Genomic DNA, 72,089 nt, shown 5'->3' on the forward strand with positions numbered 1-72,089 from the left:
ACTAGTTATTTCTTATTCCACTAACTCTATATATTTTAGGATGTTCTCATTTCAAGGTACGCACAAACGCTAAAGTTAAACGTGTATTGAGAGCAAAATAGCAAGGCATTTTACAAGCAACTCATGTGTGATTCAAGTGTGTAAACCTGAGGCTACATGAACCAGATAGAAGAACCAGTTCCAAGTGTCTGTCTTTTATTCTAGTTTCATTGTAGTAGGACTTTTGAGTTGTACCTTTAAGCTTTATCTAGAAGTAATTGTACTAGGTACTTTGAGTGAAGTATTCAAGTTAGAGTTAACTTGAAGTTGTCGCAATAGCTAGAGGTTGGTTGCCACAATGGGTTAGAGGTATTCTTTAGGTTTACAAAGAGTTTTGTAAATGTTGGGTTTGGCTCAGTGATTTAGTGAAGTATTGGGATTTTCCTACGGGGTAGTAAGTCGTGGTTTTTTCACCTTTTGAGTTAGGTATTTTTCACGTAAAAATACTTGTGTTCTTTACTTTCCGCAATTATTATTTTGCAGCAGTAGTATAAGGAATACATAGAAGAACCAGGTCCTTCTATAATCAATGCACGCGAAAAATTAGACACCACACAAATCACCTCCCCCCCCCCCTGTGTGGTATTGAAGTACAAAACATCATTGCGGTTTTAGGAGCGGGAGCAGTGGATGAGGACTTCCCCACTCTTTTGCCCTTGTTCGCACTATCACGAGCCATATCAACCTACAATACAAATAATCATGAATGTGAGAATGAATCAAGAAATCCGCCTAAGGTTATCGTGAGAGTCAAAGATGACCCAACACTTAAAATGGAATGCTCAATATAATATACTCACAACCGTGGTTTAAAACGCATAAGGGTTGCACCACAAGGCAATGGGTACTCAAGACTTCCCCATTCCGCACATTTATAAATCAATAACTATGCCACACATATCAAATAGTCGAACAAGGAGAAGTGACTTAGCCTTAATGCAGGCAAGTAGCACATGGTCCTCAATCTCTACCACTAATACAATACACTAGCGAATTCTAACAAAGTGCTACAACATACATAATACAAGATACATGGTGTGGGTGACATATGAACTTTAAAGACAAGCTTCGAATTATGTAAAACCACCCCCAAATACCCCACTTTTAGTATGATATCACATACAACTATACTCGGCTACTCAGACTTCACCGGTGCACAAAATACTCGTTGAAGCATTTTATCAAACACATGGTGGGCATTAAGTGTGTGCAACTCAATTCTACAATGGTGGAACATGGTGGCCCTCCCAAATTTTAACGAAGTAGAGGAAATTTTAGTTTACTACTCTGTATGCAACACAACAACCAAGTTGTAACAACCAATTTCGTTCCACAGTCGCGCCACCCACCATAGAAACAAGTTCTAAGAAGCAACTTATGGGGGGATCTCGGGATGAGGCATTTGGAAAATGGGGGATGTTCATTATAATCTACAAAATAGAAGAAAAATAAGAAGGAGGGAACATACCTGGATAATTGAAGAGGAATGCAAGGAATAAAACATAAAAAACTTGAGAGAACGAGGGAGAGACAGAGATGCGTTTGAGAGAGAGTTGAGGGGGGAGATACGGGTGAGAGGGGGAGGGGGGGTTAAAGGGTTAGAGTTATTTCTAATGGGTATGATATTAGGAGATGGGTTAATGGGTGAATGGAAACGGGTAATTGGATCAGGTTATATGGGAATGGGTTAATAAAATAATGAAATGAAAAAAATGAAAAGAAAAAAAAATAATTTTACCTGCCCCCAGCCCAGCGCGTCATGCTAGGCCCGGCGCTGGGGAGAAACATGATTCTATTTTTTGCGCCCTAGGTAGTGCTGGGCGTTGGTCTGCCAAAAGTTTTTTTTTTTTTAAATCCCTGATCCCCCTAAGCACTTTATATATCCACTTTACATACCTCACACCATTCTACCTATAATTTTTATGCCTACAAAGAAAATAAAAACTCTAGTCTACTCTTACTAAAAATAAAACTAAGCTATGAAAGCAATAAAAATTGGATTGCCTCCCAATAAGCGCTTGATTTAACGTCGCGGTATGACGCAGGGCCTCGCTCACTCATCAGTGAGTATTACTTTGGACTTCTCACGATCAATGACACCTGCCTAATAGTGCTTGACTCTTTTCCCATTCACAAAAAACTTTATTTCACCATTTAAAGCGTGCAACTCAATTGCACCATAAGGAGAGACTCTCATCACCTCAAATGGACCTGACCACCTCGATTTTAACTTCCCAAGAAACAGCTTAAGCCTTGAATTGAACAATAATACTTTTTGGCCCGGTTCATAATGGTGGGGCTTGATACGCTTGCCATGCCATCTTTTTGTTTTCTCCTTGTAAATAAAGCTTAGCATTTTCATAAGTGTGCAGCATGAACTCATCTAACTCATTCAACTGCAAGAGCCTCTTCTCGCCCACGGCTACAAAGTCCATATTCAATTTTTTAGTTTCCCAGTACACCTTGTGTTCAAGTTCAACAGGATAGTGACATGCCTTCCCATAAACAAGCTTATACGGGGACTTCCTAATTGGTGTTGTGTATGCAGTTCTATATGCCCATAGAGCATCATCTAACTTTGCAACCCAATCCTTCCTATTCACACTCACTGTATTCTCTACTATTTACTTTATTTCTCTATTGGACACATTAGCTTGTCTACTTGTTTGCGGATGATATGCCGTGGCAACTCTGTGGCGGACCCCATATTTGGCTAGAAGGTTATTCAACAATCGATTACAGAAATGTGTCCCTTCATCACTAATCAAGGCACGTGGAGTCTCAAATCTCGAGAATATATTTTCTTCACAAAAGCAGCTACCACCTTGGCATCATTGGTTGGCAATGCGATCGCCTTTACCCATTCTGACACGTAGTCAAACGCTAGCAAGATATATTTGTTTCCTCTAAATACTGGGAACGGTCCCATAAAGTCTATCCCCCACACATCAAAAATCTCTACCTCCAGGATGTTATTCAAAGGCATCTTATGCTTCTTTGTGATTGTTCCTGTTCTTTGACATTGGTCACACTTCTTAACAAATGCGTGGGCATCCTTGAACAATGTTGGCCAAAAGAACCCAGATTGTAGCACCTTTGCAGCTGTCCTATCACCTCCATGATGGCCCCCATAAGGAGAGGCATGGAAATCATTAAACACTAATTCCACCTCCTTTTTCTGGAATGCACCTCCTCATCAACTGATCAGCACACTGTTTGTACAAGAATAGCTCATCCCAGTAGTAGAAGTTCACATCATGTAGGAACCTCTTCCTAGCTTCAGATGTAATTTCAGGCTGAAGTACCCCACTCACAATATAATTCACATAATCCTCGTACCATGGGGGAGGGTCTTGGGTGATAGCAAAAAGTTGCTCATCAGGAAATGCCTCATTACTTTGTCTTCCTTCCTCCACGTGCTCATGCTTTTCCAGCCTTGATAGATTATCGACTACTTGGTTTTATGTGCCCTTCCAATCTCGTATTTCTACATCAAATTCCTGCAACAATAAAAGCTAGTGCATCAATCTATCCTTGGATTCTTCTTTTATAAGTAGATACCTGATTGTTGCATGATCGGTATGGACTATAACTTTTGTTCCCACAAAGTATGCCCGAAATTTCTCAAAGGCCTACACAAAAGCCAACAACTCCTTTGTAGTGGTGGTGTAATTTAGCTATGCATCATCAAGAGTCTTACTCGCATAGTATATGGAGTGAAACATCTTGTCCTTCCTCTGGCCTAGCACTGCCCCAATAGCATGGTCACTTGCATCGCACATAAGTTCAAATGGTAAGGACCAATCTGGTGCCACAATAATGGGGGCAACCACCAACCTCTTTTTGAGATCCTCGAATGCCTTCAAGCAGGCTTCATCAAAATTGAAGGTCACATCCTTTTCAAGCAACCTGCACGAAGGAGTAGCAACTTTTTAAAAATCTTTAATAAAGCGTCTATAGAACCCCGCGTGCCCCAAGAAACTCCGGACACCCTTCACAGAAATGGGTGAAGGTAATTTTTCAACCGCCTTCACCTTCGTCTTATCAACTTCAATGCCACTTTTGACACTCTATGGTCCAACACGATGCCTTCTTGTACCATAAAATGGCACTTTTCCCAATTTAGTACTAAATTTATTTCTTCACAATGTGCCAGCACCTTGACTAAATTCTTCAAACAACCATCATAAGAAGATCCAAAGACTAAAAAATCATCCATCAAAGACTTCTACGAATTTCTCCACCATATCAGTGAAAATAGCCACATGCACCTCTAGAAAGGACTGATGCATTACAAAGACCAAATAGCATTCTCTTAAAAGCAAAAATACCATAAGGACATGTAAAAGTGGCCTTCTCCTGATCCTTTGGGCATATGACAATCGGGTTTTACCCGGAATAACCATCAAGGAAGCAATAATATTTATGCCCCGCCAATCTGTCTAACATCTGGTCAATGAATGGAAGTGGAAAGTGGTCCTTGCGGGTTGCTTTGTTGACCCTTCTGTAGTCAATGCAAACTCTCCACCCAGTCACGGTGCGAGTAGGCATTAGCTCATTTTTCTCATTCTGTACAACAGTCATCCCCCCTTTTTTAGGCACACGTTGCACTGGGCTTACCCAGTTGCTGTCAGAAATAGGGAAGATGATACCTGCATCAAGCCGCTTAATTACTTCCTTCTTCACGACCTCTTTCATAATGGGGTTTAATATCCTTTGTTGCTCAACACTGAGGCGGTGTCCATATTCCAGAAAGATTTTATGCATGCAAAATGATGGACCAATTCCTTTGATATCAGCAATTGTCCACCAAATAGCCTTTTTACGCTCACAAAGCACTCTGAATAATTTTTCTTCTTGCACATCGGTCAAGATGAGATAATCACCGGAAATGTCTTAGAGTTCCCTAAATAAGCATAGTGCAAATACGCTGGAAGAGGCTTGAGTTCTAGCTTTGGAACTTCTTCAATAGATGGTTTAGGAGGGGTCAAAGTAATAGGTATGTTCAACTCCTCGAATCTCCCAAACCCATGGACATATTTGCAAGACATGTTAAGTACTTGCTCAATTTCATCCATCATCTCATCTTCACTTTCTTCTTCATCCCCCATCCAGGCTCGTTCAAGAGGATCTATGGGGATCATATAAGGCACCAATAAGGTCATCTCACTTTCCACCACAGAAATCATGGATAGCTCTTCATAGTGGGCTGGCAATCTGAGTGCTTTATACACATTAAATACCTCCACTCAATCACCCACTCTCATTGTCATCTTTCCTTTACATACATCAATAATAGCGCGGCCCGTGGCTAAGAATGGACGCCCCAAAATAAATGATACTTCCTGATCGGGCTCATAGTCCAAGATAATAAAATCGGCAGGGAATATGAAAGAACCCACTTGAATTAACACATCTCCAATCACTCCTTCAGGATGAGCAAGGGAGCGATCAGCTAACTGTAAAATCACTATGGCTGGGCGCGGCTCACCCAACCCTAACTGTCTGAAAATAGATAGCGGCATCAAATTGATGCTCGCCTAAAGATCACATAAAACTCGCCTGACTGCGTACTTACCAATCGAGATTTAGATAGTGAAACTATCTGGATCCTTCAATTTCTGAGGTAGCTTGCTTTGAATTCTTAGGCTACATTCTTCAGTGAGTGCCACAGTCTCGAACTCTGCCAACCTTCTTTTATTTGCCACTATGTATTTGATATATTTGGCATATTTGGGCACTTCTTGCAGGATGTCTACCAGTGGAATATTGATTTTCACCTGCTTCAAAATATCAAGAAAATTTTTATAAGAGGAATTATCCTTCACTTTCTGCAATCTCTGAAGGAACGGATGTGGTGGCCTTGCAATTAATGGAGGGGGTTGCTTAGCCACCACCACTTCAGCTGGCTTCTCTGACTACTTTGCTTTTTCTGATTCTGCTTCTATGGTGGTCGATTTCTCATTAAAGGTCACTTGCTTCCTCTTTTTAGACGGGACTTCTTCTAACTGTCTCCCATTCCTCAACTGGTAGAGTATTTTGAGCATTGGCAAGTTGCCCCACTTGTCTCTCCAAATTTTGAATCATTGTAGAGTGGGTTGTTGCCTGAGCCTACCGATCAGCCATCAATTTCTTTAGCATCTCTTCAATGTGACTCGTTGAGTTTGTAGGTTGTTCAGCCTAAGGTGGTCTATATTGTTATTGAGGAGCTTGTGGCCTATACTAATTCTGAGCACCTTGGTTTCCACCCCAAGAGAAGTTCGGGTGGTTCCTCCAGTTAGGATTGTAAGTGTTCCCATACTGGTTTGTCTGGCCCCTATTTGCATTACCCACAAAATAGGCAGACTCTGGATTAGCTGGGCATAAGTCGCTCGTGTGACCCTCTCCACATACTTCACAAAATATCTGAACCTGTTGCACTGGCTGAGCTTGTTGCTTGTTAATAACCAAGGTCATATTATTGACTTGGTTGGCCAATGTGGCAACCTGCACTGATAATGTAGAGACAACAACTAACTCGATAACCCTCGCAGATTTTTGCATTGTGTGTCTGCCCATCTCTCCTTGCCAATCAGGATTGCTTTTGGAGATTTTGTTCAATAATGCATATATCTCATCGAAGCTTTTCTCTAACACTTGACCTCCCGCTGCAGCGTCCACCACAATCTTTGTCTCTGGATGTAGCCCTTCTATGAAAGTGTGAGTTAACACTTCATTAGTCTGGTTGTGATGAGGACAGTCTCTGAGCAACCCCTTGAACCTTTCCTAAGCTGAATATAAAGACCCCCCCCACCCCACCCCCACCCCAACTTCTATTTGAAGGCAACTATCTCACTTTTGTTCTTTGCAGTTTTGCCTGAAGGAAAGAACCGTGCCGAAAATTTCCTCGCCAGATCATTCCATGACATAATAGAATTGGTTGATTCCGCCTTCAACCACCACTTTTCTTCGCCCAACAGAGAAAACGAGAACATTGTGAGCCTCACATAGTCTTGAGTGACTCCGTTAGTGATATAAGTATCACTAATCTCCAAGAAGTTCAGGATGTGCTATTGTGGATCCTCGTGTGGAAGACCCATAAACTTCCCATTCGCATGTAGTAGCTGAATCATGCTCTATTTCAGCTCAAAGTACCCAGTGATTCTGGGCTTCACAATGCTGGAGGTGACATTAGCAATGATGGGCATCGCCACCTCCTGAACAGCCAAATGTTTCTCCTCTGCCATGTCCACAGAAAATTGAACAAGTGCCTGAAGATAATATGTGTCCCTTGCTTTCCTCTGCCTCCTATGAAATGTTTTTTCAGGTTCGGGGTCAAAGCCTTGAAGTCTATCCTAGCTTCTGACCCTTCGCATTCAATCAAAGTTCCTGAGAGCATAGCAACCAATAAGAAACGTTAGACTTGACGAAATAAATAACTAAAGTAAAAATTAGAAAGTAGTCAATATTCAAGTCCCCGGCAAAAGCTCCAAAAATTTGTTGCTTTCAAACGCACACGCAAGTATACGCGATCGTACAAGTAATAAAATAATGAGTCGAGTGCCGAACCCATAGAGACTTGTGTTAACTACCCACTAGTTTCACCAAGATTATTATTCAATCGAGTCAATCAGAGTTTAAAAGTGTGATTATACTAAGTAATAATTCTAACAAGTAACTAATTTATCAAGTGGCAAAATAGTTGTTGTGTATTCAGTAGAGACAAATATTCCAGGGTTGTGATCGATTCACCAATCCTATTGTGTTCTAATTAACTCTCCCTTTCATACAATTCACTTGTGATTGCTAATTAATCGAACAATTGCTCTCGTAATATTCTCCCGAATTACTACTCGCCTATTCAAAATAGATTAATGCCTATATTCCTATGAAATCAATCTATTAAGAACGCATTAAGATTACGATATTTAATTAAGCATGGTGACTAGTTATATTCCTATCCTAACCATAAATCTGCCCCCCACTCAGAGTTAAGATCATGCTCTCTTCAATTTTTCTCTAATCTAGACGTAGCTTTCCCAATCATAGCGTAGATAGTAAATAGAACATAACTGTTGGCCAGACAATTAAGCAATTAATCACAGAATTGAAGAAACAACCATATATTAGTGAATTATAATCAAGGTTAAGTCAGCTTTAGACAATAATATTCATGGCTAAATCACAACCCTAAAACTACCGGGTTCATCTCTCTCGACCAGTTCAGGTTCAAGGGAGGGTGAGTTTTAGCCACTCATGATAATATCAAAACAAATTCAGAAGTGTTGAATAATTGAGAATACTAAGAAAAGATGAAGAAAACTGAGATATCCTCGCTCCCGGATGTTCCTCGTATGTATTCTTCCCTCAAAGTGGCATCTCCCCTCTCAAAATAGGCTTAGTCTTGCTTCTATACGCGTTGGGGGGTCTTGGGCCGAAATAACCTTGTCCCGGACGAACTAGGAGAAAATTCATATCACCAACGCCCAGGGTAGCGTGGGCGCTATCCCTGACTCTGGGATTTTTAAGTTTCTGACTTCTACGCCACAGTTATAGCCCCACGCTACCTGTGGCGCTACAAAGTGGCCATTTTCCCATTTTGCTCCTTTTTGCCTCCAATCTCGCACCTTCACCCCATATTGTCTCCGGATGATTCCTACACATTAAAATACCATGAATTAGCATAAATTATAATATTTCGCATCTGAAATCTACGAAACATGAGTAAAATGCGAGGCGATATACATATAAATATATATACTATAAGCTAAATTGCAATCATGTTTACACTAGGCTAAGACCAGGCTAACTCAATAATTCACGTACGTCGTATGAGTTTGCTTTCATAAATTATTCTCATTCATTTGTGTGTGTGGCCGATTTTTGACGTAGACTAAATTTATACATACTAGTAATATGAAATCACATACATATTTCACACTTTTGATATCAATAATGGCCGGCAACTGTTCGGAGTAGATTAATTAATTTGTCAATGTTATCCTTGAAAATGTAAATTAATTTTGGAAAGATCTTAAGATTGACATAGTTATCGAAAAAATGAAATAAAATAAAGAGATTACTATTCACCTTGAAAATTGATTATTGTACATAATGAACTAAAATCTCCTCTATTTATAGAAGAAAGGAAGTTGTTCTGTAAGCTACTATGTAAACTGCTTGTAAGCTGCTACTATACCAGATATAGATAATCTTCTACCGGGGGTGATGTTTATCCATAACGGAGTACCGAAATGATAAGATCATTGTACCAGATATAGATAATCTACTACCGGATCCATAACGCAGTACCGAAAGGATAAGCCCATTGTACCACATATAGATAATCTTCTACCAGGGGTGATGTTTATCTATTACGGGATACCGAAAGAATAAGCTCATTGTACCAGATATAGATAATCTTCTACCATGGGTGATGATTATCCATAACGGAGTACCGAAAGGATAAGCTCATTGTACCACGTATAGATAATCTTCTACCGTGGATGATATTTATCCATAACGGGGTACCGAAAGGATAAGCTTTTTCAGGAGGCTTATTTTCAATAGAGTATTAAATAGATAAACATATTTACGGCGGAGTCTCATATAGATAAGTTTCTTCAAGAAGCTTATTTACAACGGAGTACTAAATGAACATTCATAATATAATATATTTATAACACTCCACCTAGGATGTTCACTAAAAGATAATGTGCCTCATTAAAACCTTACTAGGAAAAATCTCGTGAAAAAAAATTCTAGTGAAAGAAAAAGAGTACACATATTTAGTAATACACATAACTAGTTATCTCATTAAAAACCTTATGGGAAAAATATTAGTAAGGGAAAAAGAGTATAGCGCGTATTTTGTTCCCCCTGATAAAAACCTTATTTCAAATATTTGAGTCTCCGCATTCCAATCTTGTATACCATCTTCTCAAAAGTTAAAGTTGGCAAAGATTTAGTGGACAAATCTGTTGGATTATCACTTGAACGGATTTGTTGCACATCGATGTCACCATTTTTCTGAAGATCATGTGTGTAGAATAATTTTGGTGAAATGTGCTTCGTTCTATCTCCTTTTATAAATCCTCTCTTTAATTAGTCTATGCATGCAATATTGTCTTCGTATTAAATTGTGGATCTACTATCATATTCCAAACCACATTTTCCTTGAATGAAATGAATCATTGATCTCAACCATACGCATTCCCTACTTGCTTCGTGAATAGCTATTATCTCAGCATGATTTGAAGAAGTAGCAACAATAGATTTCTTTGTGGAGCGCCATGATATGACAGCACCTCCACATGTAAACACGTACCCTGTTTGAGATCGAGTTTTATGTGGATCAGATAAATAACCTGAATCTGCATAACCATCAAGATCTGCACTACCTTTGTTAAAATAAAATAATCTCATATCAAGTGTTCCCTTTAAATATCGCAATATATGCTTAATCCCATTCCAATGTCTCTGCATAGGAGAAGAGCTATATCTTGCTAGTAAATTAACAAAAAATATTATGTCATGTCTTGTAACAATAGCAAGATATATAAGTGCACCAATTACACTAAGATAAAGTATTCCGGGACAAAGGAGTTCCTCATCCTCTTCTGGAGGTCGGAACAGATACTTATTCACTTCAAGTGATTGAACATCCATTGGTGTACTTAATGGGTGCACTTTGTCCATGTAAAAGCATTTTAAGACCCTTTCTCGTTAGGCATATTGATGGATAAAGATCTCGTCTGCTAAATATTCAATTTGCAGATCAAGACAAAGTTTTGTCTTTGTAAGATCTTTTATCTCATATTCTTTCTTAAGCTATTGAATTGCCTTTTGGAGCTCTTATGGAGTTCCAACAAGATTTATGTCATCAACATAAACAGCAATTATAACAAATTCTGATGCCATTTTTTTTATAAAAATATATGGACAAACAACATCACTTATCACTACTAAAAATTCGGGCAAAACAATCCAAAAGAACTGACCAATGTTGGTCGGTAATGGCCGATAACTATCCAAAACGCCACCATTTACGTGTAAACGGTATTTTGAAGGTCGGAAGGGCATACCAACCAAAGTAGGTCGGAAATTACCGACCAACTTTGGTCGGTCAATTAAATTCAAAAAAGAAATCCGAAAAAACTGACCAACAATGACCGGCCGAATTAACCGACCGATTATGGTCGGTTTTTTTAATATTAATTTTAATTTATTTTAAATGAAAAACCGACTAAAGTTGGGAGATTTCTTGAAAAATAAATTTCGTGGAACTCAAAAATAGTTTCCCGCATTTTTGCGCTAAAGAAAACCGGCCAAAGTTGGTCGGTTTCGTAAAATAAAATTAAAAAATAAAATATTTTGAAAAATCGACCAACTTTGGTCGGTATTTTGATCGACCAAAATTGGTCGGTCGACCTTGGTCGGTTTTTGTCGAATTTCTAGTAATGTATGCAACCTTCTTTCAGCAAATATGTACTGAGGCGATTATGTCACGTGCGCCCAGATTGATTTAAATCGTACAAAGATCTTTGTAATCTGATTGAGTACATTTCACGATACTTTGAACTATATGCTTTAGGCATTTTAAATCCTCCAGGGATCTTCATATAGACTTAATTAAATGAGTCATATAGGTTACGACTTGCATTTAAATGGTATGACATCTTCAGGTGTCTGGACTGCAGGTCCGATCCTCACAATCTTTAATAATATTGTGAACTATATTGTATCAAATATATCATCGACGATCATTTTGTATCGGTTCTTAAGCGGCATAACTTATTGAGATCTCATCACTTTCTTTATTTTCAGGTACCTGAACTTCTTCTCGAGTTTCATGAAATGTTATATCGTGGGCTCTTCTAGAGCTCATTTCCTCCTCATTATCATCATTTTGATCATTTGCTCCTATCATTTTTCAAGGGTTATTACCTTTGGAACCGATCGGTTTACTACGCTTCATGCGTGCAGTAAACTTTATCCTGCAGGGACTTTAATTATAATAGGAGCATTTGCAGCTGAAATATGATATTTAATTTTAGATCAGCAAATGCTTCTGGCATTTGACTTGAATTATGTTCTAAGTGAGAATCATATTAATGATAATTCGATTCATATAGCATATTTTTCAGTTGTTTATTCCATCTCCCAAATGTTAGAAACTCATATCCCAATCTTCTTTGGGAAACCTATCTTTGTGCATTGTGGTAGAGAAATTAATCATATACCACACATCAAAAGTTATTAGATAGTAAAAATATTTGATTTCTGATCTTAAACCAATTGTGAGGGGAGGACTTATCATATTTTGTTGGTCTGATGCATACAAGTGTTGTTGTATGCAATTTAGAAAATCTTAGACCAACACGTGAGACTTTATTCTCATAAGCAATAGTTTAGCCATTAATAGGAGGTATTCAATGCTAAGCTAGCTTGGATATAAACCAGCATTATCAAGATGAACTATCTTGATTTCATAATCTAAAAATTATGCTCTTAATTGAGAAAGTCAATTTCAAATGCCAAACTGCAGGTTGACAATAAATACACATATAACCATCTCATATATGCATCTATAAGTGGTTCACATGATAGGTGAATGGGCCCATATTTACTTTTTATATATTCCAGAATTCAGGGGGTTTAGTCCCAACTTTAGCTTATATAATCAATTTGTTATGAGAACAAGCAACACAAGAGAATTCTTGAAGAATCTTCAAGTTCTTCAGTATATGCTTATCTGAATTCTCAAATAGCTCATTTAAAAATGGCAAATGAAAACTTCAAGTTTATCATGACTTGTGCTATCTCTAAGTAAACTTATGTTTTACTGTGATACATAACATAGTACAAATGGAAGAATAAGGCGGGTCACTTCTCACATACATATTATTTTACCCCCTATGATTGTGGAAACATGAAGATTTTCAATCTTCTAGTCATTTGTAGTCTCAATATGATAGCCATTTGTATTAGTAAACTTCATGTTTACTACAACATATGTTTTGACCATAATCATATAATATGAATGACATATTTGCATATAAGCTCTTCGAGAGCGTTCGTTTATTATCCACAATCTAATATTTATCGGACACTACTGGTATCATGTGTCTTCTAGACAAACAGTTAGCTCTTCAGAAGTTGTTAATATATTTTATACTATCAAATATTACTCAGACACTTCTGGTATCATGAGAGAAAATAATAATCAAAGTATAACTTTTATTTATGTACAACAATTACATAACCATACTATCTACTACAAGCAACAAAAATTAAAATATTTACATTTCTACAGATTCATCACCGATCATATGACTTGTTTCTCCTTCCGGAAGTGCAAAGTAATCAGCTACATCCAAATGCATGAAGTCTAAATTATCTTCAGAAATAAAATTTGCTTCAGTATTTTTCTCTGTCTTCTTCAGGGAGGCTTGATAAAGCTCAACCATGTACTTTGGCGTACGACAGGTACGTGACCAATGCCCTTTTTCTCCACATCTATAGCATGCATTTTCTGTCTTTGTTGCTTGCACCGCTTCATGCTTTTGTTCCTTCCTTTTCCATTGTTGGTGGTGAGGAGGATTTTTTGGTGCATTATTATTACCATGATTAGATTTTTTTCCCCGACCACGGCCATGACTACGACTGGGGCCACGACCTCTTCCACGCTTAGCTTGGTGGAAGTTCGTCTCATTCACTTCAGGGAATGGACAAGAACCAGTAGGTCGGCTTTCATGGTTTTTTATTAATAGCCCATTATGTTGCTCGGCTACAAGGAGATGTTGGTTAGGGGTTACCGTACCTCGGTAACTTCAAAAAAATATATGTATATATATGTATATATCTTAAATAATTGATATATATTTTGATTGACATCCTAAGATTTAAATCTTAGATAGTTATATTGGTCGATTTGGGAAGCACCACTTAACTTTTAGTGTGCTGTCTCAGTTCGATTTTAACTCTAGTATTTGTTCAAATTCTTATTCGATGTATATGTCACCTGTCACTAGTGGGTTCCATATAGCCACAATTAACTAACATCTCTATGTACGTACTAGGAGCAGCATTATCTTTAAGGAATTAAGTATATGGGAACGGAATTAATTGAGTTGACTTAAGACTATTTACATGTTTGAAATTTAAAAAAAACAAATGCTGGAATAACTTGACCGTCGTTGTTTGCTGGGAGAATAAAACACTGAATATATTTACTTTTGGATCAAGTCAATGTCCACCTGAATTGAATGATGGTTAAATCCAAATATAGTTATATACACCGACGTTTAAAGGAAAATTACACAATCTATGAAATTTGACATGCAACATGTTGTTAGGTACTATTTTTAGTAGGTTACAGTTAATATATTCTAAACATCTATCGACAATTACCTTACAAGTGATTTGTTTGTATAAATATTTTCTGTTATCCGTTCGTAAAAATTTAAACTCAATCCAAGTACGTCCAAATGAGTGTATATCAACTTTGACTAAGTTTGATAAAATGGTGGTTTCTTCTTCATCTTGAACGTGTAGCTACTATTACTGACTTCTCTAACTGCAATTTCTGCAACAAGACAAGGGCATTTTTATAAAAAAAAGAGTTAGTATTGTATTGGTGTAAAAACCAATTGAACAATTCCCTCTTTTCCTCTGATTCTTGTATTCGTCACAACTTCTGAGTTTTTTTCCTAAATAATGTAGCTTATTGTCATAACCCGCATTTTGGGGTTGTGACTTCATTCGGAACCGGTGAGAAAAGGTCTTTCTGATTCTCTGACGTAGACCTGTCTACTCAGAAAACTTGGGCTTTTTAATTTTAAGCATATATAAGGGGGTATAGGTATTGAAAACTCAACCTGCCTCCCCCATACGTGCTGCCACCAAGTCGTATCAAATGAGCGACCTTGAGGGGAACCTCAAGGGCCTGTCTGGATGACTCAAAGGAGTGTCCTAGGTATCCATACGAGTTAGGAAACTCTATGGACGGCGCGACGCCTTCGGGCTAGCGTTGGGCACCAAACGGGTGCTGGAGGCTCGATATGTGGAACGTGCATGCCCCGCGGGCTGCCGAATGTTGGATCGAGACCTCTGTGCCGATTGGATACTTGATGCACCTATCTTAGGGGCGTCATGTGTCGACTTGTAAGCATGGCTTGGGTTCAGCTATGCGAGCAAGGGTCTGTTAGCCTAAACGTGCAGTTGTGGGGCGACACTGCACTATGCGGGATGGAAGTGTGTCGCAAGGGCTATGTATGGGCATGGCACGAAAGACGCACATGACAATGGCCAAGGACTAAAGGTTGCCTTACTCGGGCAAGGCACAAGCTGGGTGCGGATGCACGAGGCGAGTGTCAAGCTTGAGGATTGGACTGTGCACGCGAGAGCGATGCTCAGTTCTAGGTGAGGGACAAAACATGTCCTTAGCCAACCCCCAGGGCGCGCATGGATCATGATCCTAAGACGAGAAGCGCCACAACTAGTCGAGGCCAAGAGCCTAGACATCGTACAGGCGGCACAATTGGAGCAGGCCTTCTAGGCAAGCTTCACCACAGGCACAGGATCGTGCTTGGAAAACCTGGGAAAGGAGAAAGGCTGGCCTGCAGCGAGGGAAACTGCAGGCGCCGCACGGGCTATTCGATGCCGCTGACGAGCGTAAGAAAGTCGATGCCTCTTCAAACCTCTCACCTTATTGTATTATTTGATCAATCTATTTAAAATCTTGTTTATCTCACGAACAAAATGAATTTTGTAAAATACTTCCTTTTTTATAAACGACACGTAAGTCCCTGAATTGTTTGAAGTTTGCTATATACACTCATTTTAGATTTTTTTGTACTTAAATTATTAAACAAAACATAAAATATGTTGAGATGTATGTACGAATCTTACGCTCCTAGATTATCTGTTTATAACTAAGAGACTGATTATCTGTTACATTAAAACCATTCTCGAAAACTAATTATTAACATCCAACTCATTCGCCCAATAGACTATAGAGTTATAAAAGCATTATATACAAAACATAATATTTCATATTCTACCATTGACTGAGATTTGATTTTTAGTCATCCAACAAAAGTTAATAAATTGGTTCTTCAACATTTTGATTACAATACATAACAGTAAGATTACAAAGGGGATCCTTCTTTCCATTTTCATCTGAAATCTAGAGTTGTAAAAATTGGCTAAACAGAATAAACCAACAAATAAGCAGCAAAATCTCAAAAATTTCCCTGTAATGGTACACTTATAACGGCTTCCAAAATTGTTAGTTTACCTATGATTTGTCTCATTGTTTTTCAATATAATGATATATTCAATTCAGCTTCATCTGCTTTAACTATTTTATCTGCCTCAGCAGTCAATGGCTTGTTATCTGCATTCTCCTCCATATACATCAACATCCTCTCTAGGAGTTCTTGGATATCAAGTTCAGTCACCATCACTGTGATACTATTCCGGCCTCTCCAGCATCCTATAGCGACAGTTGATGCATCCACTTGAGGTTCTGACAAGGTTTTATTGTCTGAAAGAAATAGAAAGCAAAGTTATGCGAGAACAAACCAATCGCGTCTACCAAAATGAAGATACAAGATCACATCTAACCTTTATTCAAAACCACCACACAACAACCAAATTGCAGCTTTGAAGCGTTTTCCCGAAATTCAGTGTCCTCAAAATCACCAAATTTAACGCTCTTGTGCTGCAAAAGATGTTTGAAATCTACCGGAGATGCATACAGTATTTGTTTGGTTATATGTGGCAACAGCAATGGCAACCCTTCAGATGTTATGCGGAATGCACCAGCATCTTTCGATTTTTGTCGCTCCTGCAACATGGAAAGACAAGACAGGAAGGTCATCTCAATAGTACAATAGACAGAAGTCACAGGAAAATATCCAAATAGTGCTTTTGTAGTTTGCTACTTGTTTTTTAAGAGGGCTTAGCAAACTTGCTTTGTACTGTACCTCCTTTCCTTTTTCAGAGAAGAGGGAGGGAGGAAGGTGTAGGGTGCTAAGTTCTTTTCTAAGACAAACTTTGTAAATCATGGACATTCAAACACATGCACGCGAAACTCCAGTATAAGATGAGTCATAAGAACAGAAATTGAAATTTCAAGTGTCGATTTTGAGCGACTTACAAACATCTTGAGCCCAATGGCAGCTATCTTGAGCTGCTGACCAGCTAAAAAATTGAGTTCGAGAACTTCTTTCACAGATTTAGATACATAATAAACTCTCTTCACATGGTTGATATTAATATTCCTTACAATCAAATGACCTTTGAATAGAAAGGATTCTTTGATGCCATAGAAAGCCTTTATCTGACCCACAACTGCCTCCTCCTGGTAAAATATTACTGGGTCAATCCCTCTCCATTTTCCTTGCATTTGTAACTTCCTTTTCCCTCTATCCAACTCGGGGCCAGATCTTCCATCATCGGAAGGTTCAATCTGCTCCGGCCTCTTTTCGTCCACTATTTTATTGGGGTCAGTATCCAGTGGAGCTTCATCCTTTGCGTTTTCAAGTATATCATCATCATCCATAGTTGCTTCAGATAGCTGGTTACCTACAGAATCCACTTGCTCAACTTCATCAGCATTAATATCTTTGAACTCAGTAAAAGTTTGTGCTTGGAAATTGCCTCTGGAAGTCGTCTTCCCTGGCTGACCGAAAAGCTTCTTCTGTATGACTACAAAGTCATAAAGAACAGAACCTCAATACTTACACAAGTACAACTAAAAAAGTTAGATAGAAAATTGCATTATGATATCAGTGCAAATGTTCTATCAGAACTAGGCCATATCATGCATAATTAAATGTTAAATGCCCCAATTTTCTACTTTTGACAAACAGGTAACGTTTAAACTAACCTGGCAAAGGAGAAAGCTTGTGAAAGACAGCAATAAAGAAGGCTCCAGTGTTCTGATCATGTGGCACTATCCTCATACAACGTTCCAATGGCAAATTTGAAGCTTCCTCATCCAAGATTGTAGTTTGAGTTGCAGGATCCTGCACCACCGCAATACCATTTTGAGAGTTACTATTACTCCCATTATCAGGCAATTGACTTCTACTCGCATCATCATCAGGTGCATCCACAAAGGCTTTGCCAGAGGGGAACATTCCAGGAACAACTGCAGCTCTGCGAGAATTACTAACTTCTTGGTAAGAAGTCAACCACATTCCTTTATCTTTAACCTGCATGCATAGAAGATTGATTACTAAATCAAAACTCAATGAAGCAGCATAAAGCTATCATACCTGTGTAGAATAAATGGAAATAAGAATTTAAGGATGGATACTAGAATTTAAGTAAGCTGACTGATCTAAGGCTACTACAGAATACACTACATGGAAGATGGAATACAGAATAAAGTAAAGGAGGCAAACCTATGCAGCACCTTGGTAAAAGTTACAATATTTGGTAAAGAATTACCTTGTGCAAACTATAAAGGATTTGGTTTCTTACAGCCCCTTCTTCACCTTGTATAAAAAGGCCTATATTTAGTTGTATTTTTCATACATGTGAATATGATAGTAAATTTCAAGTAGTTAATATTAGGTCTTAGGAATTTAATCTCGACTGGAAGGGTATCCCCACTCCAGATATAGTCTTATAGTATTTGAACTTGATTTGACATGAATCCCACAACCATGCTAACATTGGAAAAACCGAAAAAGCAAGATCCCTGTGCAAGATAAGCAATTCTCTAAGTAAAACTCCCTTCTCCATTTTAGTTACTATAACAACCTTAACATTGAAAGTCAATGCCCCAACCTCGTGCAAAGCAAGTTAGCCAAAATCTGTCATCTCCGAATATCAGACAGGAAAAAGATCGCAAATGAGCACCAAGAAAAATTACCACAAACCTTCCATTTTTTCAGACCTGGCCTTCTAACAAGCTGAGGAAGTTCACTGGAAACATCAACGAGTTCAACAGATCCCCCACACCTCCTTAAAATCTGAGAAACAAGAGAACCAGGTTTTATGAGAAGGAAAGGTGGACTTAGAATTTACAAAGTTGCAATGCAATATCAATATTGTTATCTCTCTGTCGTTCAGGAGAATTATGCAATGCAATATCAATATTGTTATTTCTCTGTCATTCAGGAGAATTATGATGATTATGACATCAGCAGAAAAAGTAATTTTGTGGAATGGTTGTAATACTAGGGACAGAGAGGCTGCACATTCAGCTACTTATTTTACAGTTTTGTTCAACATTGAAGAGAGAAATCCAGGATATCGTAGTTGACGCAACGGAGAACATACAAATAAATCAAAGAGAAAGAACACTTGCACCACATTTGTAGATATAAGGTCAGACAAACCAGGGTGTAGGGAACAGGGGGAAGAATTAAGGGAGCGCTGTAAAAAAGAAAATCAGCTAAAAATTTGCAGCCATTGCAATGACTAAAGAGTTCAATGAGGGGTTCCTTTTTTAGCTCTTCCACCCTATCGTAATCGAGTAATTTTCTTTTCTTTTTCCTTCTACTTTTGGTAGTATCACTCATTGACTTTCTGGGAAGCAAAAAGTGAGCAAAATTTTTCATTTTGTGACAAAAGCTACACAGTTAACAGAATCGTAATAAATATGTGATGCTTTCTGAAAATTACCTCGGCAACCACAGCCTCATTCTCAATGGGATTCATTGAGCAAGTTGAATAAACCATCCTTCCACCAACTTTAAGCAAAGACATACCTGAAATATATGTAAGAACAACCATGTGTCAGTTCAGCAACCTTTCATGCCATTCTAGTTACTAGCATCTCTCCAAAGCTCAGACTCTTCGAGAAACTTCTCCTAAAGACTTAAACTTCTCTATTCTATATTGCTCAAGGAATAAACATCCCTAGCAGGGAAAATATAGCCAGGATTCCACAACAATCCGAGCAACTAAATTATAGTTTAACTGCTGTTGCTTCTTGAAAGACATAAAATTCATCTCATGCTTTTGTGGTTTTCTAATCCATCTTGTTCGAGCAACTAGAATCTTTTCCTTTCTATCTTTACTTAGGAAGGGCCGAATCTTTTAAATTTTAACCAAGCATATAAAATAGCCTGTTTATGCAATTTCTCTTTGATGTGCATTAAAAATTCCTTTCTTATTTGTTTGGTGCAACTGTGGCATAAAAGCAGTTTGTAAATTCAGGTCATGACAGTGGTTCCTAACCTTAGACCGCATATATGGATCCTTTACTTCCATGATGTTCTGTTCTTAGCTAAGACTATGATTTCGAGAGATTTTAAAACTTTGAGACAACTTCCCTCTTTATGATTTTAGGTTTACCTCATCCCGTTTATTACCTTCAATTATCATATTGTCATATCTATGGACCGCAAAGCCTGAAGGTCAACATAGGACATGGTTAAATCATCTCACATGAACTTATCTTATCTTATCGTTTGTGTGTTACACTCATAATAGTAAATCTCTGAAATAACCAACAAACTCATTCTTATCCATGATAGGTCAGTGACGGTCAGCTTGTTTGAGTTAGAACAATAATGTACGATTAAGAGAGAGAGAGAGAGAGAGAGAGAGTATAATGAACCTCGCATTGCTATCTGAATCTGTAGCCCATGTAGACCATTACCCATTCCTGAATTCCTGTACAAAAGAAAAATAGAGGGGGTTAGGAGGGAACAGAAGACAATTTTATTGATTGTAGAATGCAAAATGAGAGTGAAAATGACTATAGTAGTTCATAAATAACTACCATCTCCTCCATATATCAGGAGCCTTGCGTAAAGTGCCATCACCACTACATGGAACATCACACAAGACACGATCAAATAGAAGTTGATCAATATCAAGTTCCTTTGCTTCTCGAGGCTCAGAACCTTTTGCATAACTTCTATTCAAATGACAGCTAGGAAAGTGCTGTGCTTCATGATTCGTGACTATCAAGTTGGCAGTGGACATTCTCTTTGTTTGGTGAATGAGAAGATTACACCTTTGAACATCAGCATCATTCGCTAAGACCTATATAATGAGGCATTTCAAAGAGAACTAAAAAATATGTTACAAGGATGCGTCTCAACAACAATAGGTGAAAGAGCTACAGAGAGAGTTGCATAGACACACTGATTTTAAGAGAAAAAATGAGGAAAGAAGGAGACCATTCCACCGGGTAATGATCCAGGTTCAGCTGAGTGGTGTATCATTTCAAGTAACTGAAACGTTTTTGAACCAGGAGCTGCACACACTGCACAATAAAGGGAAAAGTGAAGCTTCTATTTATCCAGTTTGATATCCATATATTAATGAAGAGATGCAAAATAAACTTAGATACAGAGTATTATAGAATAGCTTACTGTCAAGAACGAAATCATCGGGTCGTACATCCAGGAACAGAGGAGGAACCTGAGTCAAAGCAGTCGCAAGATAAATAAAGGGCACAATCGTAACCTGTATATACCAAACAAATCAGCATAGCAATAGTTGGCCCACCATGCTGACAGCCTCCTGTCTCGTAATGTTACCAATTTCATTTTGTAGCTTCAAGAACTCATGGAACCTGAATGTTTTGTGTGATGACAAAAATCAATACCAGAGACAACCAAAAGTTGTCTTCAATTATAATCCGTAAATTTCTTGACTGTCCACAGATTCCAGGAAAAAGAATTGCACAATTTTCAATTGAGGTGGGGAGAATTACTAGGAAAGGTATAAGATTTTTGATGTCCAGAAAGGGGAACAGGACATGGACTTCTAGATATAAAATTTTCTATGTGAGATGTGCATTTTTTTCATTTGAACATAATTAAACGACAACCATGTCTCAATCCCATGTAAGTTGAAGCCAACTATTTGAATCCTTTATATCCCTTCTGCTCCATGGGACCCGTTCGTTCCACCATTCAATAGTCTCTCTTTGAAGAAATTAAGGACTCTCTATAAATAGAGATTAAGATTTTCTCTAAATCTCACACTTATCCGTATACTATCATGCAATCTCTAACCAAATCTTTTCTTTTTTAAGTAAAAGGTAGCAATCTCTAATCAAAACCTAAGAGACTTCTATCAAACACTGGACCAAATGTAAGTATTACCAATAACAGCTAACCTTAACCCCAACTAATTGGTATAAAGAAAAACGGCACGAATGAAATGCTGATGCAAAGTACATCCAAAACAGAACTTTAAAATGTGTAAAGAGCAATGATCACATTCTTCAAAAGGTGTTAGCGGCAAATATAGAGAAAAAGATGAGGGAATGTCACCTGTGATGGCTTGGTTATGTTTTTTTCATAAGGACCTTCGAGTGCACTGGTCTTATCTTATGGGTATGTTAGCATTATAGTCCAACATTTCGAATAGTTCAAGGGCAAAATTGACCCTTTTCCCCTTGTTCTTGAGCAACCGTTAGTGGGAAGGGTATGTTTGAGCTATTTGGCTAGTGGGGAGTGCATTTTTGAGCTAGTTGACTAACGGCGTCAGCGAGGGCATTTTTGTGCCAAGAACGAAATGGAGGGCAAAGTTGTCCTATTTCGAATAGTTCAGGTTATCTTTTGGCCCTTTCCCCTCGCGGTAATAATGTCATAACCATCTAAGATCACAATTATATGCATGTCACAATCATATGGAGGAAATTATCAAAAATTATACAGTAGAAAGCTATAAGTGAGTCAATTGAAAAAATAAAATTTAAAAAGTTAAAAAAGAAAGTACTACACAGACGCTTTACTCAGAGAAAAGGAAAAAAAATAGATATTTCTTCCCGGTCCTACATGTGATACCAGCAGAGAGAAAGGAACTAAGGAAACTCAAAGAGCGAACTTATTTCAGACTCAAGCTTAGCACCAGTGTCAACAACAATTTGAACTGATGTTGAAGTATTGAAAAGGTCAAATAGATAATTGGCTCATAACAAGGTATTGAAAACTTGAAATGTCTTTTCCAAAAAGCCATATTTATTATCATTTGCAATAGACTTAGGTATGATCTTTTTCCAGATTGTAATTAATTCACACTATTCAAAAGTTACAGCATAAACAGAAACAGCATCTCTAACCTCCCAAGTATTTGGTTTTTCCTCAACTGCTGGCGAGAAAAATTTGACTGCCAGGCAAGATTCTCTGGATACCAGGGCAATGGCCTTATTGCCTCAACCTCACTCCCATCTGTCCCCTGAATCACAAAACAGTTTTAGGAACATTACTGAAGGCTTTAAACTAAGAGCTGCATACATACTGCAGAAATTTCATAATTCAATAAGAAAAAGTAAGCATAATCAGTTGATGCACCTCTTCCTGTAGAGACTTCATAAAATCATTCTCCAACTTGGATAGAATTTCCAAGTAGCATTGGCTACTGCAAAATTAACAAAAAAATTAGCTCAATTTAGTTCATTTCTTTGAAGCGCCTTAGAGCAATGTGAACTTTTTACTATAAGCAAGTTTATTTTGGCTTTCACTTCCAATTAGGAACTTGAAGTTATAGGTTTTTATTCATTTAATCTGAAGTTTAAAGGAATATGCTTTCTTTTGGCTACTTTTTTTGAATTGTTTTTAATTACATTAGGGGAGGGGAGGCGGAGGGAGAAAGGGTAAGGGAATGCTACGCCCTCCACTTCAATTGTGGAAGCCAGGGAGCTCGGGTGAGCTAGCCCTCAACGCCAAAGGAATATGTTTTCTTCTGAATCCTTGTTAACTTAATCAGAAATTCTAAAGCTGCACCTCATATAATAATGATTGAAGATAACATTAAGTTATTGCAGCAGGTATATGCTACTTGCAGTTGATTACTCTGAACAAGGTTGACTTGCAAATAAACAGGAAATATGGGCATATACTACTATTGCAGTAACTAAAGTAAACCATCCGGAATACAAACAGTATAAAGTTCTTGAACAAGTGAGAATTTTAAAGCTTCTAAAAGCTTTTTCACATGATAGACAGTTGCTCAAAAGTGCACAACAAATTTATTGTTTACATCAGTTTTTGTACATTTGTTGTAACACATAGCAAAGTTAGCCTCAGTCCACGTGAAAGGATACAAAGTCTAGTCTTGCTAAAAAATCCAAATAAGCATAATAAGAGGAACCAAAAATAAGAAATATATAATCAACTACTTCTGACAGAAGAGACAAACTCAGTTGTTAATATTACAAATTGAAACTGAGGATAAAGGAAATGGGAAAAGGAATTGAAAGAATGCGTGAAGAAATGAGTCCTTTTAAATCACACTTCTTAATGTAAAAATTAGATTTCTATGATATGATAAGGACATTTATACAATCTTTGTTATGTCACTTAACTATTTGCATTGGTGATTAGCTGTTAAACAGAAAACTTATCAAATGATAATGAAAAGAGACAGAGACCTTGAATTGATCCTGAAAGCAGCAGGCAATGGACTTCGAAGACAGTCCATAAAAGTATTCCACTCTTCTGGTGGCACAATTTCTTGCTCCTACACAGATATGCACATACTATCACCCAAATCCATGTATTCTATATATACCAATATACCATTGCATGTATACAAAAACCAAACAAACAAATATATTACTCCTCCCTGTTCCAATTTATACCATATTACACTAACTTAAATGATAATTTTCCATTGGAAGTGGACACTGACTTTACTGAAATTACGAATTTGTTATACACTAACTCTCCAATATATACTGCTATTTTACATGATTGCAGATCCGGGAACAGAATGCTATAGCTGATCTACTTGCAAAAGAGGGACTTAAGAGAAGATGTTATAAATACTTTTACCTAGCTTACCCTCCCATGTCTATATTGCCTGCCCACCCAGGGGGGATGTAGCATTATAGGGACAGGTTCAATTGAACTCATACCTTTCGATGTAGAGCATAAATTTATGTGTAAAAATTTACAAAAGTTGCAACATCGAGTAGATATGAACCCGTAACTTTAAAAATATAATGAGTTCAATACTAAGAACCTTAAAAGTTGAACCAATATAGTTGGATCCGCCTCTGTGCCTACCAACAGACAATTTTTCCTGGTACTTGTAATATTTTGGCTTGTCTGAGCAATTTCGAACGAAGCATCATGCATGTAGTGGTACTAATTTAGATTAATAACATATCATGCCGTCTTTCTCACCATAAATAAATAAATAAATGACAATCTTCCATTTTGGACGTCTCAAAATGTCTGAAACCAATCTATTTCCACACAAATTCCACAACTTTCAGGAATTCAAATTCATTAAATTATCCAAAACTTTAAACTTTGATAGGATGTTTTGTTCATATCCTATTGAACTTAACTTTTCTATCAATACCTCATTATTTTCTTTCATGTTCACCAATAAAAAATAACCCAAGTTAACATTTTAACTTCTAGTCAAGTTAAGTACAGTCTTACTATAAAATTAGAAAAAAGACAGTATACCTTGTAATATTCATCAAATGCAAGGTTTTGGGTGGCAAACCGTTGCCAAGTAGGGTTACTGTTTTCTCTATTATCAGTGGTAGCAGCATTTTGTTGTTGCTCATCAGAACCAACATTTTCGCTGCTGTTTTTCCAATTGTTTTCTCTGCTTTGAACGAAGTGCTTTCTCTGAGTTCTTGACCTTCTTCCTCTGAAACCCATTTTGCTCTTTAGTTTTTCCTAATTAACTGCTGCAAGTTCGAAGGTTGATTTGAGAATCTGAGATGGTGTTAAACAGGTTTAAGGGAAAGCAGAGTGGGAGTAACAGAAACTGAAGAAGGTTTAGGCTGGGTTTTAAAATGATTGGGCTGGTCAAAGGCCCAATTTAAAGAACCATCCAACTTGTAAAAATAGCACGGGCTAGCCAGTTTTCGGACTTGTAATTCAAAAATAGTCAGCGTTTGCAAAATTATTGAAAAATAGCCATCATTTTGCTGCAAGACGGACCGATCCAGCATAATATACTGGAGATTGGTGCACATGTGTATGAACTTCCAGCATATTATGCTGGACCGGTATATTATACTGGAATTTCAGTATATTATGCTGGAATATTTTCCGAATTTTGGACAGTGTTTTCGTTCAGATTTATCTTTACATGAAAAGTGGCTAAAATTCGATTACTTTTGAAATTGTGCCTATTTTTCAATTACAACTTGTAAATCTGACTATTTTTGAAATTTTACCTCCAATGGGAGATACGAATTTGATACAAATTGAAGCACGCACTCTCTCTATTGTTTAACGGGAGATTTGCACAAATAGAATCTTTTAGTGTGTCCGTTTAAATTCTGATCCCGTTAAAGAAATTTTTTACAAAAAGTAGATTTTCGATTAGCATTAGGTAGTGAAATTTTGATAAATAATGAGGATTTCAAATTGATGCCCAAATCCTGATGGTTCACCAAAATTTGGCCATAAATTCTGACGGATTTTAAATTGATGGATAAAACTTATTGTGACTGTATTCATAAATTTTTGTGACTGTTTTACTGGCTTTTCAGCCATTATGAAAATATTTCCCATCTTTATAATCGACATACAATTCTCACTTTTTGGTGATTGCAGCTCTTAAAAGGTCTCCATATTAATCAACAACAAAAAAAAAATAGGATCAATAGATAGTATTGTTTATCGTGGCATTTTTGCGAGTTGTTGCTAGAAAACAAGTATTGTACGGACCAAAAAATGAATGGAAAATGATCGCTCTCAAAATAATAGCCGGAAAAAAATATATATATATATATATATATATATATATATATATAAAACCAGTGTATATTCCCATAAATGGGATCCGCGGAGGATAGTGTGTACGCGGACCTTACCCTACCTTATAGAGATAGAGAGGTTATTTCCTATAGACCCTCGTCTCAAGGAACAGTGGAGATAAAGCAACAAGTAGCAAACAATAGTAACAACAATGTTTTATGGTAACGGCTTGAATGACACGGCATATATATACACACATTTTTGAATGTTATTTACAAAAAAATATACAAATTTTATATACTTTTAATGGATCCATTGGCATACACGCTTTTCTGAAACTAGTTAAGCAGCAGATGCTTACAAAGTTGCAAGCAATTTGGTCTTAAAAGGTTATGTTACAACGAATGGACTTCGAACCTTGTACCTCCCATTGGTCCATGTAATTGATCCAAAAAGTTCTGTCTCTAAAGATGTAGCTTTGAAAGTTAATTGATAGCTCAGTTTCTTCACTCGACTTGTAAATTTCAATGTTATCGGAGTCACTCGGACTCTCAATGCATCTGGTGCTGTTATTATAGCTATATATACTGCTTCTTCTTCTTCACCAATGTTAGTTAGAGTTCTGGTAATTTGTTTGGTTTCTTCTTCTGTGGATATAGAAACGGCTATTGATGGGTAGTTCATATTGGAGACTGATTCAGCAGTTGAGTTGGTGGGGCATGAAAAATTGTTTGGAAGTGTTTTAGAGATGAGTTTTATTGTTGACATGTTATAGCCTGTAGAGCAGAGGAATTGCAGATAGTCTGTGATCTCGGTCTCATAAACCAAACCTGGTTTCAGTGGTCCAGACATAGTTGCTACTCCTGCACCAAAGTCATATGGCGTGGCAAGGTACTTTCCGTATGCACTATTGATTAACATTTGACTCTTCAAGTTGCTTTCCTGAAAAGCTATTAAAAAGAAAAGAGGGAAAAAAGAAGAAGAGAATGAGACTGCTTTTGCAAGAGCCGCCAGTAGTGGCACTGACATACTTCAACTATTATCAGGTTCCTACCTGTGGGCATTATAGCTGATTTGGACTCCAGGTGGGATTTTGAGACTTCAGTGTTGCAGCAATTGCAGAAACATGAGGACAAGACAAGGAAGTCCCTGAGAGGATGTTGAATAGTGGCAGTGCTTGGCCAGACCGAGCCACTTCTGTGTCATTTGCGGGCCAAGCTGCAAGTATTGCGGTCCCTGGTGCTGCAATATCCAGCTGCAAGTACATGTCAGAAACCATTCAGTATGTGATCTACAGGCAATCTGGCATGGATCATAACTTCTGCTTTATAACATAAGTATGCATCAATCACGAGTCCTTACTATATCCCTTTGGAGATATTCAGTAAAATTGAAAGTTAGAAAGAAGACTAGCATGGTCCTGCACGAGGGGCACAAATCGAGCAGTGGTCCAAATTGATGGGAAAAAATATGGATAGCTTACTTTTAAGAGGTTTGGAGTATTGTACGCAGGGCCTCTTGATGAGAAGAAAGCAACAACAGGAGCTGGTTTGAGATTATCTACACTAACAGTTGGTAGAATTGTTGCCACAGGGTTCCTTGAGAAAATATGAAAGTGCAGTTAGTATGTAATACCAAGTGCTTATTGAGAAGTAAAGTGAGTAACTTGTTGAGTTGATGTACGAATGAATCTTTATGCCATCCCCTTGAGTGATTACCACACCTGGAAAGGATCCTAGTTTGGGTGCCACTACGAGTTCATCATCAGGAATAACTAATATAAATCCAATGCCACCCTTGTTCTTCACTTCGTTTAGCCTATCTTCGATTGAATAATCATCAACGTGATATTCACAAACAACAATTTTACCCTTGACTTTGTGTTCGTCGCGTGAATCTGGTTCACATTCTCTGAAATTTCCCCAAGTTAGTTGCAGGTATGTACAATTTTATTTCCAAGGGAGACCTAGAAATGGGAACTAATATATTTCAATCTTCCGATTACCTTGCCACCCCGTCATAAATAGTTAAGTTGGCAGATTCACTGGCCAGCAATGGATAAACTGGAGATTTACTGAGATTAACAAAGCTAATACCTCCACCCCAAGAATCAACAAGGTATTGAAAGATGTTCTTGAAAGATAGCTAGTGGTTAGAATAACTGTGTTTTTCTTTTTAAATACCTTAATCAGCTTGTTCCTGCCCATGGGAATATGTGTCTCAATGTTTCTGTCGATAGTTGTAGCAGCAATTGTGAAAATCCAAGGAACAACATTGACAATAGTTTCTCGTAAAGGGCCATCATTTCCAGCAGAGGAGACAACAAGAATGCCCTTCTCTACAGCATGGAAGGCTCCAATGGAAATAGGATTTCTTGAAAACTCGAACTCTGCTCCAGCTGGTTGACCAATTGATAAGTTTATGATATCAACCCCATCCGCAAGGGCATCATCAAATGCTTTCATAATAGCCGATCCACTACATCCATAAGGTGTGCATATACGGTACACTGCAATCCTGGACCCTGGAGACCCACCCTTGGCTGTTCCTGCTGCTAACCCATAATAAGATGCACCTGCCACTGGACTCCCTGCTGCCGTGGCTGCAACATGAGTACCATGCCCATCATGGTCCCTAGGTGTCCCTGTAACAGGCGTTGGAGAGCCTCCGTCATCGTAAAACCTTGCGCCGATCAGTTTCCTGATACATGTCCATGAATGTAGACAGTAAAACTTCTAATCAAACTGATACACCTAGCAAGGTACTTAGTAAGCTGAATAGGAAATAGTTCGAGACAGACAGACTGAAAATCTGAGCATCACGTCCAAAACCTTAAGAAAGTCGCCCAATACCTCTGTAATCCACTTTCGGAAATTTTACATAGCCCTTATTGGATAAATATAACTCAACAAAGACCGTTACCTGTTGCAGCTGGAAGAATTGAAATCATAACCTTTGGTGCAAGTTCCTTTCCATCGGGACGGGACTGGACCCATACCCTTGTCATTGAAACGCTCTGATTCAGGCCATATTCCTAAACATAATACATGATACATGGTTTACTAGTGTTATAAGAATAAACAAAGTGTAAGAAGACTTTGCATTTAGATTCCTACCAGTGTCAAAAATGCCAATTATGGTGTCTGCTTCATTTGAAGTTGAATTTGAACCAGAACTGTAAGAAAAATCATGTACCAGATCATATTGATCCCTTAGGAAATCCCATGACCGCGTTGTGTGGAGTTGAAATACAGGATTAAGGAAAACAGAGACAACTCCGGGTTGTTCAGCAATCGACTGAGCTTCAGCATCTGATAAACGTGCTGCAAATCCTGAGAAACTATTTTTGTAGCTGTGCACCACTGCATTCTTTCTCCTAATGCAATATATACAATGTTAAAAGATAGATTGCATGAATTACAATTCTAATACGGGACAGATGCAAATAGTAGCAGTCAGTGTGTTCAGGTGAACTCATTGGCTTCTGTGGGTGTGTTGTATATATGATAATATAAATGGTTAAAGAATTCCAAAAAAAAACATATATTCTGCTAATTAAGTTTGCACTCAATGTTACAAGGTATAGTGACCGTAGTAGTATCTGGCGACAAATCAAAATACATCAGCAAAAGTTTATTATACTAATTTAATTAAGTAAAGCTTTAACAACTAATGAACTAGTAGACTTGTAATCAAGTTCCTGACAAGTGATAACAATACAAGTACAACTTTATCATAGTGCAGAATGTTAAACATGGTTATAGATTAGAACCAATTACCTTGTTGTCAGGGAGCTCATAAGCTGAATTTGATCATCTCTAGCGACATCATTGGATGAACCAGCGGCACCCATGTAAACAATGTAACTGCCATGGCCTTCTGCTTGAGAAACTGCCTTGGATTCTCTTAGAAAATAAACTAATAAGAGACAAACCCAGAAAACTAAAGAAACCCTTTTCATGTTTATGCCAAAACTTGATGAAAGTGCAGTTTTTTTTTTTTTTTGATAACCGTGGTGTCCGGACCAACTTGCGCGCACCTCGACTAATTCCACGGGATACCTGCCACCTCCCACCAGCAACAGGTACCAGGTAACTCTATCTACCAAGGCTTGGATAGATGGAAAGAAATCACCTAGTATTTGCTTCCGCTGGGATTTGAACCTGAGACCTCATGATTCTCACCCACTTCATTGACCACTAGGCCACACCCTTGGGTGCATGAAAGTGCAGTTAAAGAAAGTAATCTTTAAATAGGGGAAAGGATTGATCTGTTCTGTGATCTTATTGTTTAGTGTACTCCTACGTGCACGCATTGCTAGCTGAACAAGCATTCCATAAATCAGTTGCACAAGTCTAATGTGGTGGGCTAATTTTAATGATCACATGATTGATTTTTTTTAATTTTTATTTTTTTAAATGGATTTTGTATTTTATTGATTGCGCAAAACTTACACCAAGAGGAGATTACACAGTAACCTTCCAGCAAGTGAGGAATGGCATAATCACTCCTTTACAAGGATGAAAAGAAGAAAGAAAATTGAGGGGTTTCCTCATTAACAATGGAAGCTTTCAAAAGATTTGACAGTGAACAAATGTTGAATCTGACCATAGTGGTAGAGATTCATCATTTGTTCACTCTTTGCTTAGCTTAGCCTATTGATTATTATAATACTATAAGAATCATTGTAAGATGTATTGCCAGATCATGAAAGAGAATAATAATAATTAAAAAAGAAAGTGTGGCACTGGCAGATCATGACAAGAGAATAACTACAAAAAAGAAAAGAAAATAGTGTTCTCTGTGTAATCCATCTGAGGTTAAGGAGACCTTTATACATTCTTTGTGCTTTTTGCTAAAGGGTTAACCAATATTCAACTATGCCTCTAGAGAATAAATTGAGATCAGTCATATGAGCTTACTATATCTATTCCGCTCTATTCAAATCTTCAATATATCTCATGGGTTTCATTATAATTAGTTAGCGTTTGGCCATATATTCCCAAATTTATTCTGAAAAATTTAATTTGGGTGAAGTTTGGTCTGAAGATGAAAATGTGTTTAGACATCTATTTTGGGTGAAGTTTGGTTTAGAAAAATATGAAACATGACTTATACCCATAAGTTCTAAAAACTATCACAAATACCCAACAGTACCATTATCAATAACATTCATTATATTATCGCAAACCATAGTCCTGAATATAAATAAATTTAATACAAAATTATCATTTTATAATAAACTACATGATACACTATCAGATGACCGAGAAGATGAAGCAACATCATTACAAAATAATAAATGGTGGGCTCTTTTATAAAATACAAAAGTTTGAGGCAATTTTTAAAAAATATAATAGTGATATTTTGGCCCAAAACCAACTATTGAGCTGGTTTTGGGATTTGGGATTTGGAATTTGAGATTTGGGATTTGGCCAAAATGTAGGCAAAATCTATGGCCAAACATGTGTTTGCCAAATAAAATCCAAGTTTATTTTGGCAAAATCTATGGCCAAACGGGTCCTTAGATTATACTTATGCCACCTTTATTTGGGCTTCTACTCCACCTTAGTTTGGGTATGGCAGCCATGCCTGCTGCTCTGCAGTCAGTTTTCTACTCATAAACTTGCCTACAAGCCGATTTTTTTTAAATTTATGACAGTGGTATCCGCGCCAGCTTGCACGAACGTCGAGAATTCCATTGAGTACTTGCTACCTCCCACCAGAACAAGTACCAGGTAACTCTGCCCACCAAGGCTTGGGCAGATTCCCATAAAGCACCTACAGTTTTTTGTCTCCGTTGGGATTTGATTCTGAGACCTCATGGTTCTCCGCCCACTTCGTTGACCATTAGGCCACACCTTTGGGTGCCCCACAAGCCGAATTTATTGTCCGGGATGTTATGAGGAAAGCCATGGAAAGAGAACCCTGAAGTGCTGCCTCAGTCATGTGTTTGCAGTTCCATGATTGTTTGTCAATGTAATTATGCTTGCAGCTCAAGAAATGAGTTCTTTTTTAATCTATAGATACTTCAGATTCTTCTTATTTTGATATGGGAGTTCTTGTTTTTGGTGTTAAAGTAGGGATTGATGCTTCATTATTGATGAATAACACGCCAAACTAGGAGAAAAACTAGCTTTAATATAAATTCACACAGGTATTACGAAGTTGTAGATGGGTCAAGGAAGCCTTGGAGATTGCCTTCCCTGGCGTTGTATCTTGCGCTGACCTCCTAATCGTGGCTGTCAGAAATGCTGTTGTACTGGTAAAAATACATTGTCACCTTCTCACTTCTTTCTTCCGAAAAGAGCCAAATGCTACTCTTTTCTTCTTCCTTTTTTGTTTTTGTTTTGCTTACTGATATTCCTCTGCTTCTGTGTAGCTCTCTCCCACCAAAAATGGAAAAAAGAGAGAGAGAGAGAAGAATAAAACAAAAGAGCTAAAAAAGGAGAACGAGAATATAAACAAGTAGTATTTCAAAATAAGCTTACTATAAAAGCGAAGACACAATTGACTATTGCGTACACACTACCCTCCCCAAACCCTACACTATGGGAATACACCGGGTATGTTGTTGTTGTACAATTGACTATTGCACTATGTGACTAAATTGGTGGTCATTTTCATGTATTATGACAGTCACGTTTCTTCTTCCTTTTAGAGTAAATCATAATTTGAGGAGTAAATCGAACAAAACTAAGAAGCTGTATAAGATAATGAAGCAACGTATCTAGCAAGAAGATAATAATAGAAAACGCTCCTTGTTATTCTCATCTTTTCTGGTTTCATCATAGAAAAATTAAACATGTATTTAGCTATAGTTTCTTGAGAGGAGTTTCTTTGTTACTTCCGTTTTTACTCAGAGTGGAGGTCCTAATTGGGAAGTGAAATTGGGAAGGCTAGATAGCCTAACAGCAAATCAAGAAGACTCAGACAAGAGTATGCCAAGTCCATGATCAAATGCAAGCTACCTCATTGATCTCTTCAGCAGATTTAACTCTTGTAGCCCTTTCTGGTTCTCGCTCCATTGGCAACGGAAGGTGCTTTTCCATCATTTTTCGCCTATATAACCAGTCTGGCTCAGGCCGGCTTCACCCTGCTACTGAACAAAGATTTAGAAAAAAGCTAGACAGGCTTTGTCCACTTGGTGGAGATGGGAATGTGACAGGAGACTTGGATGAAACACCTGAAGTATTTGATAACCAGTACTTCAAAGACTTGGTCAATGGACGAGGATTTCTAAATTCAGATCAAACACTTTTTAAATACCATCTAACAAGAGAATATGTAAGGTGGTTTAGCGCTAACCAAGATGAATTCTTTAAGGCCTTTGTTGAAGGGATGATAAAGATGGGTGACCTGCAATCTGGCTGCCCAGGAGAGAAGATAAGGAGGAACTGCAGAGTGCCTAATAGCCACCGGTTAGAGTCTTAAAAAGGAGAGGAGAGAACTTTCATCGCCCGAGCCACTGATTCAACTGGAGAAACTCTGAACTCAGAGTTGTCTAGATACAATCCATATTCTGTGGTAGCTCAGATTTTACTTCAAACAGTAACTTCCCGCCTTGGCATTAAGTGCAGCTCCAGATGTACTAGAAATTAGAAATAAAGAAAAAAAGGTTAAAGGCCAACCACCTAAGGCAAAACAGTGCAACCTAATCTCAAACTTCCCCTCGCCCTAGATGATTTCTGAAATTTCCAAAATTCTCCATTTTCATCTCAAAGCCTGATCACCCAATTTTACTTTGGTGTTATCATTTTTCTAAAGCATCAAATAATAAAGAGAAAGACAGAACGAACATACAAAAAAAAACATTACCAAGAGTGTGAACTTCTTAATGAATTTGTACTTAATTGAATACTGTAGTTATGAACCTTTAGATGTACGAAATGTCCATGTATCGGTTGCTGCGATGATTTTAAATAGCTTAAGATTAGTGACTCGAATGAATTTGCATTACCTTTGCCTCTTTGAACGTACAGTTCCAGATCTAAATTCACCGCAACAGAATACAAAATATTTAGCCACTTTGAATATGAAGTCTATGCTGTCAACAATGGCTTTGCCATGTCATTAGAACACAAATCCAAGCGCTTGAACATGTCCAGCCAGCTTAAGTTGCCCATCTAATCCATCTAGTAAGGAATAAATCTCCTGTGAAGAGTGGTGATAATTATCACAAGCAGCAAACTGGTGGATCTTTTTCTCTATTTCGATCCAACTGGAACCTGGACATTCTTTTTCTACTCCTAATCCTCTCAAGATTGCCCTGATCCTGGCTACTTCACTCCATCTATTTGCATCAGCATACATGTTCACTAGGAGGGCGTAATAGCCACTATTCTTTGGCTCCAAAATACTCAACTTTTTAACAGCAACTTGAGCAATTTCCAAGTTCTTCTGAAGCTTGCACCCACCAAGTAAAGCACCCCAAACAACAGCATTTGGCTCCATTCTCATGCTTCTAATAATCTCAAGTGCTTCCTCTGGCAAACCAGCTTTACACAATAGGTCAACCATGCAACCATAGTGCTCCATTTCAGGAATGATACCATAGTACCCGGCCATAGTTAGAAACCTCTTCCGACCCTCCTCAACTAGCCCTGCATGTGTACAGGCTGTAAGAACGCTGACGAAGGTAACACCATTCGGCATTACCTTCTCTTTCTCCATCCTGCTAAACATAGCTAATGCCTCTTCTGCATAACCATGAACAGCCAGTCCATCAATAACAGAGTTCCAACAAAAAAGGTTTTTATCCCTCAATTTATAGAATACCAAGAGTGATCTCTCCAAGCTCCCGCATTTTGCATACATGTCAATTAATGCAGACCCGATATGCACACCAAGATCAAAACCTTTTTGCATAACATAAAGATGCATCTCCTTTCCTTGATCCAGGACACCAAGATGCGCACAAGCAGAAATAACACTAGTCATTGTTACTTCATCAGGAGTGATCAAGTTACTCTTCATGTCACAGAAAACCTCTATAGCTCGTCCATATATCCCATTATGAGAGTAACAATTAATCATCGTTGTCCACGATATCAAATCCTTCCTCGACATTTCCCTGAACAACAACTCAGCTGACTCAATATCCCCGGTTCTCGCATACCCATTAATCATAGCATTCCAAGCAGGGGTAATTTTTTCAGGCATTTCATCGAACAAACTTCTAGCACCACCCAACTGACCAGCCTTAGCATGAGCTGAAACCATTGCAGCCCAAGCAAAATTATCTCTTTCAAGCATTTCATCAAACACTAATCTTGATAAATCAACTCTACCTAAATTAGAGTAAAAATCAATTAAACCAGTTTGAACAAAAACATGGGATCCAAAACCATATTTCAAAATCTGCACATGAACACATTCCCCTAATCTTGAAGCACACATCAACGTGCAGCCCTTAATTACTGACGAAAACGTGTAGCTATTTGGACTATTTTGAGGTTTTTTAAACATGTCTATATACAACTTTAAAGCATTAAGTGGGCTGTGACAATTAACAAAAGCTCTTATTAATGCGTTGTAAACGAATACATTGGGATTTTCCATTTGGGAAAATGCAAAGGATGCAAAATCTGTGCTATTAAGTGTAGAACATGTGGCAATGCATTGGTTCATCAAGAAACAGTCTTTAGTTGCAGCGCCATATTTTAGTATCAAAGTGTAAAGGGATTCCAGCTGCTTTGAACTTGTACATATTTTCAGTTGGTTTACTATAGAAAGGATTTTGTTCTTTGCGGACATTGATATCCAGGCTGTGAAAATGAAAAGCTTGAATAAGAAGTACAAGAACTGAACTTGTGTTCTTACTGCGCACTCAAACTGGATATAAGTTTCAATTTTAGTCTTGAATAAATATATCTATTTGATCTTTAAAATAAGATTCGGAGTATAATGGTTAAAGTTCTTAATTTGGCCATAAAATTAAACATAAATTTTCAAGTTTTTTAAAATAAAATAAATATATTTGAAAACTATGTATAAAGAATCATAAAGTTATAATAATTCATATTTCAAAATACTTATAAAATATTTAAAAAATTATAAAAAATGAACTCCCCAAATATTAATGTAGACACATAAATTGAAGAGTAATAATTATGCCTCAATTCAAGTAAGTTAAGTATTAAATATATAAATTTTCAATACTCTTAAGTCATTACCCTGATGTCATTTGTGCAAGCACCTCTAAATTTCAAGAAATTCATTTATATTCTAAGGATAGTTTAACGGGTTATATATTTTATACTCCCATCTTAATAATGTAACTCTTTATTTTAATAGTATACCCCTAAATTTCTTTATTGTGCAACAATATTTTCCAGTAAAGAAATATCTCAATAAGTTATTTATTCCTGAGATTATATTTGACTAAGAACTAAAAAATATTCCATGTGAACTTTTGTAATGTCACTTATGCATATTTGAAAGATAATCTTACCCTTATTTAAGAAACTAGAACTGAAAACGAATTAATCACCTGCCAAAGTAAGACTAAGACACTAAATCAACATAAAAATGCTACATAAATATTGTATAGGGTAAAATATGTTATGACACGTGGCTATCCAAAAAAGGGACACGTGGAACCCAAGACGGGGATGGCCAAAGACCGAAGGCAACTGTTCTGTTTGTCACCGGAAAGAATAACGCTCGTAAAGATGTGATAAATGCTCTTCGCCCGGTGGCATTTAATAGAGAATATTCCATGACATTAAGAGAAATTACCCGTTACAGAAAATTTGGCATTTATGTTCACCGTTACATCTTCATCAATGTCCCTCGTAATTGACATTAAAGAAGGGCACGATAATAGGACATCCTTCCCTATACATAGCTATAAATATTGATCTCAGTTATCATTGTAAATGAGATGAATTTTTTGTCAAATTTACGCTCAATTCTATACAAAAGCTCAAATACAATCTTATCTTCTTACTTTTTGATTTCGTTGTTGTTGTGCCCTGCTTCCGAAACTGTTGCTTCTATTATTTCGTCTACATCCTAAGGCTAAGTATTGCATAATTTTTCGATTATTTTATTACTTCAGGATCAAATTAATTTATCTGTCTAGAAACCACGTATAAATTTAACTACACCGTTTTTGTAATGACCCAACATGTCATTTTGACTTTCAGAATCTCGTTCCTCCATTTACTCCTCAATTTATGCTTTATAATTATTATGTGACTGATCAGGGTGGTTAATTCGGGTCCGGTGAGGTTTTTAGAATAGATTGGAACACTTAGTTCCAAAGTTTAAAACTTAAGTTGAAAGGTTGGCTGGATGTCGGCCTATGTGTAAACGACCCCAGAATAGAATTTTGATGACTCCAACAGCTCCGTATGGTAATTTTGGACTTAGGAGCATGTTCGAAATTTTATTTGGAAGTCCGTAATTAAATTAGGCTTGAAATGGCTAAAACAAGAATTTAAGTTTGGAAGTTTGACCAGGGAGTTGACTTTTTGATATCAGGGTCGGAATCCAATTTCGAAAGTTTTTATAGCTCCATTATGTCATTTATGACTTGTGTGCAAAATTTGAGGTCAATCGGACTTGATTTGATATGTAGAAGTTGGAAATTTTAAGTTTCATTAAACTTGAATTGGAGTATGATTCGTGGTTTTAGCGTTGTTTGATGTGATTTGAGGTTTCGACTAAGTTCGTATGATGTCATAAGACTTGTTGGTGTATTTGGTTGAGATACCGAGGGACTCGGGTGAGTTCGGACGGCTAACAGATCATTTTTAGCCTTTGGGAGATAGTTGATAGTTGTTGGTATTTTTCTTCTGGCTTCCTTATACGCGATCGCATAAGTTCATTCGAGATTGCGTAAGCTAATTTGGGATCATTGTTTGCGATCGCGTAGGCTTGTTTGAGGCAGTGATGGTTTTGTTCTTCGCGATTGCGTGAAGAGAGCCGCGATCGCATAGCTATGGGAGTTTGTTATTCGCAAACGCGTGAAGAAGGTCGTGTTCGCGTAGAGTAAGTGGAGCAGAAGTGGTGGTCACGCGTTTGTGTTTTGCGATCGCGTGGATGAGTTCGCGATCGCATAGGCCTGTGAGTTTAAGCTTCGCGATCACGTGGACAAGTCCGCGACCGCATGGGGTTAATTTAGGCAATGGGAGAAATTTTCATCGCGATCGCGTGACAAGTTCGCGATCGCGTAGAGCAAATAACTGGGCAGAGAGTTTAAGTTCTGAAAATGGTACTTCGTCGCATTTTCCATTTTTACCGATTTGGAGCTCGGATTGAGGCAATATTTGAGAGATTTTCATAGAAAAATAACGGAGTAAGTGTTCTTAACTCAATATTGGTTAAATTATCTGAATTCATCATTGTTTTTATCATTTAATTGGTGAATTAAGTTTGAAATATTTGAAAACCCTCTTGGATAAATTTTATGATTTGAGGGCCGAATTGTTAACAGAATTTAGTAATTTTGGTATGGGAAGACTCGTGGTTGAATGGACGTTCATATTTCGTAACTTTCGCCGGATTCCGAGATATTTTTGAGTTAATTTCGGATTTTTATTGAAAATTATAGTATTTTCTTATGAAATTGATTCCTATAATTTTTGGTTACTGTATCGAATTATTTTGGCTAGATTCGAGCCATCAGAGTTGGATAATCGAGGAAAAGGCCTACTGGTGGATTAAATTGGAGCAAGTCGAGATAAGTCTCTTGTCTAACCTTGTAAGGAGAAATTTACCCCATAGGTGATTTAAATTAATAATTGTTGCTAATTGTGGGGAGCTACGTGCGCACGAGGTGACGAGAGTCCGTGCGTAGCTACTAATTATGCTAAAGTCCGGTAATTTAAGACTCAAATCATGAATTACGTATGTTAATTGTATTCTTTATTTAATTAATGTATTTGAACAAGGTTGGGTTGCTCTAGTGGTAAGCACCCCCTCCCCCCTTCCAACCAAGAGGTTGTGAGTTCGAGTCACTCCAAGAGCAAGGTGGGGAGTTCTTGGAGGGAGGGAGCCGAGGGTCTATCGGAAACAGCCTTTATACCCCAGGGTAGGGGTAAGGTCTGCGTACACACTACCTTCCTCAAACCCCACAAGTGGGATTATACTAGTTGTTGTTATTATTGTATTTGAACTATATTCTGCATTGCTAGGGAAGATAGTAAAAGATTGAAATCTCGTATATTTTAATTTTTCTATAAATTAATTAATTATTAAAAAAAATTATACATCGTCTTGTATTAATATTATAATATATACATATATATATATATATATATCCTCATTCTGGAGGTACATAAAAAATGTCCTCCTTTCTTGTGGAGCGGACCGAACGCCTCGACAGTATATATACATCTATGGATCGCGCTGCACGTCCCTCGGCAGTGTACACGACACTCTGGATCGGACCGTACAACCTCGGCAGAAATCGTGCCTAATAATAATAATTACACGATACCTTGATATTTTAATTGCAGCTTGTGAAGTTAAATAAATTAAAAATTCTCGTATTTGAAGGAATTTAATTATTTCTGTTGGTTAAAAAAATTATTGTTAATTCTATAAATCAAGTTGATTTAAATAAATCTATTATTTTATTTTATTTATTATTATTGACCCTTAGTGAGTGTCAAAGTCGACCTCTCGTCACTACCTCTTCGAGATTAGGCTTGATACTTACTGGGTACACGTTGTTTACGTACTCATACTACACTTTGTGCACTTTTTGTGTAGGACCTGAGACAGGTGCTATAGTTGGACCTATCAGCGCGCACCCACGTTATCCAGAGGCTTAATGGTGAGCTGCCCTTCTGAGCCGTTCTGCAGCAGCTAGTGCCTCTTCTTGAAATTTTATTATGTTTATTTCATTTCAGACAGTATTTAAAATTTTTGTATAATCCACTAGATGCTCATACACCTGTGACATCAGGTCTTGGCATACACTAGTAGAATTGTTTTGGATTTAATTTTGTTCCTTTTTTTTTAATTTACCATATCTTTTTATATTGTCTTAAATTCTTGCAAGTTATAAGAGTTTACATACTCGGTTAAATTTTTAAAGAGTTGAATATGTGTTTAAATCATCAGTTGGTTTGCGTAGCTGTAGTGTTGGGCGCCATCACGACCTATAGGTGAAATTGGGTTGTGATAATATGGTATCAGAGCACTAGGTTCACGTAGGTCACACAAGTTATGAGCATGCCTAATAGAGTCTTGCAGATCGGTACGGAGACGTATGTACTTATCTTCAAGAGGCTATAGGGTGTTAGGAAACTACCTTGATGTAGTACTAAATATCTTTCTTTTATTCTCTCATAGATTGTGAGAACGCGCTCTAATGAGGTTCCACACCAGGGGAGAGCTACTCCCCAGTTCTTAAAGGCCGAGGGAGGGCTCCAGCCCGTGGTAGGGGACGAGGACGTCCCAGGATTGTCCCAGTTATGCCACCAGTGGGTCCAGCAGAAGATTCTATTATTGAGGAACAGGACGAGGTGCCCGTGGCAGAGCCAGCTCCGATGGATTTCACGTCTGCACCGGAATTCCAGGATGTCATAGGCCGTATGTTGCGGTTCATGGACACTATGACTCTGGCCAGTTTATTTCCGGCAGGCCCAGCCACATCTCAGGTGGGCGGGGGAGCACAAACCCCTACCGCACGGGCTCATGGGTAGGCAATTATTGTATATCAGACCCAGGGTGCACTACCCGTAGGTGGAGCCCAGCCAGTGGTAGCAGCTACACCTGAGACCAGACCAACTGCAGTCGCCGAGCCGCAAAAATTATTGGACAGATGGACTAGAATACATCTTCCTATCTTTAGGGGAGAGCGACATGAGGACCCCTATGACTTCATTAATCGATGCAGGGACATACTGCACAATATGAGGATATTAGAGTCTCATGGGGTAGATTTTGCTACTTTTCAGTTGGAGGGCAGGGCCCGTAGATGGTGGAAGTCTTATCTTCTTGGCAAACCAGCAAATTCTTCTCCCATGACTTGGGACAGATTCACCCATATTTTCCTGGACATGTATATTCCACCCTCCCAGATGGAAGAGATGCGGTTTTAGTTTGAGCAGCTCCATGAGGGTCAGATGTCAGTGACCGATTACGAGGTGGGGTTCTCTGAGTTATCTCGCCATGCACTTATGATACTCCCTACTGGGGCGGAGAGAGTGCGGAGGTTTGTTGCGGGTTTACATACTGGCATTCATGCCACTATGGCCCGAGAGGTTGAAATGGGTACTTCTTATAAGCTAGTCGTGGAGATAGCCCAGAGGATTGAGGGTGTGCGTCAACAGAGTCGAGAGCAGGTTATGAGAGATAAGCGATTTAGATATTCTGAAGTACTCTGTATGGGGGTAGAGGTCAGTTCGTGAGAGGGAAATCCAGTAGGCCCCCATATCCAGCATCACCGCCTCCTCGGGGTGCTCCAGTACGACCTTATATCAGTGCTATGCCAGAGAGTTCTTATCGCCCACCAGCTATTCAGGGTATTTTCAATTGGTATTCAGGTCACCAGGGGCAGACTTTTAGTTAGCAGCCCATCGTACCGAAAAGTTGTTACGAGTGCGGGGATCCTAGTCATATGCAGAGATTCTGCCCCAAGCTTCGGGGTAGACCAGTGTAGCAGGGTCATCAACATATGATTACCGCTCCAGTTGATCCACCGACCGTCAGACCACCAAGAGGCGAAGGGCAGGTGGGTAGGGGTTGTCCTAGAGGTGGAGGACAGCCAGGCGGAGGCTATCCAGTTGGCGCTCCAGTCCGGTTCTATGCTTTTCCAGCTAGACCAGATGCAGAGGCCTCAGATGCAGTGATTACAGGTATTATTTCTATTTTCTACAAAGATGCCTCCGTATTATTTGATCCAGGATCTACGTATTCATATGTGTCCTCTCTCTATTTGCTCATTTCCTGGGTGTTTCTTGAGAGTCCTTGAGTACTTCTGTTTATGTGTCCACTTCTGTGGGCGATTCTGTTGTTGTGGATCAGATCTATAGGTCCTGTATTATTACATTGTGTGGTTATGAAACTAGAGCAGATCTTCTACTGCTTGAAATGACACACTTTGAAATCATCTAGGGCATGGAATGGTTATCTCCATATCATGCCATCCTAGATTGTCATTCCAAGACTGTTACCTTGGCTATTCCAGCATTTCCTAAGCTGGAGTGGAAGGGTTCGTCTGTTAGTTCATATAATTAGGTTATTTCTTTTATGAAGGCTCAACACATAGTTGAGAAGGGTTGTTTAGCTTATCTAGCCTATGTTCGAGATACTACTACAGAGACTCCGACTATTGATTCAGTGCCTGTAGTTCGGGAGTTCTCCCATGTATTTCCTTCAGATCTTTTAGCATGCCACCAGATCGTGATGTTGATTTTTGTATTAACTTGGCTCCAGATACCCACCCTATATCTATCCCATTATATCGCATGGCTTCGAAAGAATTAAAGGAATTGAAAGAACAACTTGAGGAGTTATTAGCAAAATGGTTCGTCACTTTGGGGTGCACCCGTGTTATTTATGAAGAAAAAGGATGGAACTATGCGAATGTATATTGACTATCGCCAGCTGAACAAGTACCAGTTGCCGCGTATTGATGATCTATTTGACTAGTTGCAGTGTGTTAGGGTGTTTTCTAAGATCGACTTGAGGTAGGGGTACCATAAGTTAAAGATCCGGGATTCAGATGTTTCGAAGACTACCTTCTGGACTAGATATGATCATTATGAATTTCTGGTGATGTCTTTTGGTTTGACTAACGCCCGAGCAGCGTTTATGGATTTGATGAACATGGTATTCAGGCTATATATCGATTCGTTTGTCATTGTCTTCATTGATGATATTTTGATTTACTCGCGCAGTAAGGAAGAGCACAAGAAGCATATGAGAGTGGTGCTTCAAACACTGTGAGAACAAAAGTTTTATGCTAAGTTCTCCAAATATGAGTTTTGGCTAGATTCTGTAGCATTTTTGGGGCATATTGTATCAGGCAAATGCATTAAAGTTGATCCTAAAAAGATTAAGGCATTTCAGAATTGGCATCGTCCCACTTTGGTGACTGAGATCAAGAGTTTCCTAGGTTTAGCAGTATATTATCATCGGTTCGTGGAGGGCTTTTCATCTATTGCAACACCTTTGACCAAATTAACCCATAAGGGTGCTCCGTTCTGATGGTCTGATGATTGTGAGGTGAGCTTTCAGAAGATCAAGACAATATTGACTACAACACCAGTGTTAGTGTTGCCTTCCAGTTCGGGGATGTATACAGTGTATTGTGATGCTTCACTCGTTGGTTTGGGTTGCATATTAATGCATGGGGCGAGTTATTGCATATGTTTCACATGAGTTGAAACCCCACGAGAAGAATTACCATGTGCATGATTTGGAGTTAGCTACAATTGTTCATGCTCTTAAGATTTGGTGGCATTATTTTTATGGGGTGTCTTGTGAATTTTACGATGATCATCGCAGTTTGAAGCATTTGTTTAAGCAAAGGGACCTAAATTTGAGGCAACGCTGATGGTTGGAGTTACTGAAAGATTATGATATCACTATCATGTATCATCCGGGCAAAGCAAATGTAGTTTGCCTTTTATTGCAATAGAGGAGAGGCCATTAGCTTTGGATATTCAGTCCTTGGCTAACAGACTTGTGAGGCTAGATATCTCAGAGCCCAGCCGGGTTCTTGCGTGTGTTATGGCCCAGTCTTCACTATTTGAGCATATCAAGGCTCGCCAGTTTGATGATCCACACTTAATGGTTCTACGAGAAACGATACTACGGGGTGGTGCCAAGGAAGTTACTATTAGCGCGGATGGTGTTCCGTGACTCCAGGATCGTCTATGTGTTCCTAATGTGGATGGACTGAGGAAAATGATTCTAGAGGAGGCACACCGTTCTCGGTATTCTATTCATCCAGGTGCTACAAAGATGTGTTGTGACTTGAGGCAGCATTATTGGTGGCGGAGGATAAAAAAAAGTACATAGTTGAGTATTTAGCTAGGTGTCTAAATTGCCAGCAAGTTAAATATGATCACCAGAGGCCAAGTGGCCTACTTCAGTAGATGACTATAGTTGGGTTGTCGCGGACCTTGCGGAAGTTCGATGCAATTTGGGTCATTGTCAAGAGGTTGATCAAGTCGGCACACTTTATTCCGGTTGTGACTACGTATACTTTGAAGAGGTTGGCCCAGATTTATATTCAAGAGATAGTTCGGTTGCACGATGTGCCAATTTCCATCATATCATATAGAGGCCCTTAGTTTACTTCACATTTCTGGAGGTCAGTGCAGAGTGAATTGGGGACCCACGTAGAACTCATCACATTATTTCATCCGCAGACCGACGGACAGTCGGAGCGGACAATTCATATTTTGGAGGATATGCTCAGGGCATGTGTGATCGGCTTTGGAGGTCAGTGGGATCGTTTCTTTCCTTTATCCGAGTTTACTTATAACAACAGTTACCAATATAGCATCGAGATGGATCCATTTGAGGCCTTATATGGTCGGCGATGTCATTCGCCCATCGGATGGTTTGAACCCGATGAGCGAAGTTATATGGTACTGATTTGGTGAAGGATGCCTTGGAAAAGGTAAAGTTGATTCAGGAGCAACTTCGTACAACACAATCCAGACATAAGAGTTACGCAGATTAGAAAAACGCGTGATTTATCATTTATGGTGGGTGAAAAAGTTCCTTTGAAGGTTTCGCCAATGAAGGGAATCATGAGATTTGGGAAGAAGGGCAAGTTAAGCCCAAGGTTTATAGGACCATTTGAGGTGTTGAGACGAGTTAGGGAGGTTGGTTATGAGCTTGCCTTGCCTCCCAGCCTATCGGGAGTTCATCCGGTTTTCCATGTATCTATACTCCGGAAGTATCATGCCGACCTGTCACATATGTTAGACTTTAGTACAGTTCATCTAGATAAAAGCTTGGGTTATGAAGAGGATCCAGTTGCTATTGCTGATAGACAGGTTCGCTAGTTGAGGTCCAAGAAGATTTTTGCAATAAAAGTCTAGTGGAGAGGCCAACCAGCCGAGGAAGCGACTTGGGATGCTGAGGAAGACATGCATAACAGATATCCACACTTATTTAGCACCCTAGGTACAATTCTAAACCTCGTTCAAGGACGAACGTTTGTTTAAAATGTGGAGAATGTAATGACCCAATAGGTCATTTTGACTTTTAGAATCCCGTTTCCCATTTACTGCTCAATTTATGCTTTATAATTATTATGTGACTGACCGAGGTGGTTAGTTTAGGTCCGGTGAGGTTTTTAGAATGGATTGGAACACTTAGTTCCAAAGTTTAAAACTTAAGTTGAAAGGTTGGTTGGATGTCAACCTATGTGTAAACAATCTCGGAATAGAATTTTGATGATTCGAACAGCTCCGTATGGTAATTTTGGACTTAGGAGCGTGTTCGCAATTTTATTTTGAACTCCGTAGTTAATTTAGGCTTGAAATGGCTAAAACAGTAATTTAAGTTTGGAGGTTTGACCGGGGAGTTGACTTTTTGATATCAGGGTCAGAATCCAGTTTCGAAAGTTTTTATAGCTCCATTATGTCATTTATGACTTGTGTACAAAATTTGAGGTCAATCGGACTTGATTTGATATGTAAAAGTTGGAAATTTTAAGTTTCATTAAACTTGAATTGGAGTGTGATTTGTGGTTTTAGCATTGTTTGATGTGATTTGAGGTTTCGACTAAGTTTGTATGATGTTATAGGACTTGTTGGTGTATTTGGTTGAGATACCGAGGGACTCGACTGAGTTTCAGACGGCTAACGGATCATTTTTGGCCTTTGGGAGATAGCTCATAGCTATTGGTATTTTTCTTCTGGTTTCCTTATACGCGATCACATAAGTTCATCGCGATCATGTAAGCTAATTTGGGGCAGATGTGACTTTGTTCTATGCGATCGCGTAGACTTGTTTGAGGCAGTGATGATTTTGTTCTTCGCGATCGCGTGAAGAAAGCCGCGATAACGTAGCTATGGGAGTTTGTTATTCGCGAACGCGTGAATAAGGTCGCGTTCGCATAGAGTAAGTGGAGTAGAAATGGAGGTCACGCGTTTGTGCTTCGCGATCGCGTGGACATGTCCGCGATCGCTTAAGGTTAATTTAGACAGTGGGAGAATTTTTCATCGCGATCGCATGGACAAGTCCGCGATCGTGTAGAGCAAATGACTGGGCAAATAGTTTAAGATCTGAAAATGGGACTCCATTTTTACCGATTTGGAGCTCGAATTGAGGCAATTTTTGGGAGATATTCAGAGAAAAACAATGGGGGTAAGTGTTCTTAATTCAATATTGGTTAAATAACCCGAATTCATCATTGTTTTTATTATTTAATTGGTGAATTAAGTTGGAAAAGTTTGAAAACCCTCTTGTATAAATGTTATGATTTGAGAGCCGAATTGTTATCAGAATTTGGTAATTTTTGTACGGGTAGACACGTGGTTGAATAAGCGTTCATATTTCTTAACTTTGGCCGGATTCCGAGATATTTTTGAGTTAATTTCGGATTTTTATTGAAAAATATAGTATTTTCTTATGAAATTGATTCCTATAATCTTGGGTGACTGTATCGAATTATTTTGGCTAGATTCGAGTCATTCAGAGTTGGATAATCAAGGAAAAGGCCTACTAGTGGATTAAATTGGAGCAAGCCGAGGTAAGTCTTTTGTCTAACCTTGTAAGGGAGAATTTATCCCATAAGTGATTTAAATTAATAATTGTTGCTAATTGTGAGGGCTACGTACGCACGAGATGACGAGAGTCCGTGCGTAACTACTAATTATGCTAAAGTCCGGGTAGTTTAGGACTCAAATCATGAATTACATGTGTTAATTGTATTCTTTATTTAATTAATGTATTTGAACTATATTGTGATTTGCTAGGAAAGATAGTAAAAGATTGAAATCTCATATACTTGATTTTTTGTATAAATTAATTAATTATTTAAAAAAATTATACATCGTCTTGTATTAATCTTATAATATATATATATCCTCAATCCAGAGGTACATAAAAAAAATATCCTCCTTTCTTGTGGAGCGGCCGAACGCCTTGACAATATAGATGCATCTATGGATCGCGCGCGCACGTCCCTCGGCAGTGTACACGACACTCTGGATTGGGCCGTACGACCGAAATCGTACATAATAATTATAATAATTTTACGATACCTTGGTATTTTAATTGCAACTTGTGAAGTTAAATAAATTGGAAATTATCGTATTTGAAGGAATTTAATTATTTCTGCTGGTTAAAGAAAATTATTGTTAATTCTATAAATTAGGTTGATTTAAATAATTCTATTTTTTTAATTTTATTTATTGTTATTGACCCTTAGTGGGTGTCAAAGTCGATCCCTCGTTACTACCTATTCGAGATTAGGCATACGTTGTTTACGTACTCATGCTACACTTGCTGTATTTTTTGTGCAGGACCTGAGACAGGTGCTATAGTTGGACCTATCAGCGCGCACCCACGTTATCCAGAGATTTAGTGGTGAGCTGCCGTTCTGCAGCAACTAGTGCCTCTTCTTGAAATTTTATTCTGTCTATTTCATTTCAGACAGTATTTAAATTTTTTGTATAATCTATTAGATGCTCATACACATGTGACACCAGGTCCTGGCATATACTAGTAGAATATTTTTGAATTTAATTCTGTTCAGGTATTTATTTTTTTTAATTTACTAGATCTTTTTATTTTATAAGAGTTGAATTACTTGGTTAAATTTTTAAAGAGTTGAATATGTGTTTAAATCATTAATCAACTTGTCTAATTGTACTGTTGGACGTCATCATGGCCTATCGATGAAATTAGGTCGTGATAGTTTTACTGGTAAACAAAAATTTTCTTATCGTCAATTAAAGTAGTAGGATATTATAGTTGATCAACCATAAGTTGCAAGTATAAAGACGTGTTCAATTTGGAATTGGAGCCCCATGTAATTTGTGTTGGGCCTACTACCCATCCGACCCGATTTGATCCGTTTACCCGTTTCGAGGTTTATGGTTTTTCTTGTACAACACTCTATTTTCTACCAAAAACCCCTGCAATCCCCTTTCTTCTCCCATCCTTCGTACCAAAAACCCTAAAACTCTCTGTAAAAAAATGGGTAGCAATCAAGCAGTACTATCACTTCTGAGAAACATAGCAGGAGCCGCATTCGGAATCGGCGTCGGCGCAACGGCTCTCAGCTCCTCCTTGTACACCGTCGACGGCGGCCAACGCGCCGTACTCTTCGACCGATTCCGAGGAGTCATCGACGAAACCGTCGGTGAAGGAACTCATTTTTTGATCCCATGGCTTCAAAAACCTTTCATCTTCGATATTCGTACGAAGCCTCATACATTCTCCTCCTTCTCTGGTACAAAAGATCTCCAGATGGTCCATCTTACCCTCCGTGTTCTCTCTCGCCCTCAAGTTTCTCGTCTTCCTGACATTTTCAAAACCCTGGGTCTCGAGGTTTGTGTATTTACATATTTTTTATATAAGCATTTAATACATATTATTGTACGTAGGATTTAAGTTATGTACACTGACAGTCTAAAATTTTTTCGACCTATATGTGAATTTTTAACTTTTGTTAGCAAATTAGTCACGTACATTTTAAGTAATCTGATTTTTTTATAATTTTTACACTGTCTGTTCATTAAACTTAGACTCATGTAGGTTTATGTTACGTAATCTGACAGTATAAGGTTTCCGTTTGACACTATCAGTGAATTGTTAACTTGTCATAGTATAGTAGTTAATGTTATTATTAGATTGCTAATTAGTGCTTTTCAAAATATTTTCCAGTAATTATTTATTAAGTGATCTGAATGTGTATTTACATATTTTGTATATAAGCATTTCTGCATATTATTGTACTATGTACTATGATTTAAATTATGTATACTGACATTGTGAAGATTTTTCCATGCTATCGGTGGATTTTTAACCGGTGATAATAGATTAGTTACCAATTTTATCAGATTATCAATTATAAAGATATTCGAGATATTTGCCTGAAATTATCTATTAAGTGATCTGACTCACGTATAGAGATTTTTTGACACTATTAGTGAATTTTTAAACATGTGATAGCAGATTAGTTCTAATTTTTGTCGGACTACCAACGAATGATTTTCAAGAGATTTGCCTGTAACTGCCTATTAAGTGATATGACTGTAATATCTTTGATATTGTTATTGTGGTAGAACTTGAACTCATGTATCTAAGTATAATGTATATAATTGTATTTAAGGATATTTTGATGAGGTAATTGTATATAAAGGATTTTGTATATTATTGTATATAAAGGTTTTGTCTCTAATATATATATTTTTTTGTATTTCATATGTACTGTTTATAAGAGCTTTGTATAGAATATATAAGATTTATATTTTCCGTATTTGTATGTTTGACTTTTCTTTATAGTTACTAGTATATAATTGTATATGCGGATTGTGTGTATAGTATGTAAGATTTTTTATTTTCATTTTATTATTACAATTTACAGTATGATGAGAAGGTCCTTCCTTCCATCGGCAATGAAGTTCTCAAAGCTGTCGTCGCACAATTCAACGCGGATCAGCTTCTCACAGAGCGTCCACAGGTGTCTGCATTGGTTCGTGAGAGTTTGATTCGTCGTGCAAAGGATTTCAACATTGAGCTTGATGATGTGGCGATAACCCATTTATCATATGGTGCTGAATTTTCTAAAGCTGTGGAGCAGAAGCAGGTTGCCCAGCAGGAGGCAGAGCGGTCCAAGTTTGTTGTGATGAAGGCTGAACAAGAACGGAGGGCAGCTATTATTAGGGCTGAAGGAGAGAGTGAGTCTGCTAAGTTGATTTCTGATGCAACTGCAGCTGCTGGAATGGGTTTGATTGAGCTGAGGAGGATTGAGGCTTCGAGGGAGATTGCTTCGACCTTAGCTAAGACTCCCAATGTGGCTTACTTGCCCAAACTGAACATGCTACTGGGACTGAATGCAGCACGTTGATTAGGTAATTAGGTTTACTATCTGTCTTTCGCTCCCAGTTTTGATATACATGGTTCTCTGAGGTTGAATAATGTGAAGTTGATATGATACAATTTAACTGCTTCAGTAGTTATCGCACAAATCTGTGCTGAACAGAGGTGGGAATCAAGAGCCAAAAAAGTTCTAACTGGCAAATATCTGCCTTTTGTTTTCACCATTTCAGAAGGAATCTCGATAAACGCTTTTGATTTCAAAGTATGGAGTGTTAAATCTCTGAACCAATCCATCAATAGTATGGTTGTTGCACTGTTTAGTAACTTTGTGCTTTTATCTTCTGATATACAAAGTCTGCCTGTAGTTACATCTGTAAATGCTATCCGATGAAGCTGACTTTATGAAGAAGTATAACTGCTATTCATATAGATTTTTTTAGGTTAAATAGCCAGATAGAATAAGCACAAAAAATGGAGATTAGTTCATACTACCTCCGTTCCTGTTTATGTGAACCTATTTCCTTTTTGGTCCGTTTCAAAAAGAATGACTTTTTTCTAAATTTGGAAACAATTTTGCTTAAACTTATAATTCTACCCTTAATTAGAAGCTTTTATAACCACACAAATACTCTGGGCCCATTTTTGACTTGTTTAGGACCACAAATTTCAAAAGTCATCATTTTTTCTTAAATTCCGTGCCGAGTCAAACAAGTTCACATAAATTGAAACGAAGGGAGTATGTTTTAATTATTGTAGCCAGAGCAATAACGAAGGATGATAGGGGAATAGAATATGAATAACACAGTGACAGAACATTGTATATGGTCTTCTTGTTTTGTCTTATTAGTTTAGCTTTTCAGATTTTTTTTAAAGGTGACTGCTTCATCAATCAATTAAAACCTAGTCAATCTGGTGCCAGTTGTCCATAGTTTTTTTGGTTTTACTTACTATGACCTACATAATGGCTAAGTGGGGGAATAGCTCTTAGTTTTAGCTTTAGACAGGTATCTGAAGGGAAAGGAAGAATTGATAGTTAATGGGAACAGAATCTTTGTATGCCAGCAAATTCCTGTATGCTAAAAAAATGTTCATTCCATAATATCTGGTGGATTTGCACTTAGGGAGGATACTTGGTGAGTTTTACTTTCCTTCTTGCTTCACGAGCAACCTTAAGATTGTAACAGCTTGATGGTATTTTCAATTCTCTCAGAAGAGATTGTGTCTTCACTTTGCTTCTATCTTTTTGCAGTCCTTTTAAGTGCAGTGATGCATTTTGTGGAACTCATAAGGCAATAAAAATTAAGATTTTGTGTAGGAAATCAATATAAATTTTTTCTGCATTCTGATAGATGAATGTATGAGGGGTCTCAATTGAGCCTATGCCATTTTAGGAACCATTATTTTACTTGATTTTGTTTTAAGAATGAAGAACTAGAGAATGACCTTCTTTATGGTGATCTGTTCTGCTGAATGATTCTGTAAGTGTTATGATCTTTTCTAATGGAATTAATCTTTGTGTAACATTTCTGTTCAGGGTTGGTATCACATTGGTGCTCTTTTGGATTGTATGTATTTCTATATTTAAGATACGTTGCAAAAGAGACACAGGCTTTCTGCTGGAGAGAATTTACTTACTTTAGTACATGACGATACCTTGATGGAAGAGAGTCTATTAGGATTAAGCCTGTAAAGTACACGTCACAGACTTCCCCCAAAGTCCAAACCCTCTATCAGTTGAACGTGGTTTGCTTAATGAAACATATTATCACTACTCATGCGTGGCTTTCAAGTAATGTTGCAAATCTATTAGAGTAGTATACAATTTGCATTCATCGCCTTTTTGTTTTGTTTTGTTTTGTTTTGTTGATAAGCAAGTAAAGTTTGCATTTCAATGCTTGAGATTTTAGAATTTTATGGCCCTGACAGAAGAACACAACCAGTGTATTTGTAGGGGACCAAGAACTTAAAGGTTACATACTTGGGGAAAAAGTCTCGGTGTGACCTATGTGCTGAGTTAACAATACTGAATTATGCAGTCGTAAATTTGAAAAATGACCTTCAGTTTTTTCTTACTTCTTTCTCCCAACTAATTAGAATAAAAACTCAGTGATTTTGATTTTTGATCAGTACATTTTTGGTGTATAGAACCCAAACGTACAAATATAGAATTTATGGTTGGAAAAAAAAGATTATCTAATTCAAGCTGCTGATGAGCGTAGCTCAACATGTGTAAACAAATCTAATAAATAAAGCCATGTAGTATCTGTCAAAGATAAAACAATTCAGAACGATGAATGCTCAAGAATAACTCAAAGATGTCTTCTCCTTATTGTGAGGGTTTAATGTGTCTGGAGTTGAAAATGCAAGGAAGTGTGTTTATCTTTAGAGGTTAGTTTAGTTCACAGTTAGTTATACAAAAATTATAATACAAACATTGCTTAAGCAGTAAAATATAATTTGATTGTTAGTGGGCGAATTGTGATGGTTAAAATGTTCATTTCATATTGCTCCCGTTGTTCTAACAACCGGCGGGGGTCGTGCACATGAGAGTCCTATTATGCCTGAGATCAACTTCAATTTACCAAACCAAATTTTATCTCATGTAGTCATGAGGGGTGTACAAAGGAAACAGACAAACTGTACCAAATTGATAATCCGAATCAAACCGAGAGAAAAAATTCGACTATGGTTTGGTTTGGTGTTGGGAAAAAAAAATCGACCAAAATTGGTTTGGTTTGGTTTTATCTTAAAAAAAGTCAAACCGAACCAAGCCAACCCGACATTATATGTATAGAAATTTTAAATATATTTAATACATAAAAATCTTTATTGTTGTGTAGTTTGTGAATATTTCTTAAATATTTTCATAATTTTATCTTTTAAAGTATTATTTTTTAACTTGGACTTATAATTCTTGAATGCTACAATAAGTTTTATAGTCAATATTAATGCTAATAAAAGGCATTCAATTAAATTGTACTAGGAATGACAATAGTGTTGGATATTTATTTTTTTTTATTTATAGTTTTTTCATGATTTAGATAAAATGCACAACTTATTTTTAGTGTTTAGTTAGTCATGTAAAAATAGTACTTGTTAGTCGTACTTATTTTAGCAACTTACTAATTTTAGATTATGTTTATTTTTATTATGGTATATTAATAATATTTATTTTATGCAATTTTATTATCTTTATTATTGAATATTTTAGTACAATGATATAGCTCATCTCATATTTTATGTTATTTTCTTGAAAAACATCTTATATAGTTATGTCTTACTAGGATCAAAAAAATATTTGGAGCACAAATTCTATGTTTTGTGCTATGAAAACTTTATGGAAAAAACCCTGAAAATCTGAAAATCTGAAAAATCCGAGAAAACCGAGGTTAAATCCCCCGACTTTTATTGGTATAGTTTGGTCTTTAGATTTAATAACCCGACACAACCTGTCCTATATACACCCCTAGTGGTCATTATGAACCCGTATAAAGATATAAGTAGCCACATTAGATTACACGGGAATAAATTTTTTTCTTGTACAACAAATAACATTCTGAATTACTTATACTGAATTTATGGTGAGATTAATTTTTGGGATCTTTACACAAATAATCAGGTAGATTCAATGCTTATTTTTTTAGTCGGTATATATAAATTATATACGATTATATATATACACTAATTTCTCGACACAGTGTCATGTCATATTTTTTTATAAAATAAAATTTGAGTAAATCATTATACATGGAAGAGATACAAGTTTCTATTGATGATCGATGTGGATCATCGTATGGTTACTTGTTTGTCGATATTAAGAAGATTAAATTGTCGTTTAAACGTTAAACCTACAAAAATGATCAATAGAATTTTAATTAGATACACAGGATATCATTAATAAAGGAAAGAAAAATAACTGTAGAATATAATACAAATTGAAATGGTTGTTATATGCGTAATAACACCTTTCGTGTTATGAATTTTTGTATGACTTTATTATTCACTTCACATTATGATCTCGGCTGAATCTGAGGTGGTTAGGCGCGCAAAATAATAACAATATGACAACATATATATATATGTTATGTACTATAATTGTGAACATTTGTGCTTGATAATTTTTAAAAAATTAAAACATTAAACAACTTGTGTTGGCATTAGTTATTATTGTTTTAGTTAGTATATTGAAATAATTGTAGTATTACCAATTTTATGATTGAGTAATCTGAATAACCTGTTAAAGAGTATATAAGAAATTTTACATAGGATGCAATATTTAACGACATAAAATTCATTCTAATATATTTTTGCATATTAGTGTACTATACAATTTAATAGCAAATGGTAATACTAAAGTTAGGAACATGAACGCATACACATCACATAGTATCATACCTGATGATTATATATGTGCATTAAATCATCTTAGCATTTTCCTTTCGGTTAAAATCACAGTCAATGAATGATAAATAATTACTCATTGACAGTTACATCTCATTTATTTATGCCCATAGAAATACTACCAATAAAATCTTAGTATTGAATAGAAAGAATCCATGCATGGAAATAGCAATGCTGACTCCAGGTAATACTTTTAACTTCAACACTCATAAAGAAAATAAAATGAGAAAAAATTCTCAGATATTAAAATATGAAAAGAAAAAAAAAGATAAAAAAATACTTAAGTCAAATTAATTTCACTGACTTAAACTAATTATCAAAAATTATTGGCTCGAATGTTATAGGCCATATTGGAGAAAAGAAAATAGAAGAAATGAGTTTCGATCAGTTACAATAAGAATTCCTTAAAAAATAGCTTTGCCTTTTGTAGCCTCATATCTTAAAACCATAAGGCTTCTGATACTTCTATTTTAAAGAGTCAAAAAGAAAAGTTAGTCAATAATGTGAAGGAACACAATCATTTATGAAAAGTCACTTCTTGAAAAATAAATAAATTTAAAGGATGAAAAACGTATCTAACACATTAGCATTTTAGCCCTTTTTCATGTACTTGATATGGGAAATCAGTTTCCATTAAGTGTAAATTGGCTTAAATATTCAATCATAATTGCGTACAATTGACCATAAAATTATTATTAATTGTATTAGATCCCTTTCATAAATTAAAAAGGCATAATTTTTTTAAAGAAAAGACACTAAGATATTAGTTTCGTACACATGGAATAGCATTAGCAAACTTGGTATAAAATTCAGCTGTCAAAGTGCTGCCTTTTTATTAATATGTTTTTGTTATGAAAATAATTATTGTGGATGTCCATTTATTACCTCACTATAGATAATTTTTCTGAAGAAGATTATCCATTTAGTACTCTGTTGAAATTTATTTACAAGCAGCTGATGCATGCAGGTTGCAAATAGCTCAATGAAATGATTTGCAGCAGCTTCTTATTAAACAGGCAGGTTGCAAACAGCTCATGCAGACAGCTTACAAGCAGCTAAAGAAAAGCCTTGCAGCTACTTCCTTTCTTCTATAAATAGAGAAGTTTTCAGTTCATTATGTATAACAGTTTGAATTGGAATAAAAATATCAATCTACCTCTATACTTGTCTTCGATTTTTTTACTTTACTGTCTTTATTTTATAACACGTTATGAGCACGAGACTCTACCTGTCAAACAAATATTTTGAAAATATCGGAGGTGAACCGAATAGAGAGGAGATTGAGAAAATCCCTAGCCGCCGCAGTCCATCAGCTTCCTCACTTATGATTAGCATCTTTCTTTTTTGGAGCTCTCCTTTTCCAGATCAATTCCCATAACTTCATTAAAATATTGAAAGAACCTTGAACAAGCAAAATCAAATTCACCGTCACTCGAAACACACCACCCAAGTTCTAAAACAAACCGAGCTCCGACGCTACTACCTTAAATCACGGCTTCATCCTTTTCTTTTCCTTTCACAAAACAGCAGCTTTATTTTTTCTTCATTTTATTTCTCTCGCCATTAAACAGCCATGAAACACCAAGATCTAAGGATCTTTGTTGGATACTAAGGTCGCGTTCAGATTCCAGTTCGAGTTCCCGTTGCCGTCGAGGTTTTTCGGTCTAAGACTCTAAGGCTCCTGTTTTCTACTTTGAAGCCTTCATCTCCGATATAAGGAGATGCTCTTATGTCAATGGTCAGATCTCCTTGAGGTGGAGAGCTTTTCTTCTTGGCAATAGTGACGTAGATATCACTTGCATTTGGAGTGGCCAAATTTACGTAAATTAATTTGGGCCTTTTACTTATATTTTAATATCCTTATCATCGCTTGCTTGGTTATATGTTATGTGTACAATATATATTTTAGTATTTGTCCTGATTATTTTAATAAAGAATTACAAAGTGGATAACATTGTTAGATCCATTTAAATTCCAGCAGAGTTTACGAGAAATATACAATCACCAGAAGTGATTATGTTTCGTATATATCATTGTAACTAAATTTTGTTAACCGCTAGAAGTGGTATATGCCTATGACCGCCAGAAGTGATAATTTAGGCTTTCTATGGTTACAATTAAAGATAACTAGAGAAATATTCTCTACATTACATGCACGCCTCGATTTGCTCATGAAATAGTAAATATTTTAAAAGAGGTTGAAGCATCACAATTTGATGTGATTAATGCGCGTTCAGATAATTATGTTCAATTTCTTGAAGGATGAGAATTTTTGATAAATATTAATCCATTTCCTGAATTGAACGTGATAATATTAATAAATCTTGAAATATGAACACGCTCTTGGTTGTGAAGATATCACAACTCACCTCCAGAAGAGGTAATACGATTAAGAGAACACATCCTTAATCTTTCATACTTCAAATTTGCCCCTGAAGTAGTAAATAATTAAAATTTCCTCCTGAAGTAGGAAAATATTATAAAGTGGTGTAAATACCACAACTCACCTCCTGAAGAGGCAGAATAACAGAGGATATAAATATTATTTTTGTGGCATAAAGATCATTGCCGCACGTACATGTTATACGTAAAACATCTTGGATAATTTTACTAAGTATCATTCTAAGGCAAAAGCATTCTTGTAGAATATTTTATACTACAACCACATTAATATATTATTGTTAGTTATTGAGTTCCTCGAAAGAAATAACAACTCGTGTATCTTTCCTTAAAGGATGCAATGACTATGTGGTTGCCGAATTGATACAAAATATTCAGATGTTAATGGTACTTCTCCTAGAAGGAGATATTTGTCACAAAATTAGTGGTAGAAATACTAAAATTCTTATTTTTTTCATTTATAAATTTAGAATTGTCTTTATATTGTTTATTTGATTATAATTTTCTCTCGTGATACCAGAAGTGTCTGAACGATATTTGATAGTACAAAATGTATCAAAAGCTCCTGAAGAGCCAGCCGTTTATCTAGAAGACACATGACACCGGTAGTGTCCGAATAATATTAGATTGTGGATAGTAAGTGAAGTCTCTCGAAGAGCTTATATACAAATATGTCATTCATATTATATGATTATGGTCAAAACATATGTTTTAGTAAACTTGAAGTTTACTAATACAAATGACTATCATATTGAGACTACAAATGATTGGAAGATTGAAAATCTTCATGTTTCCACAATCATAAGGGGTACATATATATGTGAGAAGCTACCCCTCGTATTCTTCAATTTGTACTATATCATGTATCACACTAAATTAGAAGTTTACTAATGCAAAAGCAGGAACAGTAAATCAGAAGTTTTACTGCGATAAAAAGTAGCTACTGTGTAAGCCAGAAATTTACTGATACAAAAGTAGCCACAGTAAATCAGAAGTTTACTGATGCAAAAGTTTATGACATAGTAAACTAGAAGTTTACTTAGAGATAGCACATGCCATGATAAACTTGAAGTTTTCATTTGCCATTTTTTAATGAGCTATTTGAGAATTCAGATAAGCATATACTGAAGAACTAGAAGATTCTTCAAAAATTCTCTTGTGTTGCTTGTTCTCATAATAAATTGATTATATCAGCTAAAGTTGGGACTAAAACCCATAAATTCTGGAATATATAAAAGGTAAATATGGTCCCATTCACCTATCATGTGAACCACTTATAAATGCATATATGAGATGGTTACATCGTCTTTATTGTCAACCTACAGTTTGGCATTTGAAATTGCCTTTCTCAAGTAAGAGCATAATTTTTAAATTATGATATCAAGATAGTTCATCTTGATGATGCTGGTTTATATCCAAACTAGTTTAGCATTGAATACCTCCTATTAAAGGCTAAACTATTGCTTATGAGAACAAAGCCTCATGTGTTGGTTTAAGATTTTCTAAATTGCATACAACATCATGTGTATGCATCAGACCAACAAAATATGATAAGTCATCCCCTCACAATTGGTTTAGGATCAGAAACCAAATATTTTTACTATCTAATAACTTTGGATGTGTGGTATATGATTAATTTCTCTACCAATGCACAAAGATAGGCTTCCCAAAGAAGATTGGAGATATGAGTTAGTTTTTCTAACATTTGGGGGATGGAATAAACAGCTGAAAAATATGCTATATGAATCGAATTATCATTAATATGATCCTCACTTAGAAGATAATTCAAGTCAAATGCGAGAAGCATTTGTTGATACAAAATTAAATATTATATTTCAGCTACAAATGCTCCTATTAAAATTAAAATCCCTGGAGGATAAAGTTTACTGCACGCATGAAGCGTAGTAAACCGATCGGTTCCAAAGGTAACAATCCTTGAAAAGAATAGGAGCAAATGATCAAAATGATCACAATGAGGAGGAAATGAGCTCTAGAAGAGCTCGCGACATAACATTTCATGAAACTCCAGAAGAAGTTCAGGTACCTGAAAATAAAGAAAGTGATGAGATCTCAACAGGTTATGTCACTTGCGAACCGATGCAAAATGATCGTCGACGATATATTTGATACAATATAGTTCACAATATTGTAAAAGATTGTGAGGATCAGACTTGTAGTCCAGACACCTAAAGATGTCATGCCATCTAAATGCAAGGCGTAACCTATATGACTCTTTTGATTAAGTCTATAAGAAGGTCCCTGAAGGATTTAAAATGCTTGAAGCATATAGTTCAAAGCATCGTGAAATACATTCAATCAGAGTACAAAAATCTTTGTACGGTTTAAATCAATCTGGGCGCATGTGATATAATTGTCTCACTGAATTGATAATGAAGGTATTTGTCCATGCATTTTTACAAAGAAAATAACATCATAGTTTGTTATACTTGTGTGTTTATGTTAATGGCATAAATATCATAGGAACTCTAGAAGAGCTCCAAAGGGAAAAACTGTCTTAGTCTGCAAATTGAATATTTAGCAGACGAGATCTTTATCCATCAATCTGTCTTTACAGAAAAGGTCATAAAACGCTTTTACATGGACAAATTGCACCCATTAAGTACACCAAATGGGTGTTCGATCACTTGAAGTGAATAAGGATTCATTCTGACCTCCAGAAGAGGATGAGGAACTCCTTGGTCCTGAAATACTCTATCTCAGTGCAATTGGTGTACTTATGTATCTTGTTAATGCTAACAAAGGTGGTGCAGATCATATTGGTTATGCAAATGCAGGTTATTTATCGGATCCACATAAAGCTCGATCTCAAACCGGATACGTGTTTACATATGGAGGTACTGTCATATCATGGCGCTCCACAAAGCAATCTACTATTGCTACTTCTTCAAATCATGCTGAGATAATAGCTAATCATGAAGCAAGTAAGGAATACGTATGGTTGAGACCAATAATTTATTTTGTTCGAGAAAAATGTGGTTTGGAATATGAGAAAAAACTCATAATTTTATACGAAGATAATGTTGCATGCATAGCTCAATTGAAGGGAGGATTTATAAAAGAAGATAGAACGAAGCACATTTTACCAAAATTATTCTACACACACGATCTTCAGAAAAATGGTGATATTGATGTGCAACAAATCCGTTCAAGTGACAATCCGGCAGATTTATTCACTAAATCTTTGCCAACTTCAACTTTTGAGAAGATGGTATACAAGATTGGAATGCGGAGACTCAAATATTTGAAACAAAATTTTTATCAGGGGGAGTAAAATACGCGATGTACTCTTTTTTACTTACTAAGGTTTTTTCCCACAGGGTTTTCCTTATAAGGTTTTTAATGAGGCAGCTAGAAATGCGTATTACTAAATATGTGTACTCTTTTTCCTTCACTAGGATTTTTTCCACTGAGTTTTTCCTAGTAAAGTTTTAACGAGGCACAATACCTTTTAATGAACATCCAAGGGGGAGTGTTATGAAAATAATTATTGTGGATGTCTATTTATTACCCCACTATAGATAATCTTCCTGAAGAAGATTATTCATTTAGTACTCTGTTGAAGTTTATCTACAAGCAGCTGATGCATGCAGGTTGCAAATAGCTCAATGAAATGATTTGCAGCAGCTTCTTATTAAACATGCAGGTTGCAAGCAGCTCATGCAGACAGCTTACAAGCAGCTAAAGAAAAGCCTTGCAGTTGCTTCCTGAAAAGCCTCGCAGCTACTTCCTTTTCTTCTATAAATAGAGAAGTTTTCAGTTCATTATGTACAACAGTTTGAAGTTGAATAAAAATATCAATCTCCCTCTATACTTGTGTTCGATTTTTTTACTTTACAATCTTTATTTTATAACAGTTTTATTATTGTTGCTCTTTGACATAAACTTCTTTTGTAATAAATTTTGACGTGAGTTCTTATTGGTGAAAAAGAAGTGGGATTGCTTGTTCCCAAGCTTGATCAAGCGCTTCTTTTCATGTCTTTACTTTTATTTGTCTTCTCTAATACTCCTATTTAGCTTTGGAATTTCTTGAGAAGTCTAGAGTTAGTTGGACCGTTAGAAGTTAGTTAGTGGGTTAGTGTATAATTGTCAACAACTATCATTTTATTGTTAAGGAGGTAGTAGTTAGTGATAGTATATATATATATATATATGTATGTATGTACAGTACATGCATGCTAAAAAATGAGATTCGATATTTCCTAAAGGCAGCTCTCTTTCTCTATTAGCTTCTTCCTCCTCTGTTCCATCTCTGCTTCTCCAATGGATGTGACTCTTTAACATGGTATCAGAGCTCGGCTCAACTCCGACAAGTTCAACAATGGTAGACGAGTGAGGAGAAAGTACAATTGAGTTGTTCGAATCCAGAACTTGCTTCAAATTACAGCTGAAGATACAACTTCTTCTTCAAGCTTAGGGTTTGCCGATAGATAGATGTAGATAATTATTATAAGTACACAAATTTAATGAAGAAAGAGCAAAAATAATTAGCATTTCCTTGTTTTTAAACATTCATGTTTCATAACTTATGGAACTTCAAATTTAAATACTTTCATAAAAACCTAGGATACTTATTCGTTATTTTTATGCGTGGAATTTATTAATTTTATGTACATGCAAATTTAATATCCCATTAGTTGAACAAGAAAAAAAGGAGAACCAATTAATAAAGAATTAGGAGAAATCCAAAATATTACATTACTTTGATGCCCCAAAGAAAAACCACAAGAACCGGCCGCTGTCTGTTTTTATTTGCGGATATTTGCTATATGGTCAATTTAGCTTTTAATCTTTCAGAAAGAAATATGTATATCAATTAAATATGGCAACAAAAGAAAAACTTCACCTAATATCTATTTTACAAAATCATATATGTTTTTCTTATTCAAATATGAATCACGTCCGACGATATTGATATTTATATAATTAATAATACAGATAATGTTAGGTTGTTTGCGTTAATATATATACTTCCAGGATGAGAAAATAATATAATACATAAATGCTAAAGATCATCTTTTTCTTGATAAGAAAAATAACGTTAATGACTCTGGCTGTCATACATCAATAATTGCAATGAGATCTTTCTTAGATTTCTTGCGACTCTTGTTAGACGTGATTTCTTTTTCGACAAAAATTCAGCTTATACTTTAAAATGTTTATACAACCTGAAAATATTCTATACTTCGTATTTATAAGAGAAGGGAATAGGAATTAAAAGTCTATGCAAAGTCATGATTATATTGCATAGTGATAAATTGTCCAAGTGAATAGTATTGTTACATAAATAGGCAGTCAGATTCAATATTTGTTTTTTCTAGCTGATATACATTAATTTTACACAATTATATATATATTACACATGAATTATATACATGGACGGATCTACATACTAAATTTGGGTGCTTCAGCATCCACTAACCTTACCACATGGCATGTATTAGCTATATAGAAAATTTGAGGCGTTTGATATATTAAACCAGGAAGCACCCAAATAACAAAAAGGCTGATGGATGCTTTGGTCAAGCAAGGATTGTGGCCGCTTTAGTAGTGTGAGGGGTTGGATTGGAAGTTCAAAACTCACTCATAGCGGGCTTAATTTTACTTTCTTCCTTTACCCCATTTAGGTCTCCTTTTTAAATTTTTCCCTGATTTATATTTTACCTTCCCTCTTTTTTTATAAAGTTTTTCCTTTTGTATTTTACCTAGTAATTCTCTATAACAAACAAAGAAAGAAACTCCAAAGTTCGACCCTTTTAAAAATAAATAGTTCCTCTAGAGTGGCAAAATTCATTAAAAAAATTCTCGCCAGTTGCATTTTTTGTTACACGCGTTTATAATATTAATACAAGTTTTTTTATTAACTTTTTTTACCGTCATGTTCAAATAGTTATGCACTTAAAAAAATTCTCGCTAGTTGCATTTTTCGTTAACTTTTTTTACCGTCATGTTCATCTAGAGTGGCAAAATCCATTAAAAAAATTCTCGCCAGCTGCATTTTTCGTTACACGCGTTTTATAATATTAATATGAGTTTTTTTATTAACTTTTTTTACCGTCATGTTCAAATAGTTATGCACTTATACTATGTGATTGGTAGTAACTGTACGTCAAGAAAAGTTAAGCACCCACGAACCCAAAATCCTGGATCCGCCACTGATCACCCGAATATCGATGTAAGCGCATACATCATACGAATGCCGATGTAAGCGCTTATATATGATACATCTGCTAGTTATTTTTAGTTTAAGAGATTAGGTGGACGGCTATTTGGGTTAATTCTTTAAAAATTTAATAGCCGACTTCAAAATTCTAAATATTAGATCAAGCCTAAATATTATAGTTTTATATCTGTTAAGGAATTATTTTTTGAAGAACTAAATAGGAGAACAAAATGTTCTTGAAATAAAAATAAGCAGATTTAATTCCGATGATTAGATATTTGTTTATGAGATAGCTTAGTAGATTTTACCCCTTAAAGGACTTTGAATTTGTGTCTATTTCTTCTGGGCAGAACGTGAATGGAATTTATGGGGAAAAAGTAGGATAGAAATTTAATTAATTGGATTTCTAATTAAGATCTAATTGTAGTTTTAGGAGTAGGTGATTTAGTTTGGTCGCAATTAACGACTTAAAATAGTTTTACAGTTTTGTACAAAAGTTAATTAATATTTTAAGGTTAATTTGGTCCATCAACATTATATATATATATATATATATATATATATATATATATATATATATATATATATATATATATATATATATATATATATATATATAATGTTATTATGTACATGCGTTGCACGTAAATATTTAGTCAGAACTTTTATGTGAAAAAACAACTAACTAAATTTAGTAACAAATTATTTACAAGATGATATGATCATTGTAAAGTAATTAACGTGATAAAATCACAACAACCATTTAAATGTTAAACATTAATGTTATTACATTAATAGAATATTTGAATTAACAATGATATCGTCTTAACCTACAAAGATGATCAATTTAATTAAGTTAAGTAATATCCTATTTATAGTGTATAAATATTCAGTGTGGTAGTATCATATCTGGGACTTCTTTATAGAGGTCGTTTTTTGGTGTCATATTTCTTCTATAACTTTGGCTTCTCCATCTCAAAAGTAAAACATATAGTTGTCCATCTTTGAATTACTCCAAAAATTATTACTTTTTCACTATTGTACTTTGACATATTTGTGAGGGTTGTCTCAATTATTTATAAAGTTATATCAAATTAAAATTATATCGGATATAACCCGAGTAAAATTACACTACTTTATCATATTCAAAGCAATAAAATATTAATTATACACGTGTTTTGATAAATCAAGTCCATGATTAATTAAGATTTTATATATATTTAACCGCTTCTAAAAATAATTGCAGATAAATATTTTTTTGTATATATGTGTATTATATATATAGTATATATTTTTTAGCTAGCTAATACCTTGAAAAGTTCAAGTTGATTTTCACATTATTTATGAACATCGTAATGTATTTTTGCTTCTATTACAGAGTCGGTCCAATCATTGTGTTCCACTTACTTAGATTGTTTGAACCAATCATAACGCATAATTCATTAATAATATTATTCTAAAGGATTTTACTTTTTATTTGAATATAAATTGATGTAAATCTTGAATTGGAGACAATTGAGCATCTAATGAAAATAAATCAATCAAAATAAATTTTTTTGTTAAACTTCGATATATACGAGACTTTGACGAACTTGTTCTAGGAAACCTAATCTAACATCAATCGATTTTCTTTGAGAAATTTGTAAAGCAATCAATTACTCATACTGAAGTAAAAACAAATAAATTAAAGAGCACAATCTCATCTTTTTTATTAGAACTATTTTATTATCATGTAAAAGAAACATATTCATATAAACTTGCCCCTATTTTTTAATCCTTTAAAATTAGATTTTATATTTTAAAAAATTACTATTTAATTGTTTTCTTATTATTTAATATTTTAAAAATTAACTCAATTTATTTGAAATGTGTAGTAACTCCTAATATTTAGGTAAAAGATACTAACTTAACTTAGTTTTAGCTTTACATGAACTAAATACAAATTAAGACTTTAAAGGATAGTAAGAATTTTCTAACTTTGTTTAAAATATTATTGATGTGTTTAGAACGTAGTACTAAATCTTCTTTAGTACATGCCTTTTTTTTCTAGTATATTCCTTGTTATAAAAGAATTGTAATTAGGAACAATAATTATTTGAAAGAAAATTATGGACGTACTTTTCTAATTCAAGTAGGATCAACATTGTAGGGTCAGACATATGTATAGTTTAAATCGAAAAAGAATTTCATCATTAGGTAATTTACCATTAGATCCTTAAATTATACAAATATTTAAGGGCATAAAAGTCGATCAATATTTTAGGGATATTTTAGTCGTTCAACATTTAGCATAAATTATTCGTGCTTTTATAATAATACAGATAAAGAGCGAGAGAGCGCGTTGGTGAGGTGCTATTCAGGTTAATTCTTCTTAATTCTGCGTTGGGATAAAACGGCCCAATGATACTCTTAATATGGTGTAATATTATCCATGTGGCCGATTACCACGAGCTGCAGTTCAATCTCCGAATTTTACTGTGTGTCACCCATATCGTCAGAGTATTTATGACAACCGACGCCCGCAACTAGCTTTTTCTTGTATGTGCGTCGCCAAGTTCGTAAGAGTAAGCAAACCGAGTCTCGCACCATCACTCAGCCATCACCATACTTATTTCGCCGAAATTGAGCTCTAACACAAGTTATTGGACTAAAACAATTCAATGATACTTTTATTATGATGTGATATTATCCGTTTTGAACTAAACACGTACTAACTTTTTCTAAAAAATCTCATTATATATAAATTACCAATCTTTTCAGTTACAACTTTATTCGTACACCTAATATTTTGTTTGTGTGAAGCCTACCAATCCGAGGTGCACTAGGAGAATTTTTTCTCGTCCCAGTCAACAATCATGGGCCAAACCTAGAGGCTAGAGTTTCCATGGCCCTGGCCCACAAATCTGAAAGCCTCAATTAGCGCGCACAAAAATCAAACTTGAAATGAGAAGAATCCCAAAACCACTCTTTCATTTCATATTCTCAGCTCTCTCTCTCTCTCCCTCTCCCTCTCCCTTCAAACATCGATGTCGTCGTCGCGCGATGAGTTCGTGTACATGGCGAAGCTTGCGGAGCAAGCCGAGCGGTACGAGGAGATGGTAGAGTTCATGGAGAAGGTCGTAACCACCGCGGACGGCGGCGAGGAACTAACCATCGAAGAACGTAACCTTCTCTCCGTAGCTTACAAAAACGTGATCGGAGCACGACGAGCCTCGTGGCGGATCATTTCCTCTATTGAGCAAAAAGAAGAGAGCCGAGGCAACGAAGATCACGTGACCTCTATTAAAACTTACAGATCTAAGATCGAGTCGGAGTTGACATCGATCTGTAACGGTATACTCAAGCTGCTCGATTCGAATCTCATCGGCGCTGCTTCTACCGGAGATTCTAAGGTGTTTTATTTGAAAATGAAAGGAGATTATCATCGGTATTTGGCCGAGTTTAAGACCGGAGCTGAGAGAAAAGAAGCTGCTGAGAATACTCTTTCGGCTTACAAGTCCGCTCAGGTTTGCTTTTGATTTTTTTAATTATCAATTGCAACAAATTCTCCTGTTTTGTTAAAAATTAATGAAAATTTATGCAAATGCTGGAAAATAATATCCGGTTTTAATTTCGTCATTAATTGCATCAAATTTTCGTCCTGACTAATTAGAAATACGGGAAAAATATGCAAATGTTTGAGAAAAATATCCGATTTTTGATTTCATTAGCAATTGGACCAGTTCTTTGTCCTGATTTATTAAATGATGGAGAATTACGCAAATGCTAAAGAAAATTTTGGTTTTACATTGTATTGAAGTATGAAATTGAAATATTCATCTTGTCCTTTTTAGGAAATTGCAAATGCGGAACTGGCACCTACACATCCCATTCGATTGGGGCTAGCTCTCAATTTCTCTGTATTTTACTATGAGATATTGAATTCTCCTGATCGTGCTTGTAATCTCGCCAAACAGGTAAGCAAAAAAGTCATGATTTGTTATTTGAATTTGAATTTTTGGTAGGAATTTAGGCATCTTACTTATGGTTGTCTTTATGTTAAAAAGGCCTTTGATGAGGCGATCGCTGAGCTTGACACGTTGGGGGAGGAGTCCTACAAGGATAGTACGTTGATAATGCAGCTTCTTCGCGATAATCTGACTTTGTGGACCTCCGACATGCAGGTAGTTCTTTCTGTTCTCTTGTTAATGAGATTGTTCCTTAATTACTCGTGTGATTATTTTGCTTAGTCATGTATGGGCTTTTTGCAGGACGAGGGAACTGAAGAGATGAAAGAAGTAGCAAAACCGGATAATGAGGAGCACTAAAAGTGGTGAAAATCTTTAATTCAGGATTTGAATGCCAGGTTAAACCTTGCTCATTGGTTTAATTAAGATCTTTGCAGTTCTAATTCCCCTATGATTTGTGAGACCTAAAAATTGTAAGCTGTCATTCTTTAAAGAAAGGTCCAGTGCTGCGCATCTCTGGCGTTTTGTTTGTATGGAGAGGAATATGGGGAAGTAGGACGCTTTCACTTGTGTTCAGTTCTGATATAGGATTTCAACTTGTTTGCTTTGGGTCATGAGTTAAAAGATCATTGTTTATCTCTGCAACTCTCCTGTATTTGGATGCTTCTTTTTCCTGATTGGAATGACCAATTGAGCATCTGTTCTCCATTTAAATTTACCAATTTCATTGTCTTGTTCACAATGTTTACATAGTGTTTTGGCTTTAGTTTGTGATGTAAGTTGGATATGGTAAAGCCCATCCCACAAACCCTTTTGCCCAGTAACTATACAGTTTTTCCTTTCCACTCTCTTCATGACTCAAGCTCATGGATATGTTCTACTCCATTCGTCCCAATTTATGTGAGATGTTTGACTGGGGACACAAAGTTTAAGAAATAAAGAATTTTTTTTTAAACTTGTGGTCTAAAACAATTCATAGAAATTTGTGTGGTTAGAAATCATCTCATTATGAGTAAAAAGGGAGATTTAAAGTTGAATTGTTACTAAATTTAGAAAGGTGTCATTTTTTTGATACCGACTAAAAATGAAAGAGTGTCACATAAAATAAAACAGATGAAGCATTAAATTACACTGGCTCCAGCGTCATGACAACAAGTCGGCCACTAACCTTATTCATCCTATATCTATCTCTATAGTTCTTATGGTATCCAGGCTAAGGTCCTTGTTTGTTTGTTGAGTAAAAACAGACAACATTCGGGTGCAAGCTGTTAATGCATCTAATTCTTGGTAAAGAAATATTTGAGCTAATCAAAAGCCAACCATGATTGAAGGCCACTTTCAATATAGGTCAAACGAGGTAATAAATCACTACAAACAATGCACTAGGAGTGTGAGCCTGGAATGTCTATGTCACAAATCTTATTCTTCTTCACCTTATTTCCAACTCCATTTCAATATCTCAGAATGCATTGAATGACTACAATGTCTTTGACACAAATATTTTAATGTCCTAAGTCATACAATATTGTATAGCGGAGCACCCTAATCTTGGAAGCAACAAAGATGCATGCGCCGCCATGATTTATTTCTTTCAGCAAACAGAATACTCAAAAGGATTTGAAATAACTATTTAAGTGAAATTATTTTCATTCACTTGAATGGACATTCATGCTTAGATCTAATGAAGCTAATATTGAATAATAAAATAACAACTGAATAAATAAAACACTTGTCAGGGTGCAATTTCTTGTCATGTAATAAAAGAAGCATTTTGTGCATAGTATTAAAACTTCAAAACTGAAATTAACTATACCATTCCAAGTTGTATCTGAAAAAGAAAGGCCTAATTTTGAGGTCATCAACTCTTCGAAATAATACTTTTCTCTTCCTACTAGGACTTCAATCAGTATCTGAATGATCGGAGAATTCTGCTCTAGGTGTTCCAAAATCGTCTGAGAAGGTAGATGAGGATGCTCTCCGATGATGAGATACCTGTTTTGGTGTATGGGGCTCTGATTTTGGCGCCTCAGCCTTTTCAGGATCATCATCTTGAATTTTTGCTTCTAAATCTTCCTGTTCTTGTTGAAGCAACTCAATAGGTTTGACGCTGAAAATTTCCTTGTCTACTTGTCCAATCTCTCGAGCAAGAAAACGAAGTTTTTCCTCCTTTTCAGCTAGGGAATCTTTGAGTTGAGAATTTTCATCTCTAGCTAGATCAGCAGCAGCTTTTGCAACGTTCGCTTCATTTACAACCTGCTTCAATATGTCCCTCAATTTGTAAATTTCTTCCCTTGCTGCTCTAGTCATATGCTCAGCATCTTTAAGAGACTCGGCGAATCTTGCAGTCTCCTGCTGAGCAAGAGTTTCCTGTTTTGCCTCATCCAAAAGCTTTTGGTACCTAGCTTCAGTGTTTCTGACCATCTGTTTCAATCGTCTTGCCTCATCTTTTACTTGTTCTAGTTCTAATTGAGAAGCACTAAGTTTCTCCTTGGCCACAGTAGCTTCGGTTTGGCTCTTTTCTTCTGCATCAGTTGCCAATTTAAGTTCTTTTCTAAGCAAGAGCATCTCATCACTCAAAGCCAAATTTGCCTTGGTTGATCCAAGTTCAGACCTAAGGCGTTCCAGTTCCTTCTCCCAAGAAATCTTCCTATGGCAAGAACCATCACAATGTCCGCTAATTTGCTCGAACTCCTTTGTCTTCAATGCCAATGAATCTACTATTTTAGACTCGGATAATCTTCTATTCTCTACTTCAACTTGTAGTTCATGAACCCTTTTCTTGAAATTGGATAATAAATCCATCACCTGAGCCTCATTCCCTTTTGCATTATTCAATTCATCTTTCAATTTTCCTAAACTAGCTTCTTTTTCTGCTAACCAAAGCTGAAACTCTTTTGCTCTCTCAATCTCCAACCTCAGAGACAAAATATTCTTATATTTAATCTTCAATTCTTCTTGAGTATTAGATTGCAATTCCCTCGAAGTTCTTAGCTCTTTTAATAGCTCCCCAGTTGCCTTCACACTGGCCTCATTAGCTACCTCTTTCATCTGCCAAAGCTCCTCCTCAAGTTTTCCCATTTGTTCTTGCATGATTAAAAGTCTATTAATAGGATAGTCTGCAAGCGAAAACAATATACCAATTAGTCGGGATTAAGTTTTTTGCAAGGAGTGATACCAACTCATAATTAAATTGTAGAAAAATGTCATGAATGTGTTGGGCTAAATGGTCTAAAGATACTTTGAACATGGTATGATATTGTCCGTTTTTGGGCCAAGTTTACACATCAATAATCTCCCCCTCAAACTAAGTTTCACATAATTTGGAGATTAACTGTGTGTCACCCACATGATCCCGAGTATTTATGGTCACCGAAGCTCAGAGGAGAGGATGCGTCTTTAAAGTTATGCGTAATGATAGAAAACTGGCCCATAGACCAGCAAAGGCACTAAGCCGGACCCTACGCCATCACTCCACCATCTTCATACTCGCCTCGCCAAACCATTAGGTCTGATACCAGTTGTGGGCTAAAACGACACAAAGATACTCTTAACATGATTTGATATTGTTCGATTTGGACTAAACTCACACGATTTTCCCAAAAGACCTCACAGCATTAAAAGTATCCAACTCTTTATAAGTAGTTATTTTGTATAATTACTTATGATTATGCCCACCCAACATAATGATTATGCAATTTGTAAATAAATGCTGAATTTTGAACAAGAGATTTATGTGCCAATAGAAAATCTAAAAAACTTCTACTGCTAAAAAAATTAGTATTTTTATAATGTTTGAGTGAGATGCGCTTAAATAGAGTCACATGGATATGATTCATAATGTGTGAGGCGTATCTGATTTTTTTTTGGTCTAAAATCAATCACGAATGATGAAAAGATACAAAAAGTTTTGAACGAAAACCATTATGCATATTACACCCCCATATGCATATTACACCCCCAAAAAAAAAATACTCCCCCAAAAATTAGTATTTTTATAATGTTTGAGTGAGATGCGCTTAAATAGAGTCACATGGACATGATTCATAATGTGTGAGGCGTATCTGATTTTTTTTTTTTTTGTCTAAAATCAATCACGAATGATGAAAAGATACAAAAAGTTTTGAACGAAAACCATTATGCATATTACACCCCCAAAAAAAAAAAAATACTCCCCCAAAAATTAGTATTTTTATAATGTTTGAGTGAGATGCGCTTAAATAGAGTCACATGAACATGATTCATAATGTGTGAGGCGTATCTGATTTTTTTTGTTGTCTAAAATCAATCACGAATGATGAAAAGATACAAAAAGTTTTGAACGAATTCCATTATGCATATTACACCCAAAAAAAAAAATACTCCCCCAAAAATTAGTATTTTTATAATGTTTGAGTGAGATGCGCTTAAATAGAGTCACATGGACATGATTCATAATGTGTGAGGCGTATCTGATTTTTTTTGGGTCTAAAATCAATCACGAATGATGAAAAGATACAAAAAGTTTTGAAC

The 72,089-nt window shown here is 36.4% G+C and overlaps 6 protein-coding genes and 2 pseudogenes across 7 annotated transcripts in view; 3 read left to right on the plus strand and 5 right to left on the minus strand.

The window, feature by feature from the left end:
- Positions 1–3,191: 3,191 nt before the first annotated feature.
- Positions 3,192–5,228, minus strand: LOC138891957 (uncharacterized). Its single transcript, XM_070175648.1, has 4 exons — positions 4,969–5,228; positions 4,433–4,879; positions 3,740–3,948; positions 3,192–3,490 (listed from the first exon to the last, which is right to left on the minus strand). The coding sequence occupies exons 1-4, from the start codon at positions 5,226–5,228 to the stop codon at positions 3,192–3,194; spliced, it is 1,215 nt and encodes a 404-aa protein (XP_070031749.1).
- A 10,891-nt stretch (positions 5,229–16,119) lies between these two features.
- LOC104095937 (uncharacterized) lies at positions 16,120–25,731 on the minus strand. The gene is made up of 15 exons (XM_009602189.4): positions 25,425–25,731; positions 24,377–24,465; positions 23,298–23,364; positions 23,066–23,181; positions 21,502–21,568; positions 21,366–21,414; positions 21,171–21,256; positions 20,768–21,033; positions 20,603–20,658; positions 19,663–19,748; positions 18,915–19,007; positions 17,915–18,242; positions 17,183–17,733; positions 16,648–16,870; positions 16,120–16,567 (listed from the first exon to the last, which is right to left on the minus strand). Exons 1-15 carry the CDS (start codon positions 25,623–25,625, stop codon positions 16,341–16,343), a joined length of 2,505 nt encoding a protein of 834 aa, XP_009600484.1. The 5' UTR covers positions 25,626–25,731; the 3' UTR covers positions 16,120–16,340.
- A 1,190-nt stretch (positions 25,732–26,921) lies between these two features.
- On the minus strand, positions 26,922–31,030 carry LOC104095936 (CO(2)-response secreted protease-like; annotated as a pseudogene).
- Positions 31,031–31,236: 206 nt separating this feature from the next.
- On the plus strand, positions 31,237–34,109 carry LOC138891958 (peroxidase 17-like; annotated as a pseudogene).
- LOC104095939 (pentatricopeptide repeat-containing protein At1g06143) lies at positions 33,421–36,495 on the minus strand. The gene is made up of 2 exons (XM_070202016.1): positions 34,636–36,495; positions 33,421–34,266 (listed from the first exon to the last, which is right to left on the minus strand). Exon 1 carries the CDS (start codon positions 36,429–36,431, stop codon positions 34,749–34,751), a length of 1,683 nt encoding a protein of 560 aa, XP_070058117.1. The 5' UTR covers positions 36,432–36,495; the 3' UTR covers positions 33,421–34,266; positions 34,636–34,748.
- A 12,222-nt stretch (positions 36,496–48,717) lies between these two features.
- Positions 48,718–52,426, plus strand: LOC104095935 (prohibitin-3, mitochondrial-like). Of its 2 annotated transcripts, XM_009602187.4 has the most exons (3): positions 48,727–49,157; positions 50,197–50,683; positions 52,186–52,426. In XM_009602187.4, the coding sequence occupies exons 1-2, from the start codon at positions 48,804–48,806 to the stop codon at positions 50,677–50,679; spliced, it is 837 nt and encodes a 278-aa protein (XP_009600482.1). In that variant the 5' UTR covers positions 48,727–48,803; the 3' UTR covers positions 50,680–50,683; positions 52,186–52,426. The 2 variants fall into 2 exon arrangements, with proteins under 2 accessions (XP_070058118.1, XP_009600482.1); XM_070202017.1 differs by lacking the exon at positions 52,186–52,426 and having other exon boundaries at positions 48,718–49,157; positions 50,197–50,975.
- Positions 52,427–66,537: 14,111 nt separating this feature from the next.
- LOC104086755 (14-3-3-like protein F) lies at positions 66,538–68,322 on the plus strand. The gene is made up of 4 exons (XM_009591088.4): positions 66,538–67,139; positions 67,467–67,589; positions 67,680–67,796; positions 67,884–68,322. Exons 1-4 carry the CDS (start codon positions 66,660–66,662, stop codon positions 67,938–67,940), a joined length of 777 nt encoding a protein of 258 aa, XP_009589383.1. The 5' UTR covers positions 66,538–66,659; the 3' UTR covers positions 67,941–68,322.
- A 734-nt stretch (positions 68,323–69,056) lies between these two features.
- LOC138891758 (WEB family protein At5g16730, chloroplastic-like) overlaps positions 69,057–72,089 on the minus strand; it is a 3,493-nt gene continuing 460 nt past the window's right edge. Inside the window, exon 2 of the mRNA XM_070175506.1 lies at positions 69,057–70,696. Coding sequence (XP_070031607.1) covers positions 69,480–70,670 — 1,191 coding nt within the window. The 5' untranslated portion in view covers positions 70,671–70,696 and the 3' untranslated portion in view covers positions 69,057–69,479. The remainder of the gene's footprint in view (positions 70,697–72,089) is intronic.

Source organism: Nicotiana tomentosiformis, chromosome 5 (assembly GCF_000390325.3).
Source record: "Nicotiana tomentosiformis chromosome 5, ASM39032v3, whole genome shotgun sequence".
Lineage (NCBI taxonomy): Eukaryota > Viridiplantae > Streptophyta > Magnoliopsida > Solanales > Solanaceae > Nicotiana > Nicotiana tomentosiformis.

Bases quoted from the DNA above. Each gene is read 5' to 3' on its own strand.
- LOC138891957 (XM_070175648.1), bottom strand. From the start codon at position 5,228: ATGATTTCTGTGGTGGAAAGTGAGATGACCTTATTGGTGCCTTATATG. The intron at 4,880-4,968 runs GTATTTGCACTA...AAAATTATTCAG, and splicing joins GAACTCAAGCCTCTTCCAGC to AGTGCTTTGTGAGCGTAAAA. The intron at 3,949-4,432 runs GTAAAACCCGAT...TCCTTCGTGCAG, and splicing joins TTCCTTGATGGTTATTCCGG to GTTGCTTGAAAAGGATGTGA.
- LOC104095937 (XM_009602189.4), bottom strand. From the start codon at position 25,625: ATGGGTTTCAGAGGAAGAAGGTCAAGAACTCAGAGAAAGCACTTCGTT. The intron at 19,008-19,662 runs GTAATTTTCAGA...CTTGTTTCTCAG, and splicing joins ATGAGGCTGTGGTTGCCGAG to ATTTTAAGGAGGTGTGGGGG. The intron at 17,734-17,914 runs GTTAGTTTAAAC...ATGACTTTGTAG, and splicing joins CAAGCTTTCTCCTTTGCCAG to TCATACAGAAGAAGCTTTTC.
- LOC104095939 (XM_070202016.1), bottom strand. From the start codon at position 36,431: ATGTCCGCAAAGAACAAAATCCTTTCTATAGTAAACCAACTGAAAATA.
- LOC104095935 (XM_070202017.1), top strand. From the start codon at position 48,804: ATGGGTAGCAATCAAGCAGTACTATCACTTCTGAGAAACATAGCAGGA. The intron at 49,158-50,196 runs GTTTGTGTATTT...TACAATTTACAG, and splicing joins TCAAAACCCTGGGTCTCGAG to TATGATGAGAAGGTCCTTCC.
- LOC104086755 (XM_009591088.4), top strand. From the start codon at position 66,660: ATGTCGTCGTCGCGCGATGAGTTCGTGTACATGGCGAAGCTTGCGGAG. The intron at 67,140-67,466 runs GTTTGCTTTTGA...TGTCCTTTTTAG, and splicing joins CGGCTTACAAGTCCGCTCAG to GAAATTGCAAATGCGGAACT. The intron at 67,590-67,679 runs GTAAGCAAAAAA...TATGTTAAAAAG, and splicing joins CTTGTAATCTCGCCAAACAG to GCCTTTGATGAGGCGATCGC.